The sequence below is a fragment of the Cyprinus carpio genome, chromosome B22 (assembly GCF_018340385.1).
Source record: "Cyprinus carpio isolate SPL01 chromosome B22, ASM1834038v1, whole genome shotgun sequence".
NCBI lineage: Eukaryota > Metazoa > Chordata > Actinopteri > Cypriniformes > Cyprinidae > Cyprinus > Cyprinus carpio.
Window position 1 is genome coordinate 9,134,075 of NC_056618.1, and position 72,089 is coordinate 9,206,163.

General features: G+C 36.1%; 1 long non-coding RNA gene and 1 pseudogene across 2 annotated transcripts in view; both read left to right on the forward strand.

Annotated features, from left to right (window-relative positions):
- LOC109089382 overlaps window positions 1–1,225 on the forward strand; it is an 8,637-nt gene extending 7,412 nt beyond the window's left edge. Inside the window, exon 3 of one of the 2 annotated variants that reach the window (XR_006158120.1) lies at window positions 1,068–1,225. This is a non-coding gene — a long non-coding RNA (uncharacterized LOC109089382). Of the gene's footprint in view, window positions 1–581; window positions 823–1,067 lie in introns of those variants that run through there. The other variant, XR_006158119.1, reaches the window with a different exon arrangement.
- Window positions 1,226–7,574: 6,349 nt separating this feature from the next.
- LOC122141806 lies at window positions 7,575–24,906 on the forward strand (annotated as a pseudogene).
- The last annotated feature ends 47,183 nt before the right edge of the window (window positions 24,907–72,089 follow it).

Sequence of the window (72,089 nt, forward strand, 5' to 3'; positions counted from 1 at the left end):
GCAGAACTGGTTAAAGTGTTAAAGTGTGAATCCTCCTCTGACTGCGTTCGACCCTCCTAGTTCACATCCTGCATTTGCATATGATATAATGTTATAGTTCATCTAACCCTTATTAAGATTTTTACTGGTTTTAATGGATAAAAAAATCATCAATTTTTATAAAAAGGTTAAGGGTTCATATTACTGCCTCAGTGACAGCTTTTCTTTTGAGAGTGAAGTTACCCGACTGTGTGAAAGGTCTAAAAGTAGAACATTACTGTGTGAATTGTAGAACACAGTGATTTTAAAATGATGTTTATTTATTCAAAATGAATGGAAAAACCCAGAAAATAAATTTAAAACCATGTTACGTTCTCACAGTACTGGCTTTACTGATGTTTATATTTTGAGTCACACTCAAACCAGCTGTGGTTAGTTTTTCTAAATTTGATCCATTGGGTGGAAAAAAACACGTCAGTGTAAAATTGAAGGTGACGAGTTTCTTCCTGTGCTGCTAATATTTACAGCATTAATCTAAATGAAAAAAAAAAAAAAAAAGAAACTTTATGGTCCAATTCTTACTAACTGCATGCCATCGCCAGCAATGCATGAAATGGGCCCAAGATCATCGAGATTGGAAGAAAATGGCCTGGTCTGAAGAATCAAGATTTCTACGCTGATTACCGACAGAGGCTACGGCATCTGGAGACACTGTTGGGTGGACACAGGCCAGCAGCGGTAGCGGTGTTTTTGCTTTGGGTAATGTTTTCTTAGGACATTTTAGGCCCCAATATCCTAATACAGCTGTAAGGTATATGATAATCGTTGTGGACCAAGTGCACCCATTCATGACAAACTGTTCCCTGATGGCCATTAATGGCAAATTATACTTTGTTGTTGTACACGTATGCTAGCGTATGCATACAGTCAACCTTGTAGCCTTTCAAAGTACACTCCATTTGATTTTTTGCAGGCGGTCGAACCATCCCATTCTTTCTCGCTCACTAATGCTTGTCAATGCGGCTATCTGTTGTTGTTGCGGGCGATTGCAGTTTGCTGATATATGATTTGATGTTCCATCTCTTTAGGTTTCTACTGTGAATCAATGACCCAGGACAGTGTTGCCACCTTGTGGAACAACTGATTACTGCAAAAATTAAGTGCACATGTGCGACCTGCATGTACAAAGCATGTGCGGTTACACAATCTGATTTTTGTTAGTATAGTATAGTATAGTATAGTGTAGTATAGTAAGTATATATGGTTCCAAAAATCAGATGTTGCATGTTACAGTACACATGACAAAAATTTGCATCACCCGCACTGTACGCTGTTCCTCGTGTACATGCAAAAAGTGAAGAATACTTTGGGCTTTACCAACTGGATAATGCGCCATGCCACACTGCTGGAATCATCAAATAGTGGTTTGAGGAACATGATGGTGAATTTCTGTCAATGCTTTGGGCATCCAAATTCACCTGACATGAAACCCAATAGAACTTTTGTTGTTCAACTTGGAAAAGGGGGATTTATGCTACATCACCACCATCCTGCAATGTATGGGAACTGGAGGACCAGTTGTTGACATTATGGTACCAGATACATAGGAGCCGCCTCCTCGTCAATCAAGTCAAATAAATTCCTAGATGCATGGCTACCGTTTTGCAGGCTAAAGGAGGTCCTGCCAGGTTATTATGTGGTCTAATGTAATGTTCATTGGTGTATATATCTAATAAAAATTACCATAATCTTTCATCGTAGGATATTGGATTTGTCTTTATTTTTATAGAACTCGTCAGAGAGCCCCCTGTATGTTTCCTCAGCCGCTGTAGTAGAAGAGTACAACGCCTACAAAATTGCTCTCCCTCTGCTGGGCACGCTTAGGCATCCAAGTTAGAAGTTGCACTTCAGGCAACCGTTAGTAAATCTTCGGAGACACGACTCCCGCGAAGTGACAGACAGTTTAATCACCGCATTGTCAGAAAGACTGTCCCCGCTAAAACAGACCTTTAGCTTTGGTTTTTGCTCGTGGTCCAGAAAGAGATGGTTCGTTTTTTTTCTCTCCTGATTCCAGTCGAAAGTTTGTGCGTTAATGTGACAAAAACCGAAACGTGGTTATTATACAGATGGCTATAGTGTTTTAACTCCGGATTAAGCTGATTTGTCGCGTTTAATAGTCTATATCCCGATAATGACCGATGCGCGCCGAAGACGCGACGCCTGGTCCTGCTCGAGCGCTACGATTTATGTAAATTCACCCAAGCGGCTTTGCAGTTATAGCCTCCGCAGAATATGATACCTAGAAACCGTCATCTTTCACTCCGCGACCTGAGTGTGGGTTGTGATGTTGCCCGCATAAGTATGCTCGTTAGTCCAGGAAGTCGGGTTTGTATGTACACCATTACTGTTATATCTCCCCCTCACTTTTACGTCTGTTGGTTCCTCTTTTCGAGCGTTTATTATGCTTAAGGATGCACATTCCTCATATTGCCTTACCCTCCGTACAGCCTTATATCTGATGATGTAACCTGATCAGATTTACATTGGATACGTACCTTGTTTTGTGTGTTTGTTCTGATTTCATTCTATCTTCATTGTTACATTGTCCATTATTGGTTCGTCTCACTCGTTTGCGTCTAGTCGGTAGGTGCCTGTTGCCGTGACGGTCCTCTCCTTGTTCCGAGTGCTCGATATTTGACCCAGTTTAGTGGGAGAACGGTCATGATCCATAATAACCTTTCTCCTACAGCGGGGCTACCACGGCGTATCCATTAACATTCTGAATGTAGCATTGAGTGTACCGGTGCGATACTGTTATGGGACTTAGTTAACTGCCCTGGGCGTTCTGCTCCGTGGTCCGTCTCGACCACTCCATGGGCGATGACAAGTATATCCCGCAACCACGTATCCCTTCAACCGCTGTCCCAGTATAGTTACGGGACTCATAACACACCAAAATCTGGCAACCCTTGTGAGACAAAAAACTGGACCAATTTCTAAAGAGTATCTTGATGTGTAGATCCAACTGCATAGTAATATGCGTTTTGAGTTGGTGGTGTAGATATTATCTTGAAACCTGCAGTGACTACCCCGAAACACAAGCAACATCTAAGTATTCGTTACTGTTGTGTCTCCAGTCCTGACATATTGTACTCTGTGTTACGGGCACTAAGGTTAACCCTGCCTGCTTTCAAATGTCTCACGAGTCCTGAAAACAGTTCAAGCCCCGTCATTCATAAAAAGTAATAACCTGTAATCAGTTACATTGTTTTTTTTTTTTTTTTTTTTTTTTTAAAAAAGGTTATGAAATAATTACACTATACCCTATTTATTACCCATTGCCGAATAGGGTAACGATTGATCATCTGTAACCTTATTACCTTTCACAGTAGTCCCGCTGTGCCAACCACGCATTGCAAACGCTGCAGGCGTTAGGATGCGAGCCTGATACAAGGCGGGATCCCTGTGGCACCAACAGCAGAAAATAAACAAAATGTCAGAGATAGTTATTGAACTAAAAGGTGTGAGTCAGGGCCCCATATGAGCTTCTCTAGGCTATTTGTTTTTAGTCATTGTGTTTTGGTGACTCTTTGCATACCACAGGCACCTTCTTTGATTTCTGCCAAGAAAAATACAAAATACAGTACAGCGAGAGGAACCTGCTCATTCAATAGTTTCACACACACACACGTTCCTAACCGTAAACCTACCCCTTACATTAAACCAGTTTGCATTGTAACACTTTCAGATAAACATAATTTACTATTTTTATTTATTTTTTTCTCATAGGACTGCAGGCCGGTCCCCACAATGTCAAAAAATGTCAGTGTATTACTATTCTTTTGGGGACATTTGGTCCCCATAGTGTAGCCGATAAACAAGTACACACACACACACACACACACACACACAACACACCACACACACACCACCACATAAATAACACAGCGCGATTAAAAAAAAAAAAAAGTATAAGCGTCTTAAGCATAGACTGTATAAAAACAGGTCGTAAGGCACCACTTTCGCATCATCTCTCCGACCCACGACAACCACGGAGTCTCCCGCAGTAATAACCCGAGCTGATAACGGACTTGGACTCTCTTTCTTCCGGGGTCGTGCAGAAAGTTATAACTATAGTGACTGACAGTGTTTCCTTTCACAAAAACCGGTGACCGGAGGTGAACATAACTCATGCAGGCTTATTACGGTGAGTAAATTATTATTATTCCTGGACGATTCTAATCATTGAATATAAATAGTAATAGCAATAACCCTTTTTATCTTTCATTGAAAAAAAGTCGAAAGTGAAAGTTGATGATAATGTGACAAAAATAATAAGCAGTTAAAAAATCGCAGTTTGAAAACGCAAGCTACCACAACAATAATGTAAACGGCTGAATCATTGTGATCGGATTACCGAAAATGCATTGTTACAATGATGCCAGACATAGGCCTACGCTATTTATCGTATGTCGTTATAATATTTTTGATCTCTGGAGATATACGATCAATAATGAAAAAATCCCTAATGTACCAATAATTTGTTAGAATTTTTGTGAAACTCAATGCATGTTGTCATTGTCACACATATCCAAAGCCCTGTGTATGAAGCTACTACGTCATTTACATAAAAACTTCTAATTTAACTTTTGTAAAGAATGTTACTGATATATATAACTATATATATATATTATTTTATTATTATTATTTATATTAGTTATAGCTGGTATGTGAACCCTCCTTGTGGACGCTTTTCAGGCACTCTTAACTGTCACCGTCCCGTATACGGGACGCCTAAGTTTACTTCAATATATTACAATTAAATCCTAACCTAATCATGAAAAAACTATATATCGTTGGAAAGGTCTAAGGACTCCTAAATAGATATTTGACCCACTCTTTGTTGTTAAAACAACGAGTAGGAAACCGTAATAGATTAATATATGACAAGAGTGCACCTCAAAACATATACATCATAAAAGGAGTTCTGACCTTTGTCACAAAAAATCTTTTTTGCTTCCTTTTACCCTATCACGTTTTAGCAATCATCATAAATTATATATCATTTGAAAGCTTAAAACCTCCAAATTCATCCTGTGAAAACCATTTTTGAAATCAGACACTGCGCGTTACCATGGAAATTGTACTTTAAAACCTTTTAGCGAGCTCCTCCACTTTGTGGGAGTGTCTATTCCAAATATATTACGGTCTTTTAGAATCAAAACTTTTCATAGTCTTGACAAAATAAATATCGTTGGAAAGGTCTGCGTCTCAAGATTCCATATTTGGTAGTTATTTTGTCATAGACCATAATATTGAGAGAGAAACTTGATACATTTATGACAGAAAAATGCATAAAAAAAATTTCAATGGAGTTTGAATGGCACCCGGTGGCTGTTTGTGGTATAACGCCTAAACAAAATTGCATAGGGAACTTTATTTTTTATTATATCAACTTCAAATTTGGAAACACAACTTATTTTAGACATATGGCTTTAAATTTATAGCAATTTTGGATTCGCCACCTATTTTATCAAAATATTTTATTTTATATAAAATATAATAAAAATAGTACAGTACATTTCTTTACAAGTAAATTTAAACTTTCTATACTTTTTTAGTGCTTTCATTTTTTGAAATGATTTCACTTCTGCAATAATTGCCAGATTGTCTTATTTTTAAAAAGAGACCAACCTTTGGTCCTGTATTCAAACAGCGTTTATGAATTATAACAATTTAAGTTTGAATAGTGTACTTTCACGTCTATGTTCAAAAAGGGGGGTGACAGTTAAGAGGTTAAATTATTTATAGTTACATATAAGTGCTGTTCTAGCACTTATTAAAACTTTGTAGTAGAAAACATTTTTCATTTATATTATTTAATACTAAGGCCATTTTTCAAATGTAGTTGCTTTTCTGTTGTTCTGTGTATGGGAAACAACAACAAAAAGTTAATACTAGTATTTCGTCTCCATATTGGTTCTCTTGCAGCACATCCTCTGAGTCAACTGAAAACCTGCTGCGGTTGGTGTACTTCAGAGATGTGTTTTTTTTTTTAACCTTGTAAGTGAACAAACGCTTATTGATGTGCTTTTTATGAACCTCACAATCAGTTTTACAGTCAAATAAAAAATGTAGAATATATATATATATATATAGATATTATATATTATATATATATATATATATATATATATATATATATATACCACACTTTACTCACCCTCCGGCCATCCAGGATTTATAGATTTTGAACATCCCATGTACTTGTAATATTAATAAGTTAAGATTAGTCTGTCTGTCTCATCCTTATCCCAAGGTTACAGTGAGCCGGATCCAGACCCGATGATGGATCTGCACCCCTGCATCTGAATTTTGCAATGAGGGGAAGACTATTTCCACAGCGCTTTCATCTGAACAACCCCCAAAATCCATCATCTCCCTGTTACTACTTTAAATCTGCCTTTAAAAATAATCTGTATTATATGACGGGCTATATAAACTGACTTGGTAGATTTGTTGTATTGAAGAATTCAGCGTTGTAGCACATATTATCTTAAACCCATTCACTCAGACCCGTTGTAATATGTGCAGGTCTGAATGCAGTGGATTTTTGTATTACAATAGCACATGTTGATCTCAAAGATTAATATCTGAAATATATATATATATATATATATATATTATATATATATATATATATACTATATATATATATATATATACACACACACACACACACATACACACACACACACACCCACACACACACACACACATCCACTTTGCTTTGTTGCGTTATTAAAGTAATAAACAAACATTTAACAATTAATTAACTCCTGACGGGTTAGGATGTAAGCGCTGTATATAACATATATATATATCTATATAATCTATATAGTATATATAGATATATATATATATTATATATAATATATATATAATAACTTCCGATATTCACTATATACGATATTTACTATCGAACAGGACGAAAAGCACTTTTCGTCACTACGTCACTGGATACGCAACTTCCATTTGGAGATTCCGCTTTCGCTTACGGGAGCAGCCTAACGCAGACAAAACACTTTCATTAATAGGAATTCGTATTTGTGTTTCTGAGCGACAAGTGATTATGCAAGCTTATTTTAATGCACTCGCAGTGACTTTGTTTTTACCCTACCATGGTGAGATCTTATTCGTTACAATCTCCCTTTTCCTCTTGTAGTAGCTAGGCCTATTAGCGACTTGGGCGTTTTTGAAGCCCTACTTGTTGGGTAATGGTTCGGTTTAAACAGCCTAACACTGTTCACAGAAAATCTATGGTCAGTGAAAAAACATTTTAACTCAAAAAAACGGTTCTCTGGCAGTTGAACAGTTTAATTTACGTGAAAATTGTGATAATTTTTCATGTTCGTAATGGTAATAAACAAGTATGCTAAACTTGAGTAAAAGTTTACATTTCTTATCGTGCCGTAATGAATCCCATGTAGCTTGGATGTAATCTGAGTTGCTTTGGGTAAAAGCTTTTGCCAAATTCGTAATGTTGCCTATACACTTTATTTATGTGGGAGATTTAAGGGACTAAAATAATGTTATATAAATGTAGAAAACACGACACTTTACGCGGTGTAAAGTAATTATTTAATGTTATTTTGTGGGTACTAGTCATCTTTGTAATATTTATTATGAGTCTATAAAAACGTTTTATTAACTGCTTGTTCAAATAGGTCTATATGTAGAGGGAAAGAGTTAAAATTATGAATCGGGAAGTGGATTGTGTTGAATAAGGTCCTCCATGAGAAGTGTGTGTGTTTGTGTAATGAGTGAATGTGTGAATCACATTATGAATCCAGACATATTTCTCTCTGTTTACAGCACTAATGTATATTTTGCTTCTATTTCTTCTTCAGTTGCGTTTGATAAAGTATCTGTGCCTTTGATGGAGGGAGATTCAGTCACTCTACACACTGGAGTTGAAACAAACCAACAAGAAGATATTAAATGGTATTTCGGTGACACTCGCATCGCTCAAATCAGTGGAGATCTCAGTGATATCTGTACAGATGTTCAGTGTAATGAAGGTACTGAGAGATTCAGAGACAGACTGAAGCTGGATCATCAGACTGGATCTCTGATCATCATGAACATCACAACCACAGACTCTGGTGAATATATACTGAAAATCATAAGCAACAACGACAGTGAAAAGATCTTCAGTGTTTCTGTCACTGGTGAGTGATTTAATGAGTGTTTAAATGCAGTTTAAAATATAAAATCCTCCAGCTGCTGTTGGTTTGTGTTTCAGAGGTTCCTGCTGCTGAACTACATGAAATGAAGGAGAGAAGAAGAATCTGTCACTTTAGACTCTGGTGTAATAAAACACACAAATGATGTGATGACATGGTATTTTAATGAGACTGAAATCACTGGAGATCAGAGTAAGATCTGTACAGATGTTCAGTGTAAAGAGAGATTCAGAGGCAGACTGAAGCTGGATCATCAGACTGGATCTCTGACCATCATGAACACCAGAACCACAGACTCTGGAGATTATAAACTATTGATCAACATCAGAAACAGCAGCTTCAGCGTCACCAGAGTGAAGAGATTCAGTGTTTCTGTCACTGGTGAGTAAATAACTTTAAAAAAGAAAAATCTTTACAGCCCGATATGTATTGGGTTTTTTGGACTGTGGGCTGTTTGGTTTTGAATGTGATTTCAGCAAGTGCAACATGATCCTGGAACAATATTCAAATCAACCAATCAGAATTGAGGGAGAAGTTTACAGGAAATTTCAATTTTAGCCTTACAACCAGAGTTGGGTGATTCTACACCCTTGTTATTCAATCATCATTTCCCTCTGATTTTAGGGATAAATTATGGGTAGGTTTAGGGGTAGGGATAGGGTTAGGTCTGTTTTTTGGACAAAAATGTTGATCCAGGATCAACAAAAGATGTTGATCCAGAAATATGTCTTACTTGCCAAAACCACAGTGACCAGACTGTTTTGAGTCAAAGACACTTTGAATGACGTTATTAACATGCAAAATTAATAATACCAGCCAGTTTCGTTATGAGCCATGCTGCTTTCTTTTGAGCTGAGCGTTCTGTGATGCTGAAAGCATGCTAGAAACAACAGAAGGTGCCATTTATCAGTTTAATCAATTTTATACAATTGATGACTGAAGTAGGAAGTGAAAGTGAAGTGATGTGTGGCCAAGTATTGTAACCCATACTCAGAATTTGTGCTTTGCATTTAATCCATCCAAGTGCACGCACACAGTAGTGCACACACACGCACACACACACACACACACAAACGCACACACACACACACACACACACCAACCACCACACACACACACACACACACACACACACACACACACTCGCACACACACACAAACACACACACCCATGAACACACCTGGAGCAGTAAATATTATTCAAAGATATTGCTTAATATGGGATTTATTATCATTCATGTTTTCAGCTTTTCCAGGTTCAGATCTGTCTCCAGCTGCTGTTGCAGGAATAGTTATTGCTGTTCTGCTGGTGGCTGCGGCTGTAGCTGCTGGTGTGGTTAACTATCACCGCAGGAGCCGGACAGCAGTACATTTACTGTGCAACTGTGTTTTGTTTTTATTGTTGACAAAAACAAAAGGGTGCACTATATATATATATATATATATATATATATATATATATATAAATATATATATATATATAATTTACTGTGCAACTGTGTTTTGTTTTTATTGTTGACAAAAACAAAAGGGTGCACTGTAAAATAGTCATCTTGTATTTATTTTTCAACAACACAGAACCAGATATTTACCAGTGAGGCAATGCCAAAACATTTAAAAACACAAATAACTCCCAAATAAACTAAATAACAATGATATTAACAACACAATGTGCAGCCTTTGTCACAGAGCAATTGTCTTATTAGAAAACACCAGTGCATCATTTCAAGAATTCTAGATGTGATATTGAAATAAAACAATGCAAGTTTATACTACACTAAAGAAAATGACCATCTGATGCAGTTTAACATGTTGTGCTAAATTATTAGGGAATGAAAACCTTTCCACAAACAACTGTTCCAATTCCAAGCCTCTTATAAACTCAAAAAGAAAGAAAAAAAAAATTAAATGAAACTTTCCACTTTCACTTAAGAACTGTTTCACAAATGCATGCAAAAATGGTTAATGTTCATCGATCAAACACGAAAAACATTGTTTAACCCTGAAGTGCATACCTTAGGTCTTCAGCGACCCGGGACATCATTCTCTACCCTCTCCCTCCTTCATTTTTTAATGTTAGACATCAACCTTCTTAGTATTCCTCAATCTATCAGTTATAAACAATATTACAAGAAAAGTGTATAGGGTCGCTAGAGACCTGAGGTATGTAAATGTGTAAGTATTTTTTTTCTGCCCAACTATACCAACTATATTTAGATATCTGATGACTCAATATGTGCAAAACATCATTACTCCTCAAGGTGGCACTTTTCGATACACAATGATGACATTTCACTCATAATTACCGCAGGCATAAAACAAACAAATATCATCAGCAAAAATTGAAGTGGTTTGAATGGCTTTACTGCAGAGCAATTACTAAATGCAATGAAATATAAATGTCACTGGCATTTGATGCTGGTCGTGGTGAATAATCTGCCAGTGATCAAAATATTGAATATCAAGTCATTGAAAACAATAGTTTTGAGAATATGGCTGAGATCGTATATATGAGGCAGATGCTGAATGTACCGTGGAAGTGTGCTCTGACGATGACAGCGATGGTAAAATCATCTGCTCAAATCGAACCCTTTTGAGTTTCCAAAGGTCATGAAATATGCTTTATTTTAATCTTCTGTGATTGTTCTTAAAATATCAAGAGGTCTTTTTTTGGGTGGGGGGGTGGGGTGTTGGCTATTGCAGCAGTTAGAGATCCATCCATGCTAGATATATAGGTCCGGGTCGCTAAAGACCTGAATATGTAAGAATGATTGGCGAAACATTCATGCATTTAAGGGTTAAACTCTTTCTACTGGAGAGCTGTATAGTTTTTTTTCTTTTTTTTTTTTCGGATAATCTAAAAAAAAAAAAAATAAAACTGCGTAAAAAGGTTCATTTCTTTTTTGCTTTTTTTGAGTATTTATTTATTTTGTGTAACTTAAACATCAGACCTCCTCATTCATTTGACCTTTTGTGAATGTGTTTTCTTACAGGAGGATGATGATGGTAACTCGCACACATCATCACTCTGATGATGGTCTTTTAGTGCAAAAGACACTTCTTTTAGTGTCTTTTGCACTAAAAGAAGTATTAATGCACTGATCTGGTTTGACATATCAGCCATTATGTCCAGCCTGTTTATATCCGCACTGATAGAATGGACTGTGTTTCCACAAATACCCCACCAAGGTAGGCATTACACTGAGGGAACTTTTTGTTTTGTTTCCCATTACATCAAGATGCATTAATGTAAGAAGAAAAAATAAGAAGATACAATGTCGTTTTCTGAAAACTTAATTTAAAATTTAATAAAAAAAAAAAAGTGATTATTTAACCACTAGCATTAACCCTTGGTCATCCACCATCAACAGAAAAACACTGGTTGACCAAACTTTGACACACACACGCACGCACGCACGCACTCACACACACATGCACACACACATACACACACACACACACACACACACACACACACACACACACACACACACACACACACAGCAGCTACACCAGAACTAAAAAACCTGCTTTAACCCTTGTGCATCAATTTAAATTGTAGCTGCAAGCAGAAATTATAGTGGTTCAATCTCTTTAAGGCCTTTTTAAAGCAATGCCTAAAAAAAAGTATTCTGTTTTCTTTTGCAAGCATGTAAACACATCAAAGAGAGAAAAGATTATTTACAGCCAACACAAGCAATTTGCAAAGGAAATGTATGTGTTTTAATGCTTTTTAACAGTTAATGAGGTTGAGCAAGTTTGGTCTGCCTGATCACTTTTAGGTAAGACTGCTGATCCTTGGCAATTTGAACAATTACAGGGTATTCAACACAATTTCTAAAACATTAACCCAAAAAGTGCTAGAAAGACAAAGTCATAAATCTAAAGTTGTGTTCCAAATTTGAGGTTGATATCTCAAAAAAGATGACACCATGTTGTGAAAATTTATATAGCACATTTAAATCAACCATGGTTGACCAAAGTGCTTAACAATGTCCGGGAAAAATAAAATAAATAAATAAAATACATAAATAAGAAGTCACACACAAACAAGACAAATACAATAAAAGTCAGAAAGGTAAAAAAAGAAAAAGGAAGACCTTAAGGATGCACAGGGGTATAAGCTTGACTTTTTTTTCTTTCTTCTGAGTGTGTTTATTATGCCTGTAAATGGATGCACATGATACAAGCTATGTTAAATACTCTTGCATTAAACCTTGCAAAAATACTAATGTGATGTTTGTCTGGAGGGATGTTACAATGACTGTTTTAAGTCTTCAAACATTTGGTAGATATTCTTTATATTCATCAAACTAAACATCTGTGATATTTATTTGGTGCTGAATAGTATTTTATTTGTTTGCGTGCTTGTTTTTTGTGCATGTGAGATAAATGACATGACAGCTCTTCATCTAGTCTCTTTTTCAGTTCTGTTGTGTTCAGCTGTGATTATCAAGTTTATTTGTTTGTTTGTTTTGTTTTTATATTTTGCTGATGTATTTGTCTTGTAGAATATTATCACAGTTTGATGGAGATGATTGCCTTTACATAATTATCAGATCAGCCATTCTTCTTCAGCTTTAGATTTATTGGTTCTTTCTTTTGGTAGCATTCTTGTTTTTTGATTTGTCTTTCATGTGGTGTTGCTCATTTTCTTTCATTTTCTACTAAGCTTACATCAGTCAAGGGAAAAAGTGCATTGAAGCAAAACCCACAAGACAATCTTTTCTGAAACACAAAACATCATGTATGTATTTTTATGTTTTTGTATGTTTATGTGATAAACATTATTAAAAATATGATCAGCTCTGTGAAAGATTTTTTTTTTTTTAAATACATTATAAATAACATTTCCTTTTGAATACTAAATGACTCTAACACTTACGCCAAAGTTACTGCGTGTTGAATAAGAGGAAACAAAACAAGACAGTTGTCCAAAAACATATAAATATATAAACCTCATGATTTGAGTAACAAGCTGAAGTAATCAAGAAACCCAGATTTGCTTTGAGCTAGTAACAGATGGTTTGCTGAATTATCACACATGAAGAACCAATCATATTAGACATGAAATATGTAATTGATCATGTCACCTTTGTCAAGCACTTATGCTGTATAAACTGTTGTACTCTTTTTGTTGGGGGGATTTTCTCTGAAACTGGTCTAAGATACTTCTGGCCATGATTAAATCATTTGAAAGCCATTGTCTGGAGTCTGTCTGGTTATTGGTTATCTTCCCTTGTTTCTAAACCTGTTGTCCAACAAAAGAGAACATTATTGCATGTTTTTACTTAACAAAAGTAGAATTTTAGAAATAACTCCCTTCTGTAATCTGATGTGGCTTCTTACCATAGAATGATGCAGAAATATACATTCTATACTGCAAAAAGTGCAATGGATTATAAATTAACTACTTAATGATTAAAAAAAAAAAATACCCAAGTTGGTTTTAATAACACAGATGAATTATATTGTCATAGTTGAGTGTTTATTGTCTTGATGTTTCATCATTCAAAACGTTTCAATTATCTTTTTACTCCGTTACAGCAATAGCTGGATGCATTTGTCCATATTATGGGTTTCCTGGAGTGCCATTTCTATTACTTTCGATAACCATGCATATGAGGGTTTTCAGTTATGAATGAAACAGACATTACATGTGTATAAAACAAAAACACGTAAGTTTTCAGTAATATCAGCTGTCCTAGTAACAAAAGTTACACAATATTCAATAATGTACCTAGTACATGCAATTTTCCTCCATAAGATCAATAAAATCAGTTCATGCATTAAGACTCCCCCAGCACAAGAACAAAACAAAACCTGTGAAACAAGTTTTTTTTTTTTTTTTTTTTCTTCCAGTAGTTCAGTGTCTGATCTAATATAACTATTCACTAAAACACAGCAGAGTGGTTAATGTTGTGTGAATCCTCCCACCACAGAGTTTGACTCTTCTAGCTCATACAATTCATTCATTTGTATATACTGTTAGTCTTTGGACCCTTAAGATTTGAAGTGTTCTTATTATGTGATAAAGTATTTGTCTGTGTTAAATGGCTAAAAGTAGAGAAATATTGTGTGAATTGTGTATAAACTACATTTAATGATAAAACAGAAAGTAACTGAAATTGTTCATTATTCAGATTCATATTCTGAGTCATTTTTCTTTAGAGATGTGGTTTGATTTGTTGGGTGGACAAACATCTTGTTGAGTGGTTATTCAGAGCACAAGTGTTAAGTGAGTAGATGAAACCATTCCTGTATATGCCCATCTTTTGTCAGATGAACACAATCAGAGTTATATAGAAAAAATACACTGGTTCTTCCAAGCTTTATAATTTTATTAATTAGCGGTTTATTCTTTTTTTATGTTTCAGTTGTGTTTGCTTAATTCATTTATGTTTTACCTTAATAAATATCTACTTTTGGGTTGATTAAATTTGCATGTAACCTTCCCATTTATGTTGCTCTGCCCTGAACCCTAGGATTTGTAACTGTACTCAGCCTAACTTGACTCCTCTCCAACTGAAGATAGAAACAAGCTCAAGGGGTAAAGTAGTTGTAGTGCTTTTCACTGGAGCCCTCTGGTGGGCAAAAAGGCTTTTTTCTTGTTGTGGTTTTTTTTTTTCTTTTTTTTTTTTGTATCTTTGGGCAACATGACTAACTAACAAATAACAACCTGTGATTTATTGGGAAATGCAACATTTGTATTGTTATCCTTTATTTACTGTATTTTCATTTGTTTTTATGTACCGTAATTTTAATTTCACATATACTAATTTTATACATTTTTAACTTTTTTTTTTTTTTTTAGGCTATATGTTTTGTATTTATTTATTGTTTGTGGAGTAATATTTATTGTTTGTGGAGTAATATTTCTATAGCCATGACATTAATAAAGAATGATGCTTATTGCAATCAAAGCTGCGGAGACTGGACGCTCTTGTTTTTTTTTTTTTTTTTTTTGTCCCGCTCATGAATTTTCCTCTGCACCTTAGCTCTCCCTTTCTGAACAAATGTGTTAAAAGTAATTTGGCCAGAGTCGATTTAATTTAATGTAATGCGCGTATTTTATTTCCACAAGTCTACTCTCACATTACTCATGTTATATTAGTAAAGAGAAAACTTATTTTATGTTTATCTTGTTTTATTGCCAAATTTGTTTTGTTTACGAAATCCAGACTCGTTAAAATGATAAAATCCAGATTGAGGGTTATGACTATGCAATGCTATATACTAAAGCGATAAAATCACAACTAGATTAAAAAGTTAGTCAAGACAAATTTTAGGTTGGCTTGAGAAAGCCTAGCCTGAAATTTTAAAGCAGCTATAAAAGCCTGAAGTTTGAAAATTTTGACAGATTAGATAGATGCTGATAACATGTTAAAAACATGATTAGCATGTTTTTAACACGATTGGCCTGTTACTAGCATGTGGCTGGCATGATTAGCAAGTAACTAGCATGTTTCTAGCATGTTGCTTACATGATTGGCATACTACTACAATGTTGCCAGCATGATTAACAAGTAACTTGCGTTCAGAAGCTAGTCTCATAAGAATAATTAGAAGAAGAAGAAGCTTAGCAGATCAGTAGGTTGGCTTTCTCAAGGCAACCTAATAATAATAATAATCACTATAAGTTTAAGTAGCATTTATGTGATGACGTGGTATTTTAGTGAGACTGAAATCACTGGAGATCAGAGTGAGATCTGTACAGATGTTCAGTGTAAAGAGAGATTCAGAGACAGACTGAAGCTGGATCATCAGACTGGATCTCTGACCATCACAAACACCAGAACCACAGACTCTGGAGATTATAAAGTACTGATCAACATCAGAAACAGCAGCTTGCCAGCATCACCAAAGTGAAGAGATTCAGTGTTTTCTGTCACTGGTGAGTAACTAACTTTAAAAAAGAAAAATCTTTACAGCCCGATATGTGTTGGGTTTTGGACTGTGGGCTGTTTGGTTTTGAATGTGATTTCAGCAAGTGCAACATGTTGATCCTGGAACAATATTCAAATCAACCAATCAGAATTGAGGGAGAAGTTTACAGGAAATTTCAATTTTAGCCTTACAACAAGAGTTAGGTGCTTCTACACCCTTGTTATTCAACCATCATTTCCTTCTAATTTTAGGGATAAATTATGGGTAGGTTTAGGGGTAGGGATAGGGTTAGGTCTGTATTTAAAATAAATAAATAAAAAAAAATAAAAAAAAAAAAAAAATGTTGATCCAGGATCATCAAAAACATGTTGATGCAGAAAACATGTCTTATTTGCCAAACTCACAGTGTTTTGAGTCAATGACACTTTGAATGACGTTATTAACATGCAAAAATAATAATACCAGTCAGTTTCATTATGAGTCATGCTGCTTCCTTTTGAGCTGAATGTGCTGTGATGCTGAAAACATGCTAGATACAACAGAAGGTGCCATTTATCAGTTTAATCAATTTTATACAATTGATGACTGAAGTAGGAAGTGAAAGTGAAGTGATGTGTGGCCAAGTATTGTAACCCATACTCAGAATTTGTGCTTTGCATTTAATCCATCCAAGTGCACACACACAGTAGTGCACACACACACGCACACACACACACACACACACACTTTACCTTGAGTTATTAATGTAATAAACAATCATTTACCAGTTAATACACTCCTGATGGGTTAGGATTAAGCGCTGTAATAACCTACTATAGCCATTATATTTATACGATATTTAACTATCGGAACTGGATACGCTACTTCCATTTGGAGATTCCGCTTTCGCTTTACGGGAGCAGCTAACGCAGACAAACACTTATTAATAAGAATTCGTATTCGTTTTCTGAGCGGAAAAAAGTGATTATGAAGCTTATTTTTAATGCACTCGCAGTGACTTTGTTTTTACCCTACCATGGTGAGGTCTTATTCGTTACAATCTCCCTTTTTCTTCTAGCCTACTTTGCATACTTATTGTTCGCGTAAACGGTTCGGTTTAAAACAGCCTAACACTGTTCACAGAAATCTATGGTCAGTGAAAAACATTTTAACCACAAAAATCGATTCTATGGCAGTTGAACAGTTTAATTTACGTGAAAATTTTATAATTTTTCATGTCTCGTAACGGTATAAACAAGTATGCTAACTTGAGTAAAAGTTTACATTTATTATCAGTGCGTAAACTGATCCAATGTAGCTTGGATGTAATCTGAGTTGCTTTGGGTGAAAGCTTTTGCCAAATTCGTAATGTTGCCTATACACGTTATTTACGTGGAAGGTTAAGGACTAAAATATGTTTATAAACTGTAGAAAACATGGCATTTATGCGGTGTAAAATAATTATTTAATGTAATTTTGTGGGTACTAGTCATCTTTGTAATATTTATTATGAGTCTATAAAAACGTTTTATTAATTGCATGTTCAAATAGGTCTATATGTAGAGGGAAAGAGTTAAAATTATGAATCGGGAAGTGGATGTTCTTCTGCTGTTTTGCATGTGATAAATTATGAATTCAGACATAAATAAACCAACAATCCATACAAAAATCAGAAAAAAATATTTACAACACTAATAAAAAAACATTAAAAAAACAAATTCACATCACTATTTGAGTTTGTGCTTCTATTTCTTCTTCAGTTGCGTTTGATAAAGTATCTGTGCCTTTGATGGAGGGAGATTCAGTCACTCTACACACTGGAGTTGAAACAAACCAACAAGAAGATATTAAATGGTATTTCAGTGGCACTCGCATCGCACAAATCAATAGAGATCTCAGTTTTATCTGTACAGATGTTCAGTGTAATGCAGGTCCTGAGAGATTCAGAGACAGACTGAAGCTGGACAATCAGACTGGATCTCTGACCATCATGAACATCACAAACACAGACTCTGGAGATTATAAACTGAAGATCATAAGCAACAACTACAGTGAAAAGATCTTGAGTGTTTCTGTCACTGGTGAGTCATTTAATGAGTGTTTAAATGCAGTTTAAAATACAAGATCCTCCAGCTGCTGTTGGTTTGTGTTTCAGAGGTTCCTGCTGCTGAACTACATGAAATGACGGAGAGAGAATCTGTCACTTTAGACTCTGGTGTAATAAAACACTCAAATGATGTGATGACCTGGTATTTTAATGAGACTGAAATCACTGGAGATCAGAGTAAGATCTGTACAGATGTTCAGTGTAAAGAGAGATTCAGAGGCAGACTGAAGCTGGATCATCAGACTGGATCCATTATTGGGAAAAACAACATAACCACAGACTCTGGAGATTATAAACTACAGATCAGCAGCAGAAACAGCAGCTGTAGTATCACCACAATGAAGAGATTCAGTGTTTCTGTCACTTGTGAGTAAATAACTTTAAAAAAGAAAAATCTTTACAGCCCGATATGTGTAGGGATTTGGACTGTGGGCTGTTTGGTTTTGAATGTGATTTCAGCAAGTGCAACATGTTGATCCTGGAACAATATTCAAATCAACCAATCAGAATCGAGGGATAAGTTTACGGAAAATTAAAATTTTAGCCTTACAACCAGAGTTAGGTGATTCTACACCCTTGTTATTCAATCATCATTTCCCTCTGATTTTAGGGATAAATTATGGGTAGGTTTAGGGGTAGGGATAGGGTTAGGTCTGTTTTTTTGGACAAAAATGTTGATCCAGGAAAAACAAAAAAGATGTTGATCCAGAAATATGTCTTACTTGCCAAAACCACAGTGACCAGACTGTTTTGAGTCAAAGACACTTTGAATGACGTTATTAACATGCAAAATTAATAATACCAGTAAGTTTCATTATGAGCCATGCTGCTTTCTTTTGAGCTGAGCGTTCTGTGATGCTGAAAGCATGCTAGAAACAACAGAATGTGCAACTTATCATGTTAATCAATTTCATATGATGACTGAACTAGAAAGTGAAAGTGAAGTGATGTGTGGCCAAGTATGGTAACCCCATACTCAGAATTTGTGCTTTGCATTTAATCCATCCAAGTGCACGCACACACTAGTGAACACACACACACACACACACACACACACACACACACACACACACCTGGAGCAGTAAATATCATTCAAAGATATTGCTTAATATGGGATTTATTATCATTCATGTTTTTAGCTGTTCCAGATTCAGATCTGTCTCCAGCTGCTGTTGCAGGAATAGTTGTTGCTGTTATTCTTCTGGTGGCTGCGGCTGCTGGTGTGGTTAACTATCGCCGCAGGAGCCGGACAGCAGTACCACAGAATGTAAGTAATACATACAGCTAATTTAACAATATATATATATATATATATATATATATATATATATATATATATATAATATAATACTGTGCAAACTGTGTTCTGTTTTTATTGTTGACTAAAACAAAAGGGTGCACTGTAAAATAGTCATCTTGTATTTATTTTTTAACAACACAGAACCAGATATTTACCAGTGAGGCAATGCCAAAACATTTAAAAACACAAATAACTCCCAAATAAAGTAAATAACAATAATATTAACAACACAATGTGCAGCCTTTGTCACAGAGCAATTGTCTTGTTAGAAAACACCAGTGCATCATTTCAAGAATTCTAGATGTGATATTGAAATAAAACAATACTTCAAGTTTAAACTATACTACAGAAGATGACCATCTGATGCAGTTTAACATGTTGTGCTAAATTATTAGGGAATGAAAACCTTTCCACAATCAACTGTTCCAATTCCAAGTCTCTAGTAAACTCAAAAAGAAAGAAAAGAAAAATGAAAGGATAAATCATTCCACTTTCACTTAAGAAAGTGGAAATGATGTGGACATCATTCTCTACCCTTTTCCCTCCTTCATTTTTTAAAGTTAGACATCAACTTTCTTAGTAATCCTCAATCTATTAATTATAAACCATATAACAAGACGGTGGGCGGAACCGACCCCCCGAGGGGAGATTTCGTGTTTTCAAAACGATCTGTGGTGAGGGATAACCCAGTTTTTTATATATAACCGCTACGCTTTTCAACAAAGCAAATAAAAAATTGTTGCCACTCACACACTTTGTCCATTTCTATAATATCGGTTACTTTCTCCAGGTTATTTTCCCGGCGAATAGAGCAAGCAGCTACGTGCGGGGTCTGACCTGCATGACGTATTTGTTGCCTTCATCCAATAGCGTGCGTGGAAAGTGTCGGTGTTGGTGACGCGTTTGTGAACACACTGGCGCGCTTGGCGCCCAGGATTTAAGATTGTACTATTTAAGATAAGAACTATTTTACTTAATTTTGCTACAAGTCTGGTTTGACACAAAATGAGAACGTAGAGGTAACGTTATCCATTTGTACTGTTTTTATTTTAGTGTAAAAATGTCCTCCGATGTCCTGTCATTTCTTTGTAATCTTTAATAAATACACCCTTCTGATTTAACACATTTGACATAATTGGTATTGCTTGGAAACATCATGGAAAAAAAAAAAAAAAAAAAACAGACAGACAATACTCTTTTTCCCGCCCATGTTTACTTGGATGAAATGGCAAAACATGAAGTGCTGTATGCATATATTTGAGGACCCACCATTCCCTTCACAGACATAAGTTGGGAAATTTATTAAATCAGTGTTTCTGTGGAAAGACCTTGAGGGCAGTGGAGGTATCATTGCAGAAGAGGCAGTACAGGCATACAAGTTACAAAACCAGGAACCTACAAACCAGTTAGTCAAACCAGCTAACACTGGCTACCACATCCATTTCACAAATATCACGAAGATAAAACGAGCACAAAGGAGAAGAGAGAAGAAAGTAGTATTAGTTGAAGAAACTGCAAAGGAAGGTTGGTATTATATTGTATAGACAGGCAGTTCAGTATTAGACATTTGGTACAGATCAAAAGTTTGGAAACGTTACTATTTTTTATGTTTTTGAAAGAAGTTTTCTTCTGCTCATCAAGCCTGCATTTATTTGATCAAAAATACAGCAAAAAAAAAAAAAGTAATATTGTGATATATTATTACAATTTAAAATAATTGCTGTTCAATTTATTATACTTTAAATTATCATGTATTTCTGTGATGCAAAGCTGAATTTTTAGGATCATTATCACATGATCCTTTAGAAATCATTCTAATATGATGATTCATTATCAAAGTTGGAAACAGTTCTGCTGCTTAATATTTTTTCAGAACATGTGATACTTTTTTAGGATACTTTGATGAATAAAAAGTAAAAAAAAAAAAAGCTATGTTTTTAAAAATAGAAATATTTTGTAACAACAACATACACTACTGGTCAGTAATTTGGGGTCAGTAATTTTCTTTCTTTAAATAAAATCAATACTTTTATTCAGCAAGGATGTGTTAAATTGATAAAAAGTTATAGTAAAAAAGATATATATATATATTTTTTTTTTATAAATGCAGTTCTTTTTAACCTTTTATTTATCAAATATATTAGAAAGCAGAACTGTTTCCAACACTCATAATAAAATCAGAATATTAGAATGATTTCTAAATGATCATGTGATAGACTGGATGTTACATGTGACACTGAAGGCTGGAGTAATGATGCTGAAAATTCAGCTTTGCATCACAGGAATATAAATTATTTTTTTAAAGTATATTCAAATAGAAAACTATTATTTTAAGTTGTAATAATATTTCACAATATTACTGTGAAATATTTTGATCAAATAAATGCAGGCTTGATGAACAGAAGAGAGTTCTTCCAAAAAACATTAAAAATAGTAATTTTCCAAACTTTTGACCTGTACTGTACAGTGCAGTATGGACAGTAGTATACAGTTAAGAAAGTAGTAGTATGGCATACAGTAATATAAATTAAATATATATATTATATATAAGAGCAGAATAGATAAACACATCCAGCGGGCAAGCTATCAGGCTGCAGTACACAGAAGGAGTCTTGAGTGCATGCCAGACATTCCTCCTCCTGTAAATCACGGCTGGAAGATGGTAGGAGATTTCTACAGAGTGGACTGGATGACACTTCCACCAGCTCCAGAGGCCATACTGGAACTTGTGCACTGCTGGTGTAAAAAAAAAAAAAAAAAAAAAAAAAAAAAAATACAAATAAAATTGACAGGGATGCTCATTTCGATTAATTTTCCCGACCGACAACCGCCGCTCGTTAATCGATTATTAACCGTTAACTGATAAGATTATAATATTGAATTGGCATTAAATACAAATAAAATTGACGCGTATCTGTGACCCTTTAAAAAATACAAACATTTTTTTTTTTTTTTTTTTAACTCAAAGGGTTTATTTTAACGTGCAAAGTGCAAACAGCAGCATACAGAAACAGATCAACAACAGAACCTGGATTCAGTTTAAATTTCCACGCACCTGCAGCATTTCTGACAGTGAGAGAAAAATCTAATAAAATAATACAAATAAAAAACAAAATAGGCCTACACTAAATATATTTTTTAAAACTTAAATAATTAAATTAAGATGACAAAAAGAAAACACTGAATCCGTTTGAACGAAGCTTTCAAAAACCGTCAATTTTTTTCGTTAGACTAAGATTTTTCGTTAAATAAAAATAGCAGCTCTACCTCAACACCGTGTCTAATTTTTATTTAAAAAAAGCAACATATCAACGTGATGTGGGGTCAGTGGAGCGCAGCCTGTTGACAGTTAGACCCGCGGCAGAAAACACCCTCTCCGATGGGACAGATGTACCGGGAATACACAACGTCTCGCTAGAGTTGCCAGCTTCGGGAAGCGCTTTTCCAAAGCAGCACACATTTCAATAAGTTTTGCTTTTGCGGCTTCTTTCTCCGTTTGTGCAAAAATTACCACTGAACAGATTCTCTGCGTTATCTCCTCAGATCGCCGTTCATCGCATCTTCTCCCTGATAACATGGAGGGCAAAGTTTGTTGCCCTTCATCACTCGAAGCTTTAGGGTGTTTGCTTCGTAAATGGTACTGCATCGCACTTGTGCTACTGCTGTATTTTAATACGGCGCCGCATAATTTACAGGTAACTTCGTCGCCCTTTCTGTTAAAATGATCCCACACAGTGCTTCTTTTCGCTCGCTTCATTCTGCTTCCCTTGCTCGGAAAAAAAAATTCTGCAGGCATGTGTCACGTGTGTGGTTGCGCGTGCCGACGCTCTCCGTGAGTTAATAAATATAAGCTATATAGTAGGCTATTTTATTTTTAAACCATGCAGCAAACTAAAAAAAAGAACCTTAAAAAAACGTTTTAAACCGTTTAACTGATAGTATTAATCGGTCAAAATTTTTACTTTCGGTTAACGGTCAAAACGGTCAATATGAGCATCCCTAGTGTTAAGGGTAGAAATGCACATGTAAACTGCATGAGCTGCCATGTACAAACCTCTGTCAGTGTGTAAACTGTGACAATAAGTCACTTAAAGATGACTAGGGCACGTGTGTGTGTGTGTGTGTGTATGTACACGTGTGGGGAGTGGTGTGTTTGCTACTCCTGAAGAAGTAAATCTGTATGACATGTTTATGTACATTATAACTCTGCTCTGTTTGATAGCCTATGTTCTTTGATAGTTATAATCATATTTCTATTACATACAGTTCTAACTAACGTTAGAGCTCTTAGCTCTCCGGTTTGAATATTGAATATTGGTTAGAATATTAGAATACTGACCCTTTAACGTTATGTCAGATGTAACTGATAATTAAATATATGTCTTAAACATCAACAGGTTCATATGTGCCAAAAACTCAAGGCAAACGTTTACAAAACGGTCTGAGGTAATTATCCGCCAACATACAGTGGAGCTGTAGTCTATGTGAGTTGGACGAAGTGTTACAGTTAGAATGGAATGTTTACACCAAATATGTAATCGCATGATGCTAGCTACTGCCAGAGCCGTTGAATATGATATTCTCAACGGCTCTGGCTACTGCTAGTTCGCCAGCTGAAACGTTACCCTACTTAAAACGACACTAACGAGACGCTTACACACGTTTGAACGACACAGTGTACAAAACAAACATTTTATATAGATATCATATTCTAATTAAATGAATACTTACAGTCACACAAAGAATGTCCTTGACGATGATCAATGCGCTGCTGCTGCTCGTGTCTGACAGCTAAATCATCCGTGTAACAGCTGTTCTAAATAAACTTTATCTGATTGGTTAATAATAATCCCATGCCAGTATCTTGCCGCGCTATTGGATCAATTAATATAGTAGGCAACCGCGTTTGCCTGCATAGTTACGGGTCGTGCATTATGATTTCGGGGAAAAATGTGCAATAAATGGGAGTGGCAACACTTTTCATATCGTTCAGAATAAAACAACCATCCCAACTTTGCAAATCCAGGTTCTCCCTCCATGGGGATCATCCATTTCGAAAAGTAAAGCAGATGGACCCTCGGCCCACCGTCTAAATGAAAAAAAAAAAAAAAAAAAAAAATAAATAAAAATCTTGTAGTGAAAAGGTACATTTCTTTTTTGCTGAGTATTTATTTATTTTGTGTAACTTAAACATCAGACCTCCTCATTCATTTGACCTTTTGTGAATGTGTTTTCTTACAGGAGGATGATGATGGTAACTCGCCGCCTGATCCTAAAAGCATTCATTTGAGGTAGATGGGATGTCCTTAAACTGTTTACTCACAAAGTGATCTGAAGATTTCAGTAGTCAGTACCAATACCAGTACAATTGTCACACATATAGCATACCAATTTAAATGAATATATATATATATATATATTATATATATATATATATATATATATATATATATATATATATATATATATATATATATATGTATAGCATTAAAACATTATAGCATTTAGCATTAAACAGTATAGAAAAAATAATGTTAGTGTAACCCATAGACAGTAAAAAGAAATGGACACAGCGACCCCATTGGAACTCAATTGAGACAAGTGAAGCCCATTTTTAGCGATTTTTAGAACTTCCATTTCTGACGAGCAGACTCAAACTAAACTTGATGACGTCAGCAACCTGTCTGACAGATGTAAATCTTCTAGTAGCTGTGCGTGGCAAACTGCCATCGTTAATCTTGCAGAGACGGCGAGCTTGAGCGGGGAGTTTCTTGGGCCCTGAGTGAGCAGGAGTAAGTATTCTGATTAATTATTTTGTATAGTATTTTTAAAATTTAACGCCAGTACGCCATATCTCTTGACGTCTCCCCGATTGCCTGCGAGCTTCTCCTCCTGTCTGTACGGTAATATTCTCTACTGTGCGACAGAGAGTCGAGTGGGTTATGACGCAATCGTTAGCCTATTTTTACAAAAACTGTTTCTACGGGGCCATAATGTAACATAGAAGGTAATGGAGCCCCTTTATACATTGTCGTGTATCTTTAGAAATAAATAATGGACAAATGGAGTCTTTAAACACCTCATATGTAAAGTTATTCGCTGTCAAAGTGACGCCAAAATGAATGGGAGTCAATGGGATGCTAACGCAAGTGAAGTTCTGCTACAAGATGGCGGCACGCGGCCGACTTCAACTTCCCGTCGACTTCCTTGCCCCCTGGTTTTTTTTTTTTTTTTTTTTTTTTTTTTTTTTTTTTTTTTTTTTTTTTTTTTTTTTTTTTTATTATCAAATACAGTTATTACAATTTGTCAGATCATATCTTCATAACGAATAAAAAAATAAAAATACATAACAGCCAGTAGATAAAGTTGAAATACATATCATATAACAAATGAAACATAAACATAATTAACAACAAAAAATGGATCGCGAGAGTATCAAACATTAGATATCAGTTAAATTATATAGTTAAACCCAGATAAGTATTTCATACATTTTGATGCTGATTTACCCTCTAATCCAGAAATACATTCTATATAATTTTTTAAGTCAATTTTAAAAACATTGAAAAGAGGTTTGTTATTCATAAACTTGGATTTATGAATAAAACAAATTCCAAGCAAAATTATCAAGTTTGACTAAATATTGTACAGAGGAGTTTGAGTCAGAAAAGTAAAAGAAAATATCAAAATTAGATAAATGTATATTTTGAGCCAAGTTGTCCATTAATAAAATCTTGTATATCATTCCACAGGGAAGAGCTATATGAACAACTATAGAATAAATGGTCTAGCGTTTCTGTTTCCATAAAGCAAAAACTGCATTTATCGTCTACAGTAGGGATGAATTTACAGATAATTTTGTTGCAGGGGTAATAATGGTGAAGAATTTTAAATTATATTTCTTTCACTTTTTTCGTAATTAAAAATATTATGTGGGTTATTCCATGCTCTATTCCAATTAATATTTTTAATACAAGGGGGACCATTTGTATCTGGAGGCAGGGATAGATTTTGCACATAAAAGGTTTTTTTATTACTTTGTTGTTAAATTTTTCTGTCTAGAAACGATAGACCATTTATTGAAACACTGCTGGAGAAAGATTTATTAAATTGATCCAAAACTGTCTCATTTCTAAGTAGGGTGATGATCCCTTGGGGTATAGCTTTGGTTACAATATCAAATTCTTTTCTTGGAGCCTTGCCCCCTGGTGTAACCCACACAAGGTTACTGGAGTGCAACTCTTTACTCTGCCTGTAGATGGCGCGTAAACCCCAGGAGATTTACTATTAAATAAAAAACACGCCTTTCTTCCGCTGAAGACGCTGCTAGAAAGCAACAAGGACTGGTATGATAAGTATCCTCTGAAGGATAGAAATTCAAAGAAAAATCTCGTACCAAATATTGAAATATGGTGTGTCCATTAGGTTGAATGCTGTGTGAGAGAGAGATACCTCCAGTAAGGATGCTAATACTAATACGAGTGTTATGCTGATTGTGCTAGCTCCATTATGGCGCGAAAAAACCATTCTTTCAAAACCAATCGGAGTTGTGAACCTGATTCTTGCTGTTTGATACCATATAGACACAGATTCAGATTGTTTTATGTTGTTTGAGATGCTCATAAAAGATCGCTAATCGCGCTAGCCGCGTGCTAATCGTTAACATTTAAATACAGATTTGATTTGATTTGTTTATGTTAGCTCAGATAAGCTAGTCACCACTGTAGCAGATCTTTGATCGTATTCACACCGCTAACGGTGCCTTCATATTGTTTTGTTGAGTTAAGTCATTTGATTGAAGGAGTATTTATCCTTTTGTTTTCATATGTAAGATAAGGGTGATTTAGTTCATCTAATTGCCAATATACATGTTTGATATGTATATGATGAGCAGAAGTTCATCTTAACTGTTAAAAAGGATAAATATATTAAAATGTGATGTTTAAAATGTTAAGACGCATAAATAGATTTAAAAGGTTAAAAACATAAATATCTGGTTTCAGAAATCTCATGATTTATATTTCTATACTGTAAGATGGAAGTACATGATTGATTGATTGTTGTTCATTGGAACTGACTTATGTAGTGTGATGTGTACCTATTCATTTGCATAATGATTAGAGTATTTATATCCTTTACAATTGGTTATAATTGATTTGACATTTGAATGGAGAAATGTTGATTAGATTTGAAAAGAAATGAGACAATTGTAATTAATGCATTCTGTACTGTATGTATAGATTTGGTTTTAGAAAGGGATAGACCATCTGAATCTGACCATGGTGGTCAGTGGCGAGCCAACCGCGCAGAAGTGAACGGACTAAGAGCCTGGTGTGGCCAGCTGTGGCATCTTTGGAAACCATCATCATCCTGTGCCTTCATTTAAAATACAGATAAGAACACACGTAAACCTAACGGGTAGTGAAAAGAACATACATACTCCAAGAAACACACACACACCAAGAACTTTTATGGACTCTCTTTTTTTATTTGAGGTTATTTATTTTGGGTTTATTGTGCGCTGTGCACTCAGGAAGCCGGCTTAGGTAGGCAGGGAATGTAAATAACTGCCATTCATTTTGTTTAATACATTTCTCAAATTTACCTGTTTTGTGTTGTCTGTTCTCTGCTGACCTTTTAACTATTTCAGGCTCCGTAGTCGTACTTAGTTTCTGATATTAGCCCAGCTTTAATTCTTTACTACTTAAATTAGTTATCAGTTACATTAACCTGAGACACGGGTTACATTAGCAACATGGTAACAGCATTAGAACAGAGAGATGTGTTGGTATGTAGAGGTTTTACCTTCTAAAGTGATTGAGATGGAAACAGAACAGTGAGACATGTTTCATGTCTTTTGCACTAAAAGAAGTATTAATGCACTGATCTGGTTTGACATATCAGCCATTATCTCCAGCCTGTTTATATCCGCACTGATAGAATGGAGTGTGTTCCCACAAATACCCCACCAAGGTAGGCATTACACTGAGGGAACTTTTTGTTTTGTTTCCCATTACATCAAGATGCATTAATGTAAGAAGAAAAAATAAGATATAATGTTGTTTTTTGAAAACTTAATTTAAAATGTAATAATAAAAAATATATATATATATTTAACCACTAGCATTAACCCTTGGTCATCCACCATCAACAGAAACACACTGGTTGACCAACTTTGACACACACACGCACACACACACACACACACACACACACACACACACACACACACAACACACACACACACACACACCCCATCAGCTACACCAGAACTAAAACCTGCTTTAACCCTTGTGCATCAATTTAAATTGTAGCTGCAAGCAGAAATTATAGTGGTTCAAGCTCTTTAAGGCCTTTAAAGCAATGTCTAAAAAAGTATTCTGTTTTCTTTAGCAAGCATGTAAACACATCAGAGAGAGAAAAGATTATTTACAGCAAACACAAGCAATCTGCAAAAGAAAATGTATGTGTTTTAATGCTTTTTAACAGTTAATGAGGTTGAGCAAGTGACAAGTCTCTACGACTTACTGTTTTTAGGTAAGACTGATCCTTGGCAATTTGAACAATTACAGGGTATTCAACACAATTTCTAAATACATTAACCCCCAAAGTGCTAGAAAGACAAAGTCATAAAATCTAAAGTTGTGTTCCAAATTTGAGGTTGATATCTCAAAAAAGATGACACCATGTTGTGAAAAATAATAAAAAATTTCAGTTTTGAAGCCCTGCCAACAGAAAGAAAAGGTATAAAACAAAGACTGCATCATTTTAAAATTAAACGGCCCTGGGTTTAAAATAAAAAGAATCAGTTTTAATGGGGATAATCTTTGCTCTAAATGTAACTAATTTTGTGTACCTAGTGTACAATAGATTAATCAAAGGAAATTAGGGTGAAATAGTCAAATTTATGCAGTTGCGGTTCAGTTTTATTTATATAGCACATTTAAATCAGCCATGGTTGACCAAAGTGCTTAACAATGTCCGGGAAAAATAAATAAATAAATAAAATGCATAAATAAAAAAGTCACACACAAAAACAAGACAAACAAGTACAGTAAAAGTCAGAAAGGTAAAAAAAAAAAAAAAGACAGAAAAACGAAGACCTCGAATTGCACAGGGGTATAAGCTTGACTTTTTTTTGTCTTTCTTCTGAGTGTGTTTATTATGCCTGTAAATGGATGCACATGATACAAGCTATGTTAAATACTCTTGCATTAAACCTTGCAAAAATACTAATGTGATGTTTGTCTGGAGGGATGTTACAATGACTGTTTTAAGTCTTTAAACATTTGGTAGATATTTCTTTATATTCATCAAACTAAACATCTGTGATATTTATGTGGTGCTGAATAGTATTTTATTTGTTTGCGTGCTTGTTTTTTTGGCTGTGATTGTTAAATGACATGACAGGTCTTCATCTAGTCTCTTTTTCAGTTCTATTGTGTTCAGCTGTGATTGTCAAGTTTATTTGTTTGTTTGTTTGTTTTGTTTTGTTTTTATATTTTGCTTATGTATTTGTCTTGTAGAATATTATCACAGTTTGATGGAGATGATTGCCTTTACATAATTATCAGTTCAGCCATTCTTCTTCAGCTTTAGACAGTTTTCTTGGTTCTTTCTTTTGGTAGCATTCTTGTTTTTTGATTTGTCTTTCATGTGGTGTTGCTCATTTTCTTTCATTTTCTACTAAATTTACATCAGTCGAGGGAAAAAGTGCCTTGAAGCAAAACCCACAACACAATCTTTTCTGAAACACAAAACATCATGTATGTATTTTTATGTTTTTGTATGTTTATGTGATAAACATTATTAAAAAACATGATCAGCTCTGTGCTTATGCCAAAGTTACTGCGTGTTGAATAAGAATTTTCTTTTTAATACTAAATGACTCTAACACTTATGCCAAAGTTACTGCGTGTTGAATATGAGGAAAAAAAAACAAAACAGTTGTCCCAAAACATATAAATATATAAACCTCATGATTTGAGTAACAAGCTGAAGTAATCAAGAAACCCAGATTTGTTCTGAGCTAGTAAACAGATGGTTTGCTGATTATCACACATGAAGAACCAATCATATTAGACACGAAATATGTAATTGATCATGTCACCTTTGTCAAGCACTTATGCTGTATAAACTGTTGTACTCTTTTTGTTGGTGGGATTTTCTCTGAAACTGGTCTGAGATACTTCTGGTCATGATTAAATCATTTCAAAGGTATTGTCTGGAGTCTGTCTGGTTATTGGTTATCTTCCCTTGTAATGCCTTGCAATGAGAAGTGTTTCTAAACCTGTTGTCCAACAAAAGAGAACATTATTGCATGTTTTTACTTAACAAAAGTTGCATTTTAGAAATAACTCCCTTCTGTAATCTGTTGTGGCTTCTTACCATAGAATGATGCAGAAATATATATTCTATACTGCAAAAAGGGCAATGGATTATAAATATACTGCTTAATTATTAAAAAACCCAAGTTGGTTTTAAGAACACAGATGAATTATATTGTCACAGTTGAGTGTTTATTGTCTTGATGTTTCATCATTCAAAACGTTTCAATCTTTTTACTCTCTTACAGCAATAGCTGGATGCCTTTGTCCATATTATGGGTTTCCTGGAGTGCCATTTCTATTACTTTTGAGAACCACGCATATGAGTGTTTTCAGTTATGACAGACATTACATGTGTTTACCCTTAATAAATATCTACTTTTGGGTTGATTAAATTTGCATGTAACCTTCCCATTTATGTTGCTCTGCCCTGAAACCCTAGGATTTGTAACTGTACTCAGCCTAACTTGACTCCTCTCCAACTGAAGATAGAAACAAGCTCAAGGGGTAAAGTAGTTGTAGTGCTTTTCACTGGAGCCCTTTTGTGGGCAAAAAAGGCTTTTTTCTTGTTGTTGTTGTTGTTGTTGTTTTTGTATCTTTGGGCAACATGACTAACTAACAAATAACAACCTGTGATTTATTGGGAAATGCAACATTTGTGTATTTTTTATCCTTTATTTATTGTATTTTCATTTGTTTTTATGTAATTTTAATTTCACTTATACTAATTTTATACATTTTTAACTTTTTCTTTTTTCCCTCTTTTTTAAAAAAAAAAAAAAAAATAGGCTATATGTTTTGTATTTATTGTTTGTTTGTTTGTGGAGTAATATTTCTATAGCCATGACATTAATAAAGAATGATGCTTATTGCAGTCAAAGCTGCAGAGACAGGAAAAAGTAAGTTTTTTTTTTTTTTGTCCCACTCATGATTTTTCCTCTGCACCTTAGCTCTCCCTTTCTGAACAAATGTGTTAAAAGTAATTTGGCCACATATTTTATTTCCACAAGTCTACTCTCACATTACTCATGTTATGTTGTATGTAGTCGTAAAGAGAAAACTTATTTTATGTTTATCTTGTTTTATTGTTAAATTTGTTTTATGAACTAAATCCAGACTCATTAAAAATGATAAAAATCCAGACTGAGGGTTATGACTATGCAATATTATATACTAAAGCGATAAAAATCACAACTAGATTAAAAAGTTAGTCAAGACAAATTTTCGGTTGGCTTGAGAAAAGCCTAGCCTGAAAGTCTAAAGGCAACTATAAAAGCCTGAAATTTGAAAATTTTTGACGGATTAGATAGATGCTGATAACATGTTTAAAAAACTTGATTAGCATGTTTTTTAACACGATTGGCCTGTTACTAGCATATTTATGATTAGCATTATGATAACAATATTAGCAACATAATAACAATTATACAGCAATATTAACAACAAACATGATTGGCATACTACTACAAATGTTGCCAGCATGATTAACAAGTAACTTGCGTTCAGAAGCTAGTCTCATAAGAATAATTAGAAGAAGAAGAAGCTTAAATAGCAGATCAGTAGGTTGGCTTTCTCAAGCCAACATAATAATAATAATAATCACTATAAGCTGGAGCAGCAACAATGAAAGGATATTCAGTGTTACTGTCAGTGAGAGTCACTAAATGAGTGTTTAAAAGATCTTTATAAGCAACAAAAAAACAACATTAACCTCCAACAGCAGCAGCATCCGCCGTCAGCACATTAACATTATCAATAAAAAGAGGCAAAGTGAGAATGTCACGAGTGAGTATAATTCAGCCATTCAGACAATTTCCCTTGTAAAAAGGTTTAGAATATAATTCAGTGTATGTATGTCACACTAAATGCATGCTGTTCACAGGTTGAAAGCTATTATTATTATGCATAATATTAATTAGTTTACCCACTAGCACTGTAATGCCTTTTGCAGGCAACAAACACTAGATGGCGCCATTTCTGTTCACTTAGTATTATGCAACTGATGAAGGTGAAAAGGTGGACATTTTTTTAGATATCTAAAATAAATAAAATTAAATAAAAAATTAACCATATTCTCCCATGTCAATCTCTAGTAATAGTGTTGGTGTTGCTCTGGTGGTTGCAGGAGTAACTGGTGAGAATTTCTGCTTTTGTGTTTCTCTGTGCATGTGTTTATCATTACAAAATATTTATATGTGCAAGTTGTTTAGGGAAGATAACTGGATTTTTAATGGGGGTCGTTACATGTTTTTATTTATTTTTTAAGTCTTTTGCACAAAAAAAAGCAGAAAAGGCTTCATTTTCAACCGACATTCAGACCTTCTGTCTAAAAGGATTTCTTCTTTTTATTTGCATAGAAAACAGTATCAAATGGTCGCTTGCTATGTGTATGTGAATAAGTGTTTTGAAAATTCTGGCATGTTCTGTTCTCATGTCTGTGATGGTCAGAGATCCAGTTTGATTGTCCAGCTTCAGTCTGTCTCTGAATCTCCCATCAGGAACATAATCATATATGGAAGAAATTTGATCCTCTCGGTCGATTTTAGCTATAAAAGACTTTTCATCTCTATAATTCCAAAATATATCCTCATCTTCATGTATTTCAGTAAGATCAGTGTTTAGAGTGACAGAATCTCCTTCCATCACTGACAGTATTTCATTTGTTTCAGCACCAAACACACCTAAAGAACATGACAAGCCTTTGATTCTTGATGGTTCAAAAACCCTGAATTCAGTTTCTAAACTTTAAATGTGAACTGAAGAACAGCAGCGGAGACGCAGAGACACACAAGATCAAATATCACTTAAATAAGCGAACAGATGAGGTTGGGTTTTTTTTTAATGTGTAATGTGTGTGAAAAAATTAACATTTCAGATTCGTTAAAACAAGAAGTTTAAATTTTCTAATTGTTTTGAATCATTTCATGATTGTACATGAGGAACATTAAGACAGGTTTGCTGAAAGGAGGCCTGGGTCTAAAGTAAATCCCAGGTTGATTTGATTGATCTGAGAAGAAAAGCAGATGCAAATCCCTAATTTGAACAGAAACAGTAGTTTTTAATAAACACAAAAAATTTTTTATAACTAAAACTTACATAACATCTCTCCACAACAAAAACAAAAAAAAAAGAACATGAAAAACATTCCACATAGAGTCTCATATAAAAAAACCAAAACCTCAAAAAACCCAAACTGGTGTGAAGCATCTGCTTAAAGGGTTAGTTCACCCAAATATTAAAATTATGTCATTAATGACTCACCCTCATGTTGTTCCAAACCCGTAAGACCTCCGTTCATCTTCGGAACACAGTTTAAGATATTTTAGATTTAGTCCGAGAGCTTTTAGTCCCTCCATTGAGAATGTATGTACGGTATACTGTCCACGTCCAGAAAGGTAATAAAAACACATCTTCAAAGTAGTCCATGTGACATCAGAGGGTCCGTTAGAATTTTTTGAAGCATCGAAAATACATTTTGGTCCAAAAATAGCAAAAATTCCGACTTTATTCAGCATTGACTTCTCTTCCGTGTCTGTTATGAGCGCGTTCACAACACTGCAGTTTAGTGATATCCGGTTCGCGAACGAATCACTCGATGTAACCGGATCTTCTTGAACCAGTTCACCAAATCGAATTGAATCATTTGAAACGGTTCGCGTCTCCAATAAGCATTAATCCACAAATGACTTTTACACACAAATTCATTTACTCAAACAGTACACTTACTGAACTGCTGTGAAGAGAGAAGTGAAGATGAAACACCGAGCCGACTCGAGCCAGATAACGAACGAAACATTGACTCGTTCTCGAGTCAAGAACCGTTTCTGTGGGACGCGTCCGGTTCGAGAACCGAGGAGCTGATGAAACTGCGCATGCGTGATTCAGACTGACACACAGCGCGTCTGAACCGAGTTGGTTCTTTTGGTGATTGATTCTGAACGATTCTGTGCTAATGTTATGAGCGCGGGCTAAACCGAAGGCTTGAATCAAGGGCAATCATCACCAATGAAGTCATTACGTCGAGCTCAAAAGAACTGGTGAACCATTTTCTTCAACCGGTTTATTGAATCGAACTGTCAGGAAGAACCGGTTCGTGGAAAAGAACTGAACTTCCCATCACTACTGGTGATCCAAAAACCAATGCAACCGGTTCTTGACTCGAGAACGAGTCAATGCTTCGTTCGTTATCTGGCTCGGCTCGGTGTGTTCATCTTCAGTTCTCTCTTCACAGCAGTTCAGTCAGTGTACTGTTTGAGTAAATGAATTACTCCGGGATATTGGTTTATTTGAACTCAGAGGGAGTGTCAGCCATGTTAAAAAAGTTAACAGCTTAAGTCATTTGTGGATTAATGCTTATTGTTGACGCGAACCGTTTCAAATGATTCAGTTCGATTTGGTGAACTGGTTCAAGAAGATTCGGTTACATCGAGTGATTCGTTCACGAACCGGATAAAAACTGCAGTGTTGTGAACGCACTCATAACAGACCCGGGAGAGAAAGACAATGCTGAATAAAATCGTAGTTTTTGCTATTTTTGGACCAAAATGTATTTTCGATGCTTCAAAAAATTCTAACGGACCCTCTGATGTCACATGGACTACTTTGAAGAGTGTTTTTATTACCTTTCTGGACGTGGACAGTATACCGTACATACATTTTCACAATGGAGGGACAGAAAGCTCTCGGACTAAATCTAAAATATCTTAAACTGTGTTCCGAAGATGAACGGAGGTATTACGGGTTTGGAACGACATGAGGGTGAGTCATTAATGACATAATTTTCATTTTTGGGTGAACTATTTTAAGGTTTCCATGTACGATCATTTGGGCTTTATGTTGTAGGGATTCCTTTAGCCTTTTGACATTTGCATATAAATTACAGAATCTGTCCCCATAGTATACATTTATATGAGTGCTTAATGACAAGGTTTACCCCCATTATCTGGAAGATACTGAGCAGACCTTCTTTAAGGTCTCCCATCCAACTTCAAACACATTCCGAGATAACTAGATAGCCCTCGATGCCAGACACCTAATGGGCCCGGCTGAGCAGCCAGCTCTCACACACACACACACACACACACACACACACACACACACACACACACACTCAACTCCCCTTCTTGCATTTAACTCAGGATATAACCCATTCCAAATGTATACAATATATTCCTGTGTGTTTGTATGTTTCCCAGCTCATATTAGCATAGTTATGATTCTCTAGTTCGTGTTAGTTGACCTCTAAGTGCCTATATTCAAGCATAAGAATGTATCTTTATGTTTCTATCTTTCTTGCATATCTTTCTTGGTATCTGATTAAACCTCTCGGTCTGCCTTTAGCTAAATATCTCTACTATGTGAGCCTAAAATGCATCATACTATCTGTACCATAGTTTGGGTTACCAGATAACCAGTTAATCACCCCATTAATAAAATATGCAAATCAGGTGTCATTGAGACAAATAAACACTTTCCCGCTGAAACTATATGCCTTGTTATTGGTCAATCCAACCAAAAGGGGTGTTACTGGGAAACCAGATAAAACCTCTTACACACCCAAAAGGGTCTCTCAACTTCTCTTACAGTAACTTGCGGTTCCCCGGAGACACCCATCACCTTGGACACCTCGCGACTCCCCTTTCTGGGGGGAGTCCGATCTTCTGGCAGTTTTCAGCAACTTTGTTGATTCACGTCGGAGCAGTCAACCCATGGATGAAATGACAAAGGTTTCACTCCTGACAGGATTCAACAGGTATCTGCGCATTATACATGCACCGGGACACTTTACTCAGCAACTACAGAACCAATGCAAGTAACCGCTTGCTAACTATTTAGATGCGCTTATTCTTTGATGGTTCTTAAAATTAAGGTGATGAGATTCTTTGATGGTTCTTAACAGGTTGCGATTGAGTTTATGAGTAAATACTGCCATGACTATCCACTCTATTGCGCGTGAGCGCTCGCTCGCTCACTCGCTCACTCGCTCTCTCACTCTCTGCAGTGCGCACTCTCGCCCTCAGAAAATTTTAATAGGGGTGGCCAGATGAGGCCACAGCATCAGTGGCGCCCTCAGAAAATTTTAATAGGGGTGGCCAGATGAGGCCACAGTAAATCTTTGGGTGGCACATCAAAAAATAAATAAATAAATAAATAGTTTGCAATATTGACAAAAAAATGATATCTCTGTGATTTCTGGGATTTTATTTCGATAACGAAAAATTAGACAATATTTTGCTTGTGTGTGTTATTGTGCTGATATATCTTATTTCTAAGTGTGCTGACAGCTGAGGCTTTTTTTTTATTTTTATTTTTTAACCTTTACGCCATTTTTTTTTTCTAAAAGTGTGCACCATCTTTTAAGTCAGACACTTGCATTTGGGCTGTTAACAAGCAAATGCAGATCAGTATCAACAAAATTGATCTTTGCAATGCAGAGAAAACACAAGAAACTGCATCTGAAGTGCCATTTAGATGTTTTTACACACTGTTAATGGAGCTCTGAGGGACATGGAATACTTTAACCTGGAGTATACAAATTAATAAATAATGTTTTGATATTTTAAACATAAAACATTGAAAACTGATGTTTGAAATTGTTTAAAAAATGAAATGGATACCTTAAATGTGAAATTAAAAACAGCCAGTAGGTGGCAGCGAGTCAACTGTTAATAAGTGAGCCATTGCGATTCGGTTGATTCATTCAGGAACGAAAACACTATCATGTTGCTCAGAGACGCAAAAACAGTGGCTGTGTTGGAATGATTTTTGTTTTTAGAAATAGAGCGCAAAAAAGTGAATATGTTGTCTTAAAACGTAAAAAATATTGGTCTTGATATTAACTTCTTGTTTATTGAACTGTTGTATGAAATCAATGTCACATTTACAATTATGCAGACTTCTGGAGAAAAAAAAACGTCACTCTTCGTGTGATAGTAACTATATTAAATGATATATAAATTATATAGATCTAAAATTAATAGATTTGAAAATAGATTTAAATTAATAGTAGCCACTGCAAATCATCCTAGGGGTGGCCACAGGGGTGGCCAGAGTTTGGCCACCCCTGGCCACCCCTTGGGGGCGCCCCTGGTTGGCATCTATAATTAATGTGTGTAAGTTTGTGTCTAGTCAGATGTTGCATGTTCCCCCTGTAGTGTAGGTTAATAAACATCCATATAAACTCACACTTGGTTGTCTGTGTTTGCTGCTCACAGGACGAGGTCACTTTAACGTTCCGGTTTCGTTACATGCTCTGAGAACAATGTATTAGTAGTAAAATTATTTTTCGTGGCCAGAGAAATTATTTTACTTAGAGTCAATAAACGATTAACACTGTTCGCCCTGCGGACGAACAAATCATTTTATTGTACTATTAATGATATAATGCTACAAGTAATTCCTGAAGATGAATGTAGTTAATAATAACCCGTTAGGATTAATTATGTACATCTCACTATGACAGATAATTACATACTGGTGTGAACCCTCCCACAACAGAGTTTGACCCTCCTAACCCACACACACATGCTGTGTATGACAGATACTTACATATACTGTAAATGTCCTTCTGACCCTTATTGAGATTGAAATTCTTTTTGTAATTTTATTTAACACTAATGCTTTTTGAAAAGTAATTGTCAGACTGTGTTAAGCATGTAAATGATAAAGAGTTCAGTGTGTAAATCTTCCTAAATTTATTGGCAAAATAACAATTATGCATTTTAAAATGTGGTTTACAATTGTTTAGCTGTATAGCCAGTGATAAAACAGGTAGACTCATCTCCCATCTTACTGAATAGTGACACTAACAGCTCAGCTTCTGAGTCAAACTGAAACCTGCTGTGGTTTGATTTCCTCGGAAACATGGTGCGATCTGAAAGATGGACAATCATCTTGTGCACGTATGATTAGACTGCAGCTAAGTTTTTTTTATGACACAGCTGATGCAACAGTTTTAAAAAAAAGAGTCACTGCTACTATAGGCTGCTTTAAACTAAAATATGAAATTTGAAGGTATTGTTTGCAAAAGCTCTGCACTTTGAAACCCATTATCAATAGCTTGCTTTTTCAGGCCCCCAAAATACCATGGGCATGTAACAGAGTTATTTGAATGTTGAATTCCTCGATATGTCACTAACTACAGTAAGCATACTGTTTGTGGTGTGCACACGTTCTGTATTATTGATGTATTAAATAAAATAATGATGATGTTGATAATAATAATAATAATAATAATAATAATAAAGTATTTGATCTAAAACTTAGGGAAAGCTGGAAAGCCGTTGTGATTTAAAATATTTCCTGTGAAGCGAGTCAAAAGATTTGTGATATTATTGATTTATTAGACGGTCTGATCCACATTCATACCAGTTGGTGGAGGGTAAAGCTCAGCTCGTTGTTTGCCAGCCGTATAACCCAATAAACTCTAGAAGAAGAAGAAGAAAACAACTTTCGTCCTCTAGTGGGCAAATGCTGCTTTAGTTTCGATTTGAGGGTGTGTGTGTTTATCTACTTTCTATGAGTTTCTATATAAGTAGAGTTTCTTATATAAGTAGGGCGGTTACGTTTGAAAATACAGAAACATTAGGTGGAGACACATACATTTGATGCAGAATACCATTTATATAAAGAGAAACAACTTTGAAGACCCACGCACAAAACAACAAATCTCCTAACAGACGAATCGCAACTGATGCAGTGCTAGTATTCGTGTTGCGGGTGTATTATAAACAACAGAGAGGGTCATTTACTGTCACTGCACATGTGTATTAATGTTTTATTATCATGTAGCATGAAATCCTCGACACATTGATGCTCTTTATTTGATGTGTAATGTTATAAACTCGACGGCATCGGCTAAGTAGCGTCTTCGTGTCATTTTTCTTAGTAATGAACGCAGATGTATTTATCGGTGTGCTGGCTTACTGCAAAAAGTTTCAGTCCCGTATTACAGACGCAAAAGATTCCTCATCCAGTGTTCCCGTGTGTTGCTGAGGAGAAGTGTGCTGTTATTAAATGGTGACTAAACGTATGGTTTTCACCTGCTGGACGATGAATCGGGTGAAAACACCCCAATGTGCATACTATCTATCCTAAATTCCAGATAGGGTGGATAGTATGCACATTGGGACGGAGAGACTTGTTTAGTTTAGAGACTTGTTTAGTTTCAGGCAGAGACTTATCATATCAGTCATGTGGGCTCTTTTGACCAGAAAACATCCACCCACTCAGAGCACACTAGCTGTACTAACATTACCAGAACACTGCACTAACCACGTATTTGATATTGATGTTTTTTTTCTACCAAGATTAAAAAACAAGTGGTTTGCATCATTGTTGGATAACACTCCTTCACTCCATCACTCTTGTTGTGTTCCCTGATCCTCAGGTGGTGTTACACAGCTGGATTTGTCTGATCTTTACAATTATCATTGGAAAACTTAAGGTGAGATTTGATTATTATCTTAATCTGACACTAAATTTCACCCATTGCTTTACCTAGGCCTATAGAGTAGAGTTCTGTTATGCTATTGAAAAAAAAAAAAAAAAAAAACTAGTTTGTTAGTTTCTCATCAAAGTTGAAGCAAACAAGATAAATAATTAAACCACTCAATCACAAATCATAAATTGTAAATCATACATTGACTACACTCAGAAAAAAAGGTTCAAGCTCTCACTTGTGTGTTACCTTTTTTGCCCATTTAGGTACTATTAGAAAGAATTGGAACTACACTCAGAAAAAAAGGTTCAAGCTCTCACTTGTGTGTTACCTTTTTTGCCCATTTAGGTACTAATAGTCTTTTTCTGAGGATCACTGTATAAGATCATCAAGCGCACAAAGTATATACTTTTGTACCATTTTCTGATCACTGTATAACTGCATCATCAAGCACACAAACACATATATAATATTTATTTTTTTTCATACTAATGTAACTTGATTTGAGACATTTTTTGTCCAAAATCAGCACTAATGATTTTAGCAGTAAAGTGGCTTCCCTATAGAGCAGAAGTTAAAAAACAACGGTTTCATGTGAACATAAATGAAAAAAAAATCATTGCAACGATGCTGATCACACAGACTGACACCTCAGACACACTCACACACACACTATTGACACCTCAGACACACACACTCTCACCGTCACACGCTCACACAGACGTATTGTTGACACCTCAGACACACACAGATACACACTCAAACAGACACTATTGACACCTTAGACACACAAACAAACTGCCATCAAATGCAAGCATCCAGCAGTAGACACATTCTCATGCTCAAGCTCTTTTTTCTACCCAAACGATCAAACCACATTTCTGTACAGATTTAAATATAATCAACCAATACCACAGCAGAGTTTACTTTATCACCTTTTGATGGATAGTTTGCATCTATGTTTTGCAAACATGAAAATTGCTGCAGTGAATATCCTCATCCAAATATGGCTGAGGTTGTTGCAGGAATTTCCCAATGAAGACAATCAAACAATACTTGTATTTGAACTTAGAACAACATTGAAGTTTGATCATCTTCTGATTGTGATTGGTGAATATACAGCATGACTCTCCTCTTCAACTTTCTGTAAAAAATGCATAATACAAGATATAATAATATTTATATTAATAACAATAATAACAAGACTTTTATAGACACATGGTGCAGTTGTGTGTGAGATTCTTGTGATAGATCATTATACTATGAAAGCCCATTTCTGCCATTAGGCCTGTCACAATAATCAATATATCGACTTATCACAATATATGTAAAGAGCAGACATCAGCAAGTGAAAAGAAGGCATCATTTGAAGCTTTTTAGTGTTTTCCTTACAACTTCAGACTCCAGTACTGAAGAATAAGTCCAAATCGACACAAAGCTGCAATTCACTATTCTGGTACATAAATAAATATAACAACGCAAAATAGTGCTCTTTCACAGTTAGCGTAAAGGGGGTTTCCACAAGGGAGTGTTGGAAACAGACAAGTGAGAGGATGCATTTTTGCTATTTTTTTTCTATGAAAATGTGCATAAGATGGATGTGTTTGGCTGTCTAATCAACTTGTGCATACAATATTATGCATGCACTACTTGCATTATTATACTGTTATATTATCATTATATATTCAGTGGCATAGCGTGGTGTTAAAATGCCAATAATATTGCAATTATTATTATTTTTTTTTCTTATGTGGTGGAAATGGACTTAAATATTATCCATACAAAATCAAAAGTACTGATCTACATCAGGCTCTGCTAAAATTATACCGTAACACTTTACAGTAAATTTTCATTAGTTAACATTAATTAGCTACTTTAGTTGACATGAAATAAGAACGGACAATACTTCTACAGCACTTATTAAACTTAATATTAAGTTAATATTAATTTAAACATTTACTAAAGCATTATTACAAATAAAAGTTGTGTTAACATAAGTTAATATGAACTAACAAGTGAACAACTTTACTTTGTACTGTACTTTATTTAACTAACATTAACAAATATTAATAAATACTGTAACAAATGAATTGTCCACTGTTTGTTCATGTTAATACATTAACTAATGTTAACAAATGACACCTTATTGTAAAATGTTACCAATTATGCAAATACTCAACATATTAACAATAAATTGTCTTACCGTTTTCTGTGCGTTTTCTTTGTAGAATGTTGTCTCGACATAAATGATCACTACTTCACAAGTCTCAACTGTTTTAACAAGAATAGATGCATTAAAAACACAAACCTCTTATTAGATCTTTACAGCCTCTGTGTTATTATTAGGGCTTTCAAATTTAACACCAAACACTCAAAGATTTTTAAAATGGCATTAACGATTTTAATTAGCCATTAGTCCTATAACTTTTTCCACACACAAATAGTTCCTAAAAGAAAAATAATCATTACAATTACATATACACACAAAACACAAATCAAACAAAAACAAATCAAACCCAAACGGGATGTTTAACGAAGTTAATTATTTTACGTTCTTTGTATTTACTCAGCATTTAAGTTCATTCTAAAAAATTAAAACTAAAAAAATAAAATTAATAAAATAATTCTAATTGCAATGTTAAACAAAAATCAAACATAAAAAATAAAAAATAAAAAAAAAAAAAAAAATAAAAAATTGCTTGGTGTCATTATACACAAATAGACATTTATTATGAAATATTATTAATTAATAACATAATTTTAAAATAAATTATAAAATAGGGCTGTCAGGTGGCAAAATATTTATTACATATTTTTAAAGAATTATTTCAAATTTTACCTGTTTAAAATAAGATAATACTTGCCTTCTCGATCAGTTTTTCTGTGATTCCAGCAGGTGCAGAAGATCACGACTGCAGTGACAATCCACAGAGATCCAGCAGCAGCAGAAATCATCAACAGTATCAGAGAAACTGGAGGAGCTGAAGAAGAGTAAAATAGAGACAGTCATGAGTGTAAGTGATTGAAATCAGTCTGATCTACAACAGAAGACAGAGATCAGCTCAATGAATAAACACATATATATCAGCGCTGCTGTACCTGAACATGTGTGACAGAGCTGACTGATGTCCAGATGTGTGGTCTGGTTGCTGATGGGATTGTTGATCACACAGCTGTAGCTGTTTTTATCCTGATATTCCACCTCCAGAGGTAGAGAGAGACTGATGCTGAGATCAGACACACTGATGCTGGACAATACAACTGTTTCCTTTGTACCAGGAGAGAGTCACATGACCCACATTCACCACTGAACACAACAATGAACAATTCTGCTGTGATGATGATGAAGAACAGTTTGTATGGTTACTGCTGATGACAGGAAAAGGCAGACGAGCTACACAAAAAAAAAAAACATTAGAGAATGAGAAAAATATATGAATACATTTGTCTAATTTTCAACATTGTGAAATGTAGTGAATCAGTTAATTTTGTGTTGAGTGAGTGTTTAGTGTGTTAATGTTTCTGTCATCTCAAAAATATAAGAAAAAAAAAATGTTTTCGACTATGTAAATAGAATATGTGAACAGTTTTCGACAAACTATCTCTTCTCACCCATAGACAGAAAACATTGAATGTTTTCTGATGTCTCTTTTGCTCCACTTATATCTAGGTGATAGAGAGCCAGCGTGTTCAGATGTGATGTCTTACAGTGATGATCAGAGATCCAGTTTTACTGTCCAACACTTCAGTCTGTCTCTGAATCTCCTGTCAGGAACATCAGATGATATGTTTTCCTTCCTTTTGCTCATTGTTGCAATTTTAGACTTTCCAGCTCCATATTTCCACTGTATGTGATCGCCTTCGTGTATTTCAGTAAGATCAGTTTTCAGAGTGACCGGATTTCCCTCCGTCACTGACACCAAACACACCTGATGAACAGATTTGACATGGATTAAATCCTCTGATGGTTTACAAATCCTGAAATCACCTTCAGAGCGTTATACAAAGTTGCGCCCCAGAGTGAAGTTGAGAGCAGCAGCAGAAACCCGCTTTGCTGTTATCAATACAGAGAGTGTTAGAATCAAATGCAATCATGCTAGAGAAAACACTGAAGCAACACTTACAAATTGCTGCAAAATATTTAATATAGAGTATATTGCAGCATAATTTATGGAACAGAAGAAAAAAAACATATAACGAACTACAGCAACCCGAGCCCCCTTCATAGTAGCCTAATGCTACAGTTCTACAACAATAATGATCTTTTTCAAAAATGTCAGTTTTAAACACAGTGATAATGGATTAAACACATACTGGACATGCATGAATCCCACATATAAACTCAAAGCAAACATGTTTCCTAAAACAGCAACAACTTTTGCAGCCAAGCTAATTACATAAAGGAGTTTAATGGTGGTTTAAATGTCTGGTGCAACAGAAACTATAAGATAAACCTTAATTTAATATAGCTTTAAGATTAATGCTTATTGGTGCAACATCTTTAATCTTTAATTTGTTTTAAAGTGTAGAGGAAAATCAGTGTTTCGTAATTTATTGACAATAAATACATGATAATTTTATGAGGATTAAAAAGTACAGTTTAATTTGCTCTGGATATTTTAAATACATTTATTTTTTTTAATAAATGAGAGATTTCAGATCACTGGATAGTCCAGTAAATTTACATGACATTTGTAGATGTTTATGATAGCTGCCGAAGTAAAAAAAAAAAATAAAAATAATAAAAATAAAATAAAAAAATATATACAGTACAGGTCAAAAGTTTGGAAACAATTACTATTTTTAATGTTTTTGAAAGAAGTTTCTTCTGCTCATCAAGCCTGCATTTATTTGATCAAAAAAATACAGAAAAAAATGTAATATTGTGATATATTATTACAATTTAAAATAACTGTTTTTAAATTAATTATACTTTAAATTATCATGTATTTCTGTGATGCAAAGCTGAATTTTTAGGATCATTATCACATGATACTTTAGAAATCATTCTAATATGATGATTCATTATCAAAGTTGGAAACAGTTCTGCTGCTTAATATTTTTTCAGAACATGTGATACTTTTTTTTAGGATACTTTGATGAATAAAAAGTAAAAAAAAAAAAAAAAAAAAAAGAAGCTATGTTTTTAAAATATAAATATTTTGTAATAATATACACTACTGGTCAGTAATTTGGGGTAAGTAATTTATTTTCTTTCTTTTTTAAAATAAAATCAGTACTTTTATTCAGCAATGATGTGTTAAATTGAAAAAAAGTGATATTAAAGAAAACATATTATTAGAATATATATTATTAGATTTTTTTTTTTTTTTTGAATAAATGCAGTTCTTTTTAACCTTTTATTCATCAAAATATATTACACAGCAGAACTGTTTCCAACACTTATAATAAATCAGAATATTAGAATGATTTTCTAAATGATCATGTGATAGACTGGATGTTACATGTGACACTGAAGGCTGGAGTAATGATGCTGAAAATTCAGCTTTGCATCACAGGAATAAATTAATTTTTTAAAAGTATATTCAAATAGAAAACTATTATTCTAAGTTGTAATAATATTTCACAATATTACTGTTTTTTTTCTGTATTTTTGATCAAATAAATGCAGGCTTGATGAGCAGAAGAGACTTATTTCAAAAACATTAAAAATAGTAATTTTTCCAAACTTTTGACCTGTACTATATTTATTTATGTATTTATTTATTTATTTATATACATACATACATACATACATACATAAATGTTCTGATATTTAAAAGCAGCTCAATGGAAAGTCAACACTTTCTAAACATTTCAGTTCACTGTAGGGATTTCCATTATTCTTCATGACCTTTTCCAGACCTGGAAACTTCTTATGTTATATTCATACAATATTTGCATTTCTGTTGGTACACTACAGCAAATAAAAAAATCAAATTTACTCCAAAATGACCAAAAAAAAGAAAAAAAAAAAAAAAAAAAACTTTTTTTGTAACTTACCAGTCAGACTCCAGCAGCACAAACAGAACAAGACAAACATGTGAACCATTTTCTTCAGTGGTTCAGTGTGTGATCTAACTGCAGAACTGTTAAAGTGTTGTGAATCCTCCTCTGACTGTGTTCGACCCTCCTAGTTCACATCCTGCATTTGCATATGATAGATAATCTAGCCCTTATTAAGATTTTTACTGGTTTTAATGGATAAAAATATTCTTAATTTTTATCAAAAGGTTAAGGGTTCATATTAGAAGGGTTCATATGACTGCCACAGTTTCTTCTGTTACCTGACTGTGTGAAATGGCTAAAAGTAGAAGAATATTGTGTGAATTGTGAATAAACTACATTTCATGGTAGAAACAGTGATTTTAAAATTATGTAAATTCTAAATTTTAGTAAATGGAAAAACCCAGAATACAAATTTTAAACCGTGTTATGATCTCACAGTACTGGCTTTACCAAGCTTTATCTTCTGAGTCAAAAAGAAACCATGCTGCGGTTAGTTTTCGGTCTGCAGACATAAGCCAGTGACACTGGGCATTCAGAGCACAAATGTTTACTTTGTAGGTGATGAGTTTCTTCCTGTGCTGCTACTATTTACAGTGTTGTAAGTTTCTTTCATCTACTGGAGAAAACAAAAACAAAACAAAACAAAACAAAAAAACATAAAACCTTTGAACACTGTTAAAAACAATAGCAAAATTATAAATTATCAGTGACACTTTAGTTTAGGGTCCAATTCCAATGTCAAGGATTACGGTATAAACACACACAGCTGCTGCTGTCAAATATAAATCAATAAGAGCTGGACATGGTAGATGACTTTGTTTGTAGTCACTTAAGAGTTAAAATTTGCCAAATATAAAACAATAATATCTTTAAATAACATAAATTACCCAGTTTCTTAGACGACTTTGAGTCATGTTCCCACTGCGGGAAGATGACCATCCCAGAGCTGCGAACCAGGCTCCGCTACCTTCAAAAATCCACGGGGGGCAGCGTGAGTCCCGTTGCCGCGATTATCGTGGGGCTCGTTCTGGCGGGCGACAGACGAGGACCACTTCCAGCAGTAGCACGGGCGGTTTAGGATTACAGTGGTGGCGGTCGTTAAACCCCGCAGGGAACCAACCTTCTGGGGGACCATCACTCCTCAAAAACGGGGGAAGAGTGCATCTCCGATCCAGTGGAGTAACCCATGGAACCGCGCTGGGCCCTCTTCAAAGAGCGTACCAGTGGAATCCAGTGGGCCTACCCCCGACCAGATGTCGATCTCAGCATTGGAGGGAGAGTTGTCAGATGAGGATTCGGCTGCGCTGCCGCCCTCTGGGACAGTGGCAAAGCCTGAATTGTATCCGGAAAAGACAGCTATGCTTCCCCGGGCCGCCGAGAGGGTAGGGCTCGAGTGGAAATCTCCACCGCGTCACGAGCCCTCGAGGCAGGATGATTGGTTTCTCAAGGTGGCTTGCGCTGGTTCTCAGCGCTACCACCCGCTCCACTGCCTTTCTTCCCGGAAGTGCATGACGAGCTCACCAGGTCATGGATGGCACCTTTTACTGCCAGAAACCGGCCAGTGGGCTCCTCCTCCCTCACCACCATCGATGGCAGTGCAACGAAGGAGTATTCGGTGATTTCCCCCAGTGGAGCGGGTGGTAGCGATGCAATTGTGTCCTAAGTCTGCCTCCTGCTGGCGGGAAGACCCGGTGCTTCCTTCCCGGGCCTATAGGCATTCGTCTGATCTAACCGGCGATGCCTATATGGCTTGCGGGGAAGCTGCTTCGGCCTTACACGCTGGGCAATAACTGCAGGTTCACCAGGCCAAGGCACTGAAGGACCTGCATGAGGGTGGTCACGACCCGGAAGTTCTGAAAGAGCTCACTACCTTGCGCTCCGAATGACGAAGGTCACTGTGCATTCTCTGGGTCGTGTGATGTCCACGCTTGTGGTCCAGGAGCGCCATCTCTCGCTGAGTCTGGTTGAAATGAGGGACGCCGACAAAGATTCGTTGCAGAGGGCGGCCCCCTGTGTCTACCCAGAGAGAGGTAGCCGCTTTCTGGGGGATGGTGAAAGCACCTCTCCCTCCACTGGAGGAGGGCTGGGTGGAGAATCTGGAAATCTTGATGAGAGAGAAGTTTTTTACCTATCTCTGGGTCCCAGGAGGGCACGGAGAGTTGTGGACGGCCAAGCACTGGACCTCACTCATCCTCCTCCTTTGCCAGATGGCAGCAGCAGGCTGTTCGAGAGTGTCAACGAAGGCCCAGAAACACATCTTCGGGTGCGTCCGTCCCCGAGATTGGTTTGCAGCGATCGTACTTTCATGTATCGATCCTTCAACGCCACAGACCTTTTTTGCGGTTTGCGTTCGAAGGTCAGGCATATCAGTACAAGGTCCTGCCCTTCGGGCTGTCCCTGTCTTCCCGTGTCTTCATGAAAGGTCGCAGAGGTGGCTCTTGTTCCCCTCAGAGAGCAAAGTGTTTGCATCCTCAACTATCTAGATGATTGGCTTATACTAGCACAATCTCGGGATCAGTTTTGCGAGCACAGGGACCTGATGCTCCGGCACCTCGGCCTGTTGGGCCTTCGGAAACTCTTTGGAAGCGCGGCACTCACCGGGTCCAAGTTACTCCAGCCTGTCGCCAAACCCTCACCCCGTGGTCAGATCTTTCTCCGGGCAGGGGTGCCCCTAAAGCAGATCTCCAGGCATTCTTTGGTTTACATGGATGCTTAAACCACCGGCTGGGGGGCCACGTACAATGGGCATACTCAGGGGTTTGGATGGGCCCACAGCTGCAGTGGCACATCAATTGCCTAGAGTTGTTAGCAGTGCGCCTTGCCTTGAAACCATCTCAAAGGTCGCGTATGAGGCAAGCACGTGCTGGTCCAAATGGACAACACAGCGACCGTTGCGTACATCAACCGAAAAGGTGGTTTGCGCTCCCATCGCATGTCACAACTCGCCAGCCACCTCCTCCTTTGGAGTCAGAAGGTTCTGAGGTCACTTCATGCCGTTCACATTCCGGGCCTGCTCAACCGTACAGGACACAAGCTGTCTCAAGCAATGCTCCCGGGAGAATGGCGACTCCATCCCCTGACGGTCCAGCTGATTTGGAGACGGTTCGGAGTCCGAGAGGACGAGGAGTGAGTCTTGCTAGTGGCGTCGTATTGGCCCACCTCTGACCTGGTTCCCCGAACTAGTGCTCCTCGTGACAGCCCCTCCTTTGCCGATTCATCTGAGGAAGGATCTACTGACTCAGAGACGGGGCACCATTTGGCACCCACGTCCAGACCTTCGGAAACTCCTTGTCTGGTCCCTGGATGGGACGCAGAGGTTCTTGGTGACCTACCCCAAGAGGTAGTGGATACCATCACTTCGGGGAGAACTCAGTCTACGAGACACGCTTATGCCTTGAAGTGGAACCTGTTTGTTGAGTGGTGGTGTTCTCGCCGAGAAGACCCCCGAAGATGCCCGGATTGTGGTCGTGCTTTCCTTTCTGCAGCAAGGGCTGGGGCGAACACTGTCTCCCTCCACCCTCAAAGTCCGCTATTGCTGCATACCATGACCCCGTGAATGGGAAGTCTCTAGGTAAGCATGACCTCGTCATTAGGTTCCATAGAGGGGCCAGGAGGTTAAATCCTTCCTGGCCCCCCTCCATGCCCTCTTGGGACCTGACTCTGCTGAAATCACTACAGCAGGGCCCATTTGAGCCTTTGCATTCAATTGAGCTAAAGTTTCTTTCATTTGAAAACTCTCCTCCTGCTTGCACTGGCCTCCATCAAGAGGGTAGGGGACCTGCATTTTTGGTAGACGATTCGTGCCTAGAGTTTGGGCCGGCTGACTACCAGATAATCCTGAGGCCCCGGCCTGGTTACGTTCCCAAAGTTTCCACTACACCCTTCAAAAACCAAGTGGTGAACCTACAAGCACTGCCCCTGGAGGAGGCAGACCCAGCCCTGGCTTTGCTCTGTCCCGTCTGAGCATTAAGATGCAGATAACAGAAGAAACAGTCGAGCGACAGATCAGACCAGCTCTTTTTGTCTGTTACGGAGGCCGGCAGAAGGGGAATGCCGTCTCCAAGCAGAGGATTGCCCACTGGATTGTGGATGCCATAGCTCTGGCTTATCAGGCACAGAGTGTGCCCTGCCCATTCAGGTTGTGAGCTCACTCAACTAGAAGTGTTGCATCCCCCTGGGCGCTGGCTCATGGCACCACGCTGACAGCTATTTGTAGAGCTGTGGGCTGGGCGACCCCTAACACATTTGCTGGGTTCTATAGCCTTCGTGTAGAGCCGGTATCCTCCTGTGTTCTCAACTCAAATCGGTAGTGGCACCGAGAGGCCCCGGTTAGTGTCGGCTTGCTAAACCTGCTCCAGAGTGTCCGTACTGTAGACCCTGTTGAGATCCTCCATCACCCTAGGCAGCTGGACATGGCGGAACATCCGGCGCCAGGCCTTCATGATGAATCCATGAGAACCATGGAAGGCTGGGTTCCATATTGAGACCCAAGCGGTACTCGTATGCGTATAGTCCACGGTATAGCCTTAAAGATTTTAGACAATTACAAAAATACAGAAAACCATAAAAATTCTTGCCCAAAATTTTATAAGCCATATACAGTCGTGGCCAAAAGTTTTGAGAATTACATAAATATTGGAAATTGGAAAAGTTGTTGCTTAAGTTTTTATAATAGCAATATGCATATACTCCAGAATGTTATGAAGAGTGAACAGATGAATTGCATAGTCCTTCTTTGCCATGAAAATTAACTTATTCCCAAAAAAAATCCTTTCCATTATGTCATGCTGATTGGGTTTGAGGACCTGCTGAGATCATTTCAGTAATCATCTTGTTAACTCAGGTGAGAATGTTGAGGAGCACAAGGCTGTAGATCATTATGTCATGCTGATTGGGTTAGAATGGCAGACTTGACATTAAAAGGAGGGTGATGCTTGAAATCATTGTTCTTCCATTATTAACCATGGTGACCTGCAAAGAAACGCGTGCAGCCATCATTGCGTTGCATAAAAATGGCTTCACAGGCAATGATATTGTGGCTACTAAGATTGCACCTAAATCAACAATTTATAGGTTCATCAAGAACTTCAAGGAAAGAGGTTCAATTCTTGTAAAGAAGGCTTCAGAGCGTCCAAGAAAGTCCAGCAAGCGCCAGGATCGTCTCCTAAAGAGGATTCAGCTGCGGGATCGGAGTGCCACCAGTGCAGAGCTTGCTCAGGAATGGCAGCAGGCAGGTGTGAGCGCATCTGCACGCACAGTGAGGCTAAGACTTTTGGAAGATGGCCTGGTGTCAAGAAGGGCAGCAAAGAAGCCACTTCTCTCCAAAAAAAACATCAGGGACAGATTGATCTTCTGCAGAAAGTATAGTGAATGGACTGCTGAGGACTGGGGCAAAGTCATATTCTCCGATGAAGCCCCTTTCCGATTGTTTGGGGCATCTGGAAAAAGGCTTGTCCAGAGAAGAAAAGGTGAGCGCTACCATCAGTCCTGTGTCATGCCAACAGTAAAGCATCCTGACACCATTCATGTGTGGGGTGTGCTTCTCATCCAAGGGAGTGGGCTCACTCACAATTCTGCCCAAAAACACAGCCATGAATAAAGAAATGGTACCAAAAACACCCTCCAACAGCAACTTCTTCCAACAATCCAACAACTCCAAGAAGTTATTATAATGCCTGCAAAGAATGGGGTTGCTATCAATCAGGATTTGGCCCAGAAGTTGATTGAGAGCATGCCCAGTCGAATTGCAGAGGTCCTGACTCTTTGCATAAATGTCATGTAATTGTCGATAAAAGCCTTTGAAACGTATGAAGTGCTTGTAATTATATTTCAGTACATCACAGAAACAACACAAACAAAGATCTAAAAGCAGTTTAGCAGCAAACTTTTTGAAAACTAATATTTATGTAATTCTCAAAACTTTTGGCCACGACCAAAAACATAAGCAAAACGGGTACGTTTTCCCAGTGTTATCCAATCTCACCCACGCACTCGGAACAATTAATGCACTGTAAGGTCCACGCACTCGGTCCAAGGAAGGTATCCGGTGCTGGCTGAAGGTTTCTTGCACGTTCGGTCTTTTCATCGCTTAGAGTTATTCAATTTAAATCCAATTCTAATCTGACTCCATTTTAATATTTCATCTGACTCCATTTTAGTATGACCTCGAATTTAGGTTGAAAGGCAAATTGGTTGATTGTCTGTCTCTAATTATTATTATTATTCTGACATTGGATTATTCTAGTTAACTCTTTACTTTATATTTACTAGTTCATTAGGAATCTATGTCGCTCAGGGTGTCCCACGACGGCCGTTCTTCTACGTGTGCCCCACGATCACAAACTCGCCAGTCTAAACAGTAGTCAGAGGTTATGACTAATACTATTTAATAGGTTACCCATACTTACCATATTTGAAATAGTATTTTCGTTTAGTCCCCCTCAGTTACCCATGTACAACTTAGTTAAAGCTCACCACAATAATCAGCGGTTATGCTAGCACTATCTGTCTAGCCCCCCCGACAGTCATATAACTACGTACAACTTAATTAAAGCTGAGACAATAATCAGCGGTTATGCTAGTACTCTTTGTCTAGCCCCGATAGTTAAGATTAACTACGTACAACTTAAATAAAGCTCAAAACAATAATCAGCGGTTATGCTAGCACTACCTGTCTAGCCCCCCGACAGTTATATAACTAAGTACAACTTAATTAAAGCTAAAGCTAAAGCTAGTGACTCTGACTAGCCCCCCATAGTTACTGCAACTGAGTACAACTTAACTAAAGTCAAGCGGTTAGTCAGAAATCTAAAACCTCACCTGATGTGCCCCATGCTCCATCTAGCCTGAGTTTTAGTATGCACTTAACCCTGGACGCAGATTTGCGGAAACATAGCCTTCACTTAATCTACTTGAGGAAACAATTTAAGAGTAACTCAGAGTAAATCAAATGTAACAATTTATTATCAGTCAGGTAAGTATTATGCCAATTACATAGCCAATTCAGAGATATCAAATCAATACAAGACATCAAATTCTCAAAGGTGAATCTAAGAGTAAAAGATGCATACCCGCAGTTTAGAAAAATACATAAGTATGGAGTGTGTGGACACACTTCATGCTAAGGGCTCATTCTGGCTACAGAAGGCCCTGATCCTTTTGCTGCAATCCTTTAAATACCTCAGACCAAGACAAACATCCCCCGAGATGGAGACAGGAACTAACAATTGGAATTTGCATTAACTCAGGTCCCAAGCCTGGGTGGTTTTGGGAACAGGCAGGAGGTAATTTACATGGAGGACTCTGGTAAGGGGCACTCCCATTACAGTAGGCAAAATATCTCTTAACTCTTAGGATCTGTATTATCTTTTAATCTACTTTTGTAAGATTGAGACAATTGTACCAGTTGCACTGAGACATTTCAAATGATACCAGACATGACCGTTAGTTCACTTGCATTGACATTTTCATGTAATCATTGTGAGCAGATTGAGTAGAAGGAAGCATGGGTGAAGGGATTTAAAATGAAACAAATGGCCAGAAGGGAAGGAGGTCTCCTGCACCTCCACTCTGTGGGGTGTCTTGAAGATGCCCGTGTATGTTTGTATTGTCTGTTTCTCAGGAGATCAAAGTAGCACAGGTTCTTTGATGCACCTGTTGGTGAGGGGAACTACTTGTTCCGAGCATCGGCCTACACCTAATAGGGGTGCAGGGGGCTTGCACAGGGCACTGGAAGGGGCAGCACCCATGGCGCTTTGGTAGGGATCCCATTTTCGTCGGTCACCAACGTGGCGTCGAGAGTGATCGACTGAAAGGGATCATTTCGGTTATGTATGGTAACCCTCGTTCCCTGAAGGAGGGAACAGAGATGCCACGTCCCGTCACCATGGTTACTGTACCACCGCTTAGCCGCCGGGGTCTCCGGCTCGGCTCCTCAGCGAAAACCTGCTATTTATTGCACCTGCTGCCTTATTATACTCACGCTGTGATCAGCGGCAGCTGGATGCAATAATTGCATGCCAATGTGCATTGGCTCGTTTAGTTTACACTCGAAGTAGATTGGTCTATCGAAGCGATATCTGCATATTAAACTGGGATAAAATGAACTAGGTTAAAATATATGTACCACCTTTCTAACCAAGAAATTCCTGACCCTGTACAACAGGCTGTGTATATCTGCTTTTTCCGCCGGTTCTTAGGTTTACAACACAGACACATTAGGTGGAGACACATTAATTTGATGTGGGATGCTATTTATGTAATATGCAACAACATGACAGCTTTGCAGACCAACACACACAAAAAACAAAAACAAACAAACACAAACAGACGTAAAGATACCTAGCAGATGAATCGGAACGGATGCTAGTGCTGTGGCAGGTGTGTTAAAAACAATAGAGATGCTCATTTAGTGTCACTGCACACGTGTAACATGCACGTGTTTTTATTATCATGTAGCATGGAAATCCTCGACACATTTGATGCTCTTTATTTGACTGAAATAATGTTTTGTGTGAACACCGCTCATGTTTGTGTGACTTCATAAACTCAGCTTTGTGTGTTTACAGCTTTACTGCAAAGTATCAGTGTGTTCCAGACACGAACGACTCCTGTGTCCCCGTATGTTGCTGAGGAGAGGTGTGTTGTTATTTAAAGTGACCAGACTATGGTTTTCGATGAGGAATCAGGTGAAAAGTCCTTCTGAGACATATCTACACACCAGAATATGGCAGAGACTTTATCATATCAGTCATGTGGGCTCTTTTGACCAGAAAACATCCACCCACACAGAGCACACTAGCAGGTACTAACATTACCAGGACACTGCACTAACCACGTTTGCTAATGCTATTTATTTTTCTTCTTCTAACGTTACTAAAATTATACAAAATAAATAAAGTAAAAAATTAAGAAGTTTGTATCATAGTTGGATAACACTCCTTCACTCCATCACTCATGTTGTGTTCCCTGATTTAAAGGTGGCGTTACCAAGCTGGAACTGGAGCAGATATCATAAGCAGTCAACATTTGTCTAAACTTTCCAATTATCATTGGAAACTTAAGGTGAGATTTTCTATCTGATTATGGTCAAAAAAAAAAAAAAAAAAAAAGTTTGTTAGTTTCTCATCAAAGCTGATGCAAAAAAATAAACGATTAACCACCATCAAACACAAATCATAAATTGTAAATCATATATTGCATTTATTCTTTAATTGACCCAGACACTGGGAGAAAAAAAGGGATATAAACTTTATTAGAAAAAAAAAAAAACATGGTTCAAGAATAGTTCTGCTATTTTTAGAAAGCTGCAGGGTCTACCTGGTGCAGAGGTAAATAAGATACAAAGATGTATACTTTTTGAAAAGGTACTGCACATCACAGCCTTTGTACCTTTTTATTTCTGAGAGTGTAGCACAGCTTAACTGCAGGCTCACTATGTAAGATCATCAAGCTCACAAAGTATATAACATTTTACTTTTTCATACTAATATCTCTGTTTGATTTAAGTCATTTTTTTGTCCAAAATCAGCACTAATGATTTTAGCATTTTGTAGTAAAGTGGCTTCCCTGTAGAGCAGAAGTCAACGGTTTCATGTGAACATAAATGAAAAAAATCCTTGCAACGACGCTGATCACACAGACTGACACCTCAGATACACTCACTCTCACCGTCACACGCTCACACAGACGTATTGTTGACACACCTCAGACAAACACAGATACACACTCAAACAGACACTATTGACACCTCCTGCCATCAAATGCAAGCATCCAGCAGTAGACACATTGACACCTTAGACACACACTAACAAACTGCCATCAAATGCAAGCATCCAGCAGTAGACACATTCTCATGCTCAAGCTCTTTTTTCTACCCAAACGATCAAACCACATTTCTGTACAGATTTAAAAATCAATACCACAGCAGAGTTTACTTTATCACCTTTTGATGGATAGTTTGCATCTATGTTTTGCAAACATGAAAATTGCTGCAATGAAAATGCTCATCCATAGACCACAGTGTCTGAGGTCGTTGCAGGAGATTCCCAATGAAAATGATCTGACAATAAGAGTCTTGTACTTAGAACAACAGTGAAGTTTGATCATCATCTGATTGTGATTGGTGAATATACCACATGACTCTCCTCTTCAGCTTTCTGAAAGAAGGTATAACAGAATATATGATATATATTTACAGAATATAATAATAATAACAACAATATTAATAATAAATGTAATGTGATATGTTTTTTTTTTTTTTTTTACAAACATGGTGCATTGTGTGATAGATCATTATGCGATGAAAGCTCATTACCCTCTTTAGGCCTGTTGCATTCAATATATCGAGTTATTGCACAATATATGTAAAGTATTTACATACATGTATTTGCATTACTCATATCTTGCACATACTGTACTTGTTCACTATTACACTGTAAACTGTCTATTGTTACTGTACAAAACAGTAAACTATTTCTATAAAAATATTATTGCACTACTGATATTTTGCATAGAATACTTTGTTTAACAATACTATTGTATTCTGGTTAGATGCTACTGCATTTCATTAGCTCTGTACTTTGTGCTCTGTACTAGCTCTGCATAATGACAAAGTCGAATCTAATCTAATCTAAAGTGCGGACATAAACAGGTGAAAAGAAGCCATTATTTGAGTCCATTATAGTATTTTCCTTACAACTCCAGACTCCAGGATGGAAGAATAAGTCTGTATCCACTCAAAGCTAAAGAATAAGTCATATATATATATATAAATATAACAACGCAAAATAGTGCTCTCTCACAGCTAGCATAAAGGGAGTTTCACGAGGGGGAGAATGCATTTTTGCATTTCACTTGTGCTGTTTTTTTTTTTTTTTTTTTTTTTTTATGTAAACGTGCATTAGATTGATATGTTTGACTGTTTTTTGCAGCATGTTGTGCATGCAGTATTATGCATGCACTTACTTGCATTGTTATGCTATATATTATAATCCTACATTGCTCTGTTCATAATGTACATACAATCCTACACTGCATTCCTATTTATATTCTGTATATACTCTGCTCAATACTGTATACAGCAACTCATAATGACAATAAATAAAAAAAAAATTCACTTACTCTGCACTTATATGTATATAAAACACTATATTCTTGCACTTCTGGTTAGATGCTAACTGCATTTCATTAGCTCTGTACTTGTACTCTGCATAATGACAATAAAGTTGAATATAATCAATCTAAAATTATCATTATATATTCAGTGGCATAAAATGGTCTTAAAATGACAATAATACCACAATTATTTCTGGGACAATACATTGCCCAATAAAAAGTAGTTATTGTGACAATAAAAAAAAAAAATGATGCTCTGGTAAATCATAAAAATTAAAAAATTCCAAATTAAAACATACTTAAGTCAGATAATGATATATGCAAGTTGAAATTAGTGTGTCATAATTTCAACATTTTCAGTTAGAATTTGAACTTGTTAATCTCATTATTTAAACTTTGCATATGAGAATTTCAACTTTTTAAGTTATAACTTTGAATTTTTAATCTCATACTTTTGATTTAGTATGTTATAATTTCTATGATTTTATTTTTTCTTATGTAGTGGAATTTGACTTCAAAAGTACACACTGATCTACATCAGACTCTCTGCTAAGATTATACGATAACACTTTACAGTAAGGTTTCATTAGTTAACATTACTTAACTACTTTATTTAACATGAACTGAGAATGAACAAAACTTCTACAACATTTTTCATCTTATTTTATATTAATTTCAACATTTACTAATGCATTATTAAAATCAAAAGTTGTGTTTTTGTTAACATTAGTTAATGTACTGTGAACTAACAGTGAACAAATGTACTTCTTATTAACTAACATTAACAAAGATGAATAAATACTGTAATAAATGTAATATTCATTGTTTGTTCATGGTAGTTAATACATTAACTTTACTAATATTAACAAATGACACCTTATTGTAAAGTGTTAATTATGCAAATACTCAAGAAATTAACAATAAATTGTCTTACCGTTTTCTGTGCGCTTCTTTTGTAGAATGTCGTCTCAGCATAAGTGATCTCTTCTTCACAAGTCTCAACTGTTTTCTCTTATTAGATCTTTACAGCCTCTGTGTTTCAGTCTTAATTAGATCTGGTTCTTCACAGCCTCTGTGTTATTGTTAGGGCTTTTTAACACCAAAGTAACACTCAAGATTTTAAAAATGCCATTATCCTAAAAGAGTGTTTATCATTACACTATAACTTTTTCCACACACAAATAGTTCCTAAAAGAGTGTTTATCATTACATTTAGAGAGACACATAAATTAGGGCGGGGCGATTATATCTAACGATATTCATGCGCATCTAGTCAAAATCTGGTTCCTTGATTACCGCTAAATCGCCATCACCTGCTTTCAAATGGAGCGGCATTTAATAGACATTAGCCGTAGATCACTGACAAGCTACGCAATATCGCGTTCATTATCCCAGATGAATCGCCTTCGATAATTAACGCGATATTGCGTTGCTAGTCAGTGATCTACGGCTCAATTAAATGTCGCTCCATTTGAAAGCAGGTGATGGCGATTTAGCGGCTAATCAGGGAACCGGCTTTACTGACGACGCATTTATCGTTAGATATATCAGCCCTAACATAAATCACACACTAATACATCAAACCTAAATTTAAGTTCAACAAGCACAACAAATTTTACGTTCTTTGTATTTACTCAGCATTTAAGTTCAACAAGCACAACAAAAGTTATCATTCATATAAATTGTACAGCACCAGCCACATCTTTACACGTGTAAGATTGTTCATAAAATAGAGATAAGATAATATGGGCAAAGATTTTTTTTTTTTTTTTATGTGCAGATTAATAAATGGAGATTATTATTTATTTATTTATTTATTTTATTTTTTTGCAAGTGAGATGATTAAAGAAGGTCGCTCAGTGTCATTATACACAAATATATATTTATTATAACAGTGAAAAGGGTGAGAATAATTTTAATTGAATGATAAAATAGGGCTATCAGTTGGCAAAATACTTAAAACATGTTTTTTGAAGAATTATTTCTAATTGTACCTGTTTAAAAGGAGAAGATAACACTTGCCTTCTCGATCAGTTTGTTTTGTGTGTTTTTTGTGTGTTTCCTGCAGGTGCAGAAGATCACGACTGCAGCTAAAATCAACAGAGATCCAGCAGCAGCAGAGAATCAACACTATCAGAGATACAGAGCCTGGAGGAGCTGAAGAAGAGTAAAATACAGAAATACAAAAAATTAATAAATACAAACATTAATATCAACAACACAATAAAAAAACAATCCCATACAATAAAAACTATTACAAATTCTGCCATACCATAACATGTGTGACAGAGCTGAGTGATGTCCAGATGTGTGGTCTGGGTGCTGATGGGATTGTTGATCACACAGCTGTAGCTGTTTCTATCCTGATATTCCACCTCCAGAGGTAGAGAGAGACTGATGCTGAGATCAGACACACTGATGCTGGACAATAAACTGTTTCCTTTGTACCAGGAGAGAGTCACATGACCCACATTCACCACTGAACAGACCAATGAACAATTCTGCTGTGATGATGATGATGATGATGATGATGAAGAAGAACATTGTGTAGAGTTACTGCTGATGACAGGAACAGGCAGACAAACTGAGAAACATGAGAGAATAAGAGGAATATGAACACAAATCAGCTTATTTTCAGCGTTGTGATTTGTAGTGAATCTATGTAATACATTTTGTGTTGAGTGAGTGTTTAGTGTGTTGTTGTCATCTTAAAATATAAATTGAATAAACATTGGGCTATGTAAATAGAATATGTGAACATTTCTACAAAAGATCTCTACTCACCATAGACAGAAACACTGAATGTTTTTTGATGTCAGATTCAGTCCAGTTATCTCTACTTGATAAACTCCAGCATGTTTAGTTGTGATGTTTGTGATGGTCAGAGATCCAGTTTGATTGTCCAGCTTCAGCCTGTCCCTGAATCTCCCATCAGTAGCATTATATGTGGAGACAATGTGCTTCCTTTTTTTCATTTTAGCTATGGGAGACTGTCCAGCTCCATATTTCCACAGTATGTCATCGCGTTTATGTATTTCAGAAAGATCAGTGTTTAGAGTGACAGAATCTCCCTCCATCACTGACACTAAATCACCAAACACACCTGGAGAATATAAAAAGATTTTACACAGATTAAAGCTTCTGATGGTTTGCAAAGCCTGAAATCAGCTTCATTCACATGTGAAGTTGAGAACAGTGGAAACAAAAAAACACAATGTAAAATATCAGCGGTCTTTCAAAACAGCTGTTTGTAAACTACTGACTGTTACCAAAATAGAGAGACTGTTGCAGCAGCACTATTTATTTAAACATAATAGATTTTTTTTTCTGAAACATTAGTATTATTTTTTTTTATCTTAGTCTTATTTAAATGTTCTTTCTGTTCTCGTGTTATATTTGTATATGTGTGTACCTAGAGCTCCTGAAAAACCACAACACAATAAAGTGTTTTTGACAAATAAAGCTATAATAAGAGAATAAAGAGTTTACATTAAAGTAAAAGGGTTTAAGTTAATCTATTTTAAATGTGAATTAAGACTAGGATCAAAATTATGTTTTAAATGTAAGTGTACTCCTTTCAAAGTTTCGAGTTTGGTGCAGCAGAATTCTTAGATAAACCTTGATTTAGAGATTTAAGCTTAATCCTTATTGTGTAATATCCTAACTCCTCAGTTTGTTGTAAAGTGTAGAGGATAATCAATGTTAAAAAAAAATAAAAAAAATTGGATATAATTTTATGATAATTATTGCAGATTGAAAATACTGGATATTTTAAATATATATATATTATATATATATATATATATATATATATATATATATATATAAATGGGAGATTTAGATCATTAGATAACTGGATAGTCTCCTATGGACTATAAAGTTGTCGCACTTTGAGTAGTAAATCTTTGTGACATTTGTGGATGTTTATGATCACTGCAGAAGTATTATTAATATTAAATATGTTCTACACAGAAAACATGCCAAATATTTAACAAGTTGAACATTTACACTGCAAGGATTTCCATTATTTTCATGACCTTTTCCAGATCAGAACAGTGACCTGTATTCAGATTTAGTAGATATCGTATTATATTCACATTCATACAAAATTCTAAATTATTTTGGTACATAACAGGAGACGAGAATAGCTTTATTACTCCAGAATTGAAAAAAAAAAAAAAAAGCTATTAAAATGATTTTATAAACTTACCAGTCAGACTCCAGCACACAAACAGAGCAAGACAAATTTGTGAACCATTTTCTTCAGTGGTTCAGTGTGTGATCTAACAGCAGAACTGTTAAAGTGTTGTGTGGATCCTCCTCTGACTGCGTTCGACCCTCCTAGTTCACATCCTGCATTTGCAAATGATGAGTGTTGGGCCTGTTACTCAAAAAAAAAAAAAAAAAAAAATATATTATTACTCATTACTTGTTATTCATTTCAAAAGTAATGTTATTACGTATTATTCCCAGCCAACAGTTTGCAGCCTCTGATCCATAATTTTTGCAGCCTCTGAACACCACCCAAAAAAATTGGTAAATGCATAATTGTTGCCTGTGAATCCATGAAAGTTACAGATAAAATGAAGAGTACAACTTGCTCAAACTGATCATTTTTTACTTCTGTTATGTAATAAAGCAGCAACATAGTAATATCTGGTAAAAGCAGGATGTTAAAAATGCACATGAGTTACCAAAACAGTCGGTTATGTCAGTGAAGGTAAACAGCTGGGAAAGAAATCACGTTTATTAGATTTGTGTGGCAGCACCGTAATATACAGTAAATAAATCAATAAATCCACTGCTCTCTTGTTTGCTCTGAGGCTGGGACTCTAAATAGTGTTCTGTGCTCATCAGTGCAGCCAAAGACAGAACAGTTAGCATGCTTTGCTCTAACTTTCTCCATGGCGTTAGAACTGGTACACTGTTGTTGCTTGTGAAAACAGTATGGAGGGACCGTGGGTGGAAACATTCAGATTAAGGGGCGATAATATTATAATAAGATCCCCTTACCACGTCACAAAATCTGATTTTTTTTTTTTTTTTTTCACAAGCATGCACAGAAAGGCCTACCAAAAGAAAATGTACCGGATTGTTCTTTTTCATGTTTCCTGGGGACCCGATTATAGCACTTAATTGATTCCGGAAAATACACGGGTAATGTGTCCCGGCACCATAGCCCCTTTCACACTGCGATTCCGGAAAATACACGGGTAATGTGTCCCGGCAATTGTTCCCGAGTCGCTAGATTTTGCCCCTTTCACACTGCCAGTGATTACCCGGAATATGTGCACACGTTCACACACCCCCCTAAAGGTCCCGTAATGTCACGTTACATCAGGGTGTGACGTGTAATGTACGAGTCGAAAATGCTAGGCACGTTAACTTTCACTTAAGCTGCCGAACAATCTCAGATTCAGCACAGATAATGAGGAGCTAACTGATCTCTGCTTCGTTACAGTTTGCACATAATTTTTTTTCGTTTCGAATGTTGATCTGCCTTCAAAACACCTGATAAAAGAGTCACGCGATAACGTGCGTCATCCCTACAACACACCCTTTATAGCATTAGTTTGGCTTTTGTTCACACAGCCCTCGTTCCGTGACTGAACCCAGCAATGTTACTAGGTCCCCAACCCGGGATCAATCCCGGAATCATTCCCGGGACGTGTTTGTGTTCACACAGAAGGCGACCCAGCAATTTTCCGGCAATTTTCCGGGTCCAACGTGCAGTGTGAAAGGGGCTCATGTTACGATTTCACAGTACCAGCTTTACTAAGCTTTATCTTCTGAGTCAAACTGAAACCTGCTGTGGTTAGATTTCTAAATGTGGTTTGATCAGTTGTATGAAAGGGTTTGTGCCAAATGCTTTGAACAGTGGAGGTAAATGGTAAAGGCTTTGCTGAAGGCAGCTGCCAATCAGTTCGTGCCTGTGTGAACAAACAGACAGTGCAACCTTCTTGGCACCTTACACTATAAATAATTCTGTCTTTTTTGCCGTAGACGCCTTGGCCTCCAAATTCACTTGACATGAGCCTAACAGAACATTTGTTGTTTTGACTTGGAAAAGGGGGTTTGCCCTACCTCACCACCATTCTGCAATGTACAGGAACTGGAGGACTGGTTGTTGACATTATGATATCAGATATACCAGGAGAGCAATCTGGTATAAGAACAAAGAGAAAAAATCTGGTATATCTTACAATTGTGAGAAAGTCAAAATTACATTGACAATCTCACAATTTATATATATATATATATATATATAAAATAAAAATGTAATTGTGACTATCTAACAATTGTTGACTTTTTTCTTGCAGTTATGTTGCAATCTCGCAATTCTGACATTTTTTCTTTAGAACTTTGAGATATAAATGTGCAATTGCAAGTTATAAAGTGAGAATTGTGAGATATAGGGCCCTATCATACACCCGGCGCAATGCAACGCAAGGCACAGTGCAAGTGTGTTTGCTAGTTTCAGTCTGGCGCCGTTCGCATTTTCCCAGCCTCGTCCAGCGCCACGTCGTTTAATTAGCAAATGCATTTGTGCGCCCATGGGTGTGCTGGTCTAAAAAAAAAAGGTGTGTTCGGGTGCATTGCTGGCGAATTGCTATTTTAAGTAGCTGAAAATAGACTGCGCCATAGACCAACTCAAACCTGGTCTAAAGTCTGGTGCAATGTTTTTTTTACATGCTGCTTATTAAACACAGGGATGCACAGCAGCACAGAAATATGCAAAATATTAACAATTAAAGGATTGCAATGCAGAATAATTTTTTGGTAGGCTTATTAAATATAAAAAAATGCCTACATGTCATAATGGATAGTCATCGCATGTATCAGAATTATTTGCTCGCACACGAGCAGCTCCGTTTCATCTCGGAGACGCGTTCTGTCTTGCCAAATTCCGCGCTTGCCAAATTCCGCCGTGTAAATAGCAAATCCATCAACTGGCTCTTAAAGGGAATGGAAGATGAGACTCTGATTGGTTTATTGCACGTTACACCCAAAAAAACACCCATTATCATTAAGAAAATAGGGACAACCCGTTTTTAGACCATGCCTCCGGGCACGCCAACCGTTTTTCTGTCGTTAAAATAGCAAAAGTGGATTTGGACACGCCCTGAGTGCACCTGTGCCGTGCGCTTTACACATCTGCCTTGGGCCTTGGGCCTTGGTATTATAGACTTGCAAATTGAAGAAAAGGGTCTTCTTTTGTCAGAATTGTACTTTATAGCTTGCAACTGTTAGAAAAAAATAAGTCAGAATTGTGAGATTCTAAACAAATACAAATATATAAAGTCACAATTATCTTTATATTTTACTATTATTATTCTGTGGGAGAAACAAGCTTCCAACAGTAGGCTTTCTAGAATAATCATAATCGTAAACAAAATGTTCCAGCAGTCTCATTATGAGTGTCATTTGTTATCCAGAGTACTAGTAATCAGTTACTACCCAGCTCTGTATATGACCCGCAGCATCATAGCGCACCCTGTCGTTTAAAAGTAATCTATTAGAGCATGATGATTTTCTGCTTTGAACAGTAAAGAGCAATAATGCCAATTTCCTCATTATACAGGAGTACAGAGAGCAGTGAAGGGTGGGATCAATATTTAATAAAGTTAGTAAATTTACATGCATGTTAAGATAAAAATATGTACATTTTACATACAGCCTGTAGGCCTACAAAAAAATAAAAAAATATAATTAAAACATAATTCTTGTCAATGTGGGACACAAAGAGAACAGACGATCCTGGCAGAGATTCCATATGAACTAAAAGATGAGAGTAAGGGTCCTTATGAGCTCTCCAGTGAATTCATTTTTGATCATCGTTTTTTGGTCACATTTGCATACACAGGCTACTCCTTTGATTTCTGCAAAGAAAAATACAGTCAGTCAAGAACCTGTTCATTCAGTAGTTTAACAACATTATCCATGGCTATTCACTATAGACCAAAACTTTACAAAACCTTATTAAAGTTTCTTTAAAATATTTTATGTGACTGGTCATAGTTTTTTTTTTAATATTTAAATGTAGCCTATGTGTTGCAGTAAAATAAAGTGAATGCAGCAAGACAATTTAATCGTAACAGACGTATTGCGCAGGTTTGGAATGGACGAATCTGCGGCCAATCGTTCACACCATCACGGTTTAACACCATCACCAGGGGTGTGTTCAGTCCTGACAAAATGGTGCAAAAAAGTTTTTTAAACTGAAACGGTTGTGCGTTGAACACTCTGTTCTGATGACGCAAGAGTTGAAACTATGGCAGCTGAGAAGACCATTCTTTGTGATCTTTTTGAATTTTCGGAGCCTGATATGATCGGTATAAACACGTGTTTAATACTGCAAAATACGCTCGATGTTAGAGTCACTGTCCTTGCCATCCAGAATAAAAGAGAACATCCCAATCGAGTGAAGGGATTTGTGGAAAGTGTGGTTCCTAATTATGTGATCCAACATTTGCCTCGCATTTCAAGGTGAAAACATTTCAGTGAAGGATAATCCACTTCTTACCTCCGAGACTATATTATGATCTATATGACATTATTTTTAATGTGAGTATTAGGCTTATCATTATTGCTGATCACTGTTGTTGTGCTATGATTTTGTAAAGTTTACCAATATATAATCAGAGAAGTATAGAAAAGTTTATGACAGTGTCACTCCACAATACAATAGCAAAATATATAAATATGTATACTATTTTTATGTTACATTGTTAATCAGTGTCTAGCACACCTTCCTAAGGAAAGGATGGACCTGAAGACATTGCAATTACTAAATAATATTTAGACAGACTTAAAGAAGTTCCAGAACTATACTTGTGCACTTATTATTTCAGTTATTTTGCCTTTAATGTAAATAAACATGTGCAAACAATATACTTGCTCTTGTGACTTTATTTTGATTTTAATTACTTTGTGTGAACTGTCTCTTTAATACTGCAGGGTTTATACATGTTGCTGCTGATTGGTCTGACATGTTTGACACACCCCCAAACAAGACAAAACATATCTCAAACCGCGTTGCACACCATTTCCAGGAAACATGTCGTTCTAACCGGAAACCGTTGCGCACCGCTTTGAGCGTGAACTTGCCCCAGATAAACATATGCTGTCCTACAGGCGAGGTATGTCAACTATACCTGCTGTTCCTGCGCACTTTTATTCATATTTCTAAGTTTAAACAAAACAAAAGGTAAACAAAACAGTGCGATTAAAGAATGACAAGTTCTTAAGGTGCCACTTTCTCATAGTTTCCCTGACCGCGACAAACAAGGAACTCTACCAAACCCACAATGATAAAATCGTCTCTCTTTCTTCCAGTGTTGCAGAAAGTTAGGTACTGACAGTTTCCATTCACTTTCATTGTATATAAAAAAAAATAAAAAAATCCACAAAACGTTGAACAGTGACTGAGGCGGTTCAGCCCTAAGAAACTAAATAAATGCAGGATTGTAACATTACGGCGAGTAAATTATTTTTTATGTTTTTGAAGAAAACTAATCATTTAATATAATAGTAATAACATCAACTATATATATATATATATATATATATATATATATATATATATATATATATATATATATATATATATATATATATATATATATATATATATATATATATATATATATATATATATATATATAGTTGATGTTATTACTATTATATTAAATGATTTTTATTTTATTAGATCTTTATTAGCGACGTGACATGAGATCGTTATCCGTGCAACTAAAGTGATATAATTTGACAAAATAAAATCACATTTGAAACTCATGTTAATACCGGTTGTAAATGGCTGACCACTTGTGTTTGGATCCCCGAGCACGCATCTCATTATCAGGGAGAGGTTATTTTACACGCTGGACTTCCAGAATGGATATAGCCTGTTTTTTTTTAGAGGGTCAAGGGGACCGAATATGCAGGAGAGGTGGGAGAGAGAATTGAAATAGCACATACACTTAGTTTAAGTAGCATAAAAGCATATTGTTGTTGTTTTATGAGCCACTGCTTCCTCAAAGTAATAATGATCAAGGCTGACCATCCACTTCTCTTCACTGACCATTTGATACTATTAAACACAAAACTTATTTCAGACTAACTGACCACAATGACTTGAAACACAGTCAAAATTATCTTACCATTTTTTGTGTTGTTGTTTTACACAATGCTGAATCAGTTTTGTTTTTCTCCTGGGTGTGGACTGAATGAACAACAATCACATACATGTTAAAACAAAGTTTTCAATCTGATATCAAAATTTGTGCCTTACAAAGATAAATATTTCAACATTTGAATGAATTTTTCAATCTCCTGACCTGCTTTTTTACATTTCCTGCAGATGCAGCATATCACGACTGCAACTATAATCAACAGAGATCCAGCAGCAGCAACAGAGATCAGGACTATCAGAGATGACGAGTCTGGAAGAACAGAAGGAGAGTGAAGGACAAACAGTCATGAAGTAAATCTGTCAGTCCTGTCTACAACAGAAAACAGAGACCAGCTCAGTGAATAAAAGAGACTGACAGCGCTGCTGTACCTGAACATGTGTGACAGAGTTGAGTGATGTCCAGATGTCCGGTCTGGTTTCTGATGGGATTGTTGAGCACACAGCTGTAGCTGTTGTTATCCTGATATTCCACCTCCAGAGGTAGAGAGAGACTGATGCTGAGATCAGACACACTGATGCTGGACAATAAACTGTTTCCTTTGTACCAGGAGAGAGTCACATGACCCACATTCACCACTGAACACAACAATGAACAATTTTGCTGTGATGATGATGATGATGATGATGATGATGATGAAGAGCATTGTGAAGAGTTACTGCTGATGACAGGAACAGGCAGACGAGCTGAAAATCAGAGAATAAAAAGGAATACTGTTAAATTGCTGCACTCTTGTTTTCAGTTGTTGAGAATGTTGACAGTTAGTGAGTGTTTCCATCATCTCAAAGTACAAAATATATTTTAATATACTTATATAATTTATGGCTAAGTTGAATTTTCAGCATCATTACTCCAGTCTTCATAGAGGTCTGCAAGCCCGACACACTGAGTCCATTCGGGCCGGGCTCCGGCCATTTTTTTTAACAGATTGGGCTGGGGTCGGACTCTTGTTATATTGATTATATTATAAATATTACACATCACCTATGCAACACATATCCTCCTGACTACCAGGGAAAAAAACAGTTTTGGGAATTTAGTATTTTGTCATGTCATTTTTTTTAAACATTATATTTTATTCATATGTTATGCCATGTTCTCTGTAGAGGACGTCTGGACTATGTTAAATAAAAATAAAATAAAAAAAAAAATAAAAAAAAAATAAAAAAAATAATAGACATGTAAAGGCAAAAACAGTGGGATTTTTGTTTTAATCAGAAATCAGTTTAATTTTTTTTATACCAAACTTTATATAAAGATGATTCTCAACAATGTTATAAAATATATTTTTTAAAAACATTTTCTTTATGCAAAATGTGTGTAAAATGGCCATAAATGAGTTTTTCATTGTATACAATGTATCTATAAATTGTATCTAATTTGCATATTAATATTTTCTTGGGTAAACACACATTAAGTCCAATAATGGGAGTAATAATCGGCAAGAGTTTAATAATAATATCTACAGGTGCATTTATTTCAGTAATTCAACTCAAGTTGTGAAACTTGTGTATTAAATTTGTTGAAATCTGAGCCAAAATCATCACAATTAAAAGAACCAAAGACTTAAACTACTTCAGTCTGTGTGCATTGGATTTATTTAATACATAAGTTCCACAATTTGAGTTGAATTACTAAAATAAATGAACTTTTCCAAGACATTCTAATTTATTGAGATGAATCTGTATATTTAATAGGAATATTTATATATAATTTATTTCCCTATGAGTTACTTTTGCTCAAATAGCGTTATAAAAAGCTTATTTTTCAGGCTAAGATCAGCCGGTGCGCATGCGCAGTCCTAATCGCACATCTGTTTCTATAGCAACCGGGACTTACAACAGCAGCTACAGTGATGTGCTGACTTTATTTGATTAGCAGTTGGCTCTTTCATTCAGAAGGCGGGGCTTCCTTTGACAGAGCGGCCATATTGAGCATTGCATTTTTCCCCATTCAAAACTATACGAGTGACACATCTGGCTTAAGAAGACTTGGAATGCAAAACGATAGTGATGGAAAAATGAAGCTCTGTGAAGCACCGAGGCTTTCCCCTCGACTGTATCAAAAAAGGTTAATTACTCGAAGCTTTTCAAGACCATGCACACTAGCAAAATATTGTGGTCAAAATGTGGAAATAGCTGCCTTTGTGTCCCAGACGATCCAGCAATTTTGGACTGTTTCAGATAATAAATTAGTTTGTGCAATGAAAACCTGTATAAAGCAAAGAAAATATGAAGTCTATAAAAACAAATCTTCATGTCAGTCATTGTATAACACAATATGAATACATGACACTGTGAATAAATTTGTGGAAAAAATAGGCAAGGCTGTATAGGCACATGATCAAAATAACCGAAGATTATCATAGAATGGTCAGTTAAAGTGTCTGTGAATCAGAAATTAATACAAAATGACCACGCAGAAAACTACACATACAAATATTTATTTGCATTATGATTTATTCTTTTCAAAGAAGTGAGTGACACTTGAAACCGTGCAAGTGTTTGTGTTATTTTAATAGGTGGTTGTGTGTGAAAACGAAGCCTCGGACGTCACAGATCATGTGGTTTTGGCAAAATGAATCATGTTTCTTTTTTTATACAAGCTTTGAAGCCTCGGTTTCGACTGTCACATCACTACAACAGAACTTGTTTGTAATGCTTTATACTGCTTTTTTAAGAGGTAAGTTTTTGAATTAAAAATACATGTAACTACTTTTATTTGCCTGTTATGTGTTTTATAGTGTTCAGAAGTGGGTAGGTTTAGGGTAGGAGTGGGGTTAGGTGCCCCAATGAAAGTATAGGCCTACATTTATAAAAAAAAAAAAAATAATAATATATATATATATATATATATATATATATATATATATATATATATATATATATATATATATATATATATTATGCTAAAGGGGTACCTTATTAAGACAAACAACTGAAAAAATTATGCTAAAGGGGTACCTTGCAATGGAGGACACTGCATGTTGAAAAGGATGCTAAAGGGGTAGCCTACCTTGAGCGTCAAAAAACGGGGTCCTGACCAAGTGTCAGTATGTGACATGTTGGGAATGAGAACATGTTGATTTTGAAACCTGTGATACTCTTTTCTTTGATGCATAAAAGGTTAAAAAGAACAGCATTTGTTCAAACATTATAAGGCTTTACTTGAACAGTACTTGAACAAACTTTTGAACAGTAGTGTATATTCTGCAAATTGAATAAAGTAGTCAAATAGTTTGCACTGCGTAAATTTGAAATTAAATAAGTCAAAAAATCCCATTGAGTAAGCCCTTCACCATTAAACAGCTAAAAGGAGATATGTCTTTGGTAATCAGCATCATGTCACAAATGCTGTTGATTGATCTCAAGTTGTACTGAATATTCCTTTAATAAAACAAGATTTTTTTAAGGAGGACAAATGACGCCTCTACTCACCATAGACGGAAACACTGAATGTTTTAAATGTCAGATTCACTTCTCTAGCCTAATCTCCAGCATGTTCAGTTGTGATGTTTGTGATGGTCAGAAATCCAGTTTGATTATCCAGCTTCAGTCTGTCTCTGAATCTCCCAGCATAAATGTCATGTTGAGAAGATGTCTTCTTTTTTTAATTTTAGCTATGAGGGACTTTTCAGCTCCAAATTTCCACAGTATGCTGTCGCCTTCACATTTTCATGACACCAGTGTATAAAGTGTCTCTCCCTCCATCACTGACCTGATTCACCAAACACACCTGATGAACAAACATGTTGAGACTGATTAAAGCTTCTGAGAGTATTATCTTCTATCCAGAGCGCAGTGTATGACTTTACAAAGTCATTTACATCAAAAAGTCTAAATCACCTTGATATTCAACATCTGTGAAGAATGTTACGCCTTAAGACACAAATATATAGTTACGACTTACCAGTCATAAACAAGCACAAACATCACGTGAAAACATTTTCTGAAAAGTCTGATCTAATGACACTATCTGCCGAAAGCACTTGAGCTGGTGTGTGAATCCTCCCACGATAGAGTTTAACCCTCCTTGTGGGCTCTTTACAGGTGCTTTACAAATGATTTTTAGTTACATAAGTTCTCTTCTGGCACTTTTTAAAGCTTGGTAGAAAACATTTGTCATTCTGATATTTAATACTGAGCATTTTTTGAGTAGTTGCTTTACTGTGTATTTGTGTATGGCAAAAAACACAACAAATTAATACTATCTTCTATCTCACATTGTTACTCTTGCAGCTCATCTTCTGAGTCAAACTGAAACCTGCTGTGGTTGCCTTCCTTCAGAGATGTGGTTTGAGCTGGACAAACTTGTAGGTGAAAAAAAGTTTCTTCTCACCATCAGCTTTATAGTCAAATAAAATACTGTATCCACTTAGCATTGACCATATACCTGTACTGTACATCATTCCTTTAGACTGGAAGTAGATGGCAATAAGACGTGGTGATGCTGCTGCACATCATAGATGTGAATATTACAATTAGGCCTGTCAATTTTACTCATGAATTTGG